This window comes from Cajanus cajan, chromosome 5 (genome assembly GCF_000230855.2).
Source record: "Cajanus cajan strain Asha chromosome 5, NIPB_CcT2T_4, whole genome shotgun sequence".
In the NCBI taxonomy this organism is placed as follows: domain Eukaryota; kingdom Viridiplantae; phylum Streptophyta; class Magnoliopsida; order Fabales; family Fabaceae; genus Cajanus; species Cajanus cajan.
In genome coordinates, this window is record NC_138521.1 from 71,149,230 (window position 1) to 71,210,177 (window position 60,948).

At 28.6% G+C, this 60,948-nt stretch overlaps 5 protein-coding genes and 1 long non-coding RNA gene across 6 annotated transcripts; 4 read left to right on the forward strand and 2 right to left on the reverse strand.

Annotated features, from left to right (window-relative positions):
• Window positions 1-4,932: 4,932 nt before the first annotated feature.
• On the reverse strand, window positions 4,933-6,853 carry LOC109807406 (adenylate isopentenyltransferase 5, chloroplastic). The gene is made up of 2 exons (XM_020369923.3): window positions 6,579-6,853; window positions 4,933-6,198 (listed from the first exon to the last, which is right to left on the reverse strand). Exon 2 carries the CDS (start codon window positions 6,161-6,163, stop codon window positions 5,189-5,191), a length of 975 nt encoding a protein of 324 aa, XP_020225512.1. The 5' UTR covers window positions 6,164-6,198; window positions 6,579-6,853; the 3' UTR covers window positions 4,933-5,188.
• Window positions 6,854-27,480: 20,627 nt separating this feature from the next.
• LOC109808438 (alpha/beta-Hydrolases superfamily protein) lies at window positions 27,481-36,455 on the forward strand. The gene is made up of 9 exons (XM_020371441.3): window positions 27,481-27,883; window positions 28,193-28,269; window positions 30,027-30,132; window positions 31,275-31,367; window positions 31,485-31,550; window positions 33,282-33,427; window positions 35,000-35,108; window positions 35,894-35,958; window positions 36,061-36,455. Exons 1-9 carry the CDS (start codon window positions 27,656-27,658, stop codon window positions 36,206-36,208), a joined length of 1,038 nt encoding a protein of 345 aa, XP_020227030.1. The 5' UTR covers window positions 27,481-27,655; the 3' UTR covers window positions 36,209-36,455.
• Window positions 36,293-37,650, reverse strand: LOC145958453 (uncharacterized). The gene is made up of 2 exons (XR_014434267.1): window positions 37,172-37,650; window positions 36,293-37,063 (listed from the first exon to the last, which is right to left on the reverse strand). It is a non-coding gene; the product is annotated as an uncharacterized LOC145958453 (long non-coding RNA).
• Window positions 37,651-44,042: 6,392 nt separating this feature from the next.
• Window positions 44,043-46,469, forward strand: LOC109808031 (cytochrome P450 family protein). Its single transcript, XM_020370835.3, has one exon. It carries the CDS (start codon window positions 44,454-44,456, stop codon window positions 46,191-46,193), a length of 1,740 nt encoding a protein of 579 aa, XP_020226424.2. The 5' UTR covers window positions 44,043-44,453; the 3' UTR covers window positions 46,194-46,469.
• Window positions 46,470-51,681: 5,212 nt separating this feature from the next.
• LOC109809700 (uncharacterized) lies at window positions 51,682-57,224 on the forward strand. Its single transcript, XM_020373080.3, has 9 exons — window positions 51,682-51,909; window positions 52,461-52,522; window positions 53,065-53,119; window positions 53,609-53,707; window positions 53,989-54,075; window positions 54,998-55,114; window positions 55,721-55,813; window positions 56,001-56,031; window positions 56,739-57,224. The coding sequence occupies exons 1-9, from the start codon at window positions 51,814-51,816 to the stop codon at window positions 56,921-56,923; spliced, it is 825 nt and encodes a 274-aa protein (XP_020228669.1). The 5' UTR covers window positions 51,682-51,813; the 3' UTR covers window positions 56,924-57,224.
• A 973-nt stretch (window positions 57,225-58,197) lies between these two features.
• On the forward strand, window positions 58,198-59,741 carry LOC109809795 (uncharacterized). The gene has a single exon (XM_020373194.3). The coding sequence runs from the start codon at window positions 59,109-59,111 to the stop codon at window positions 59,568-59,570; it is 462 nt and encodes a 153-aa protein (XP_020228783.1). The 5' UTR covers window positions 58,198-59,108; the 3' UTR covers window positions 59,571-59,741.
• Window positions 59,742-60,948: the final 1,207 nt, after the last annotated feature.

Genomic DNA, 60,948 nt, shown 5'->3' on the forward strand with positions numbered 1-60,948 from the left:
ACAAATTTTGTAAGGGTAGCAAATTATTTAATAAATTTTTCTTTTGATTTAATTGTAATAAATTTTTTTATATTTAATTGTAATAAAATTTTTAATTTTATAAATGAATTTCAACTGATAATAAAAAAGAGTATTAAAAATAAAGTATTAAGGAGAGTTTTAGATGAAATAAATGGTCAAATTAATCTCTCAAATTATATGTTGCTTTCAATTTAGTCTCTTGATTCTAATAAAATTCAAAATAAGTCCTTGAAATTGTAATTCATCACTCATTGAATCCCTTCATTAAATAAGCTTTATTTTCTTAAGCAAAAATGTCTATGTGACATGGTAATATCATATAACAAGTAGTTAATGTGGTATATATATATATATATATATATTTATTGTGTGTAACACGTGTCATATGTGGATGTATTACATGACGTATATATATCACGTGATATATAATTATAATACAACATCATTTTAATCACTGAAATTATATAATACAATGTCATTTTAGTTATTGAAATTGTTATTCAATATCACTTTTATTCCTTAAAATTTTAAAATGTTACTTTAGTCTCTAAATGTTATTATAATTTTATTTTAATTAAGTAATTATGACTTAAATATTTTCACAATAAAACAGATAATATGATGATAAATATTAAAAATTTGGTATTTAACATTGTATATATCAATCTTTATATATATAAAACATGAATGATTATATATATATATATATATATATATATATATATATATATCTTTCTAATGATCATTTTTCACCCTCTTTTATCCATATTATTTTTTAAAATGCATAAATAAAAATAGTTTCCAGTTTGTAATTTTTATATATTTATATTATTTTTATAATTATTTCTCTTATATAATTTTTTTTTATTTTTCTATTACGAAAAATATCTATCACTTTCATTTCTCAAAATTTTCATTTTTTATGTTTTTATATAATGTTTTTAATTAAAAATTTAATTTGAGGGACTAATTTGACCATTTACTCTTTTAGGTAACATTCCTCTAAGTCTTATTCAATAAGTAATTTATTGATATGTCATATATATATATATATATATATATATATATATATTGAAGAAATTAAATGACATTAGTGTAAATTTTACCATCTATATATTATACCACTTTATAACTTTTATAATAAATGTGAATTTTGTTGATTCAACCATTAAATCATATAACTATATATGTTGTATGTTTATGTTAAATTTTGTTAAAATTAAATAAAAAATTAAAAGTAATCAAATTATTTATATTTTAAAATATATATATTATGCCAATTTTTTCCTATAAGAATAAGGTATCAAATTATTTTAAACTAATATAAAATTTTGTATATATAATTTAGAAGTAACAAACTTCCAACCTAATAATAAGTTTTAAAAAATTTATATGTAAAATATATTTTTTTTTCAAAACTCACTATTGGATGGATAGTTTTGTACTCCTAGATCATGTATATAATTTTACATTAATTCAAAATGAATTGATATATTATTCATATAAATTAAATTACATATAATATATATTTCAAAATATACTAAAATATAAATAATTTAATTACTTTCTGATTGTTTATTTTTTACAAAATTTGACACAAACATATATAATAATATAAAATTATAATTCAACAATTAAATTGATAAAATTTATTTTTAATATAAAATTATTGAGTAGTGTAATAATTAATTAAAATATATATATCAATGCCATTTAACACACATAATATGGAATACAGTGTCAATTAATGTTCTGCTCATGTTTCGACCATAGACTTTTTTTTTTTTTTTTTTTACTATTTCTGCTTTAAAATTTATATTTTTTTTGTCTTGAATATAATTTCAAACTCATGTCCAAATATATATTATGTTGTTTACGCCTATAAGATCTGTGTTATCTAATAGGAAAAACCCAAAAGGAAAATATACAGACATTTCACACATTAATTGATTCACCACTAAATATTTGAATAAATATGAATCTTTAAGGATATCAATGTACCACTAAAAATGTATTGTAATCAATAAGCTGCCCCCAAGTACAATAAGCTCCCGCTGTGGGGTATTAGTGGTATAATAAAGTCTTCGGGTAAATTTTTCTAAAAGTATTTTCATGTGAAAAAAATATATAACAAAATAAAATAATTTTTTTTAGTAAGTTAACATAAACTAATTTATAAAATATTTCTCCAAATAGCTTATTTTTCTAACATCTTATTTTTAATTTATGTATAAGTTAATTTTTGTTTATAAAAAATTATTTTTATTTCTCTCTCCTAAAAGTATTTTGGTGAAGCTTAATATATCTCTATTCAGTCTTCTCACGCTCTCATATGTTACCTGATATACACACTCTCGCTTTGTTTACATCGATGATATACACTTACAAATGTCATGCAAAAGGAACCTTAACCTTATATCTATAGCAAATGAATCACTTTCATACAATGAATTTAATATACAAGAACAGATACTATACTTTTTTTTACTTAGCAGATATATTCTATGCATGTAATTAGATATGTATGTGGACGACCAAGAAGCTCAGGCAGCATCGTAAAATCATTGCTCCTTTTATCTTGCCCTTTTTTTAATGAGATGCGGTTATGCCAAGTCAATAGACTTTGCACCTTCGCAAAAGCTGATTTTGACCATACCTGCACTTGCTGAATCATAAATTTGACATTATTTATCAATTTTGCAGCAACATGTTGTCAAAAAAGAATACCTGCAAACAATTATTATAGAAGGCTAATTATAAGCATTTTAAAGCGGGGAACAAAAATTAAAAGGGAGGTTGAGAAAATTGAAACAAAAGAGCTTAAGAAGGAAAGTTTTTCTTCTTCTAATGCGGGTCCACTTAATTTAACCTTTTAAAAATGATGTGGTGAGTGGGAGTATATATAAAGGCAAAGTGTGTTACTTATATATTGGTTGGAATCATGCGGGATGAAGAGAAAGAGTCCATTGCCACCACCATTTCAAGATTCTCCATAAACACTTGGCATAAGAATATATCGAGTAATTAGTTGAGTAGTTACTTACACAATCAATGTACCTGTAAAAATAATAAATTGAATTGATCTAACATGCAGAATCAGTTGTCAAATTTCAAAGAAATTAAGGCTACATGCATGATGTCGAGTTTAGTAGTATTAAATTAAAAGAAAACGGCAATATATGTGTAGCTAGCTACTTCAGAAAAGAGGCCAATTGGGCCATCACAAATTACTGATACTGAGGATCTACAACAATGGATTGGACCCCATGAAGAGACAACATTACCATGTTTGATGCAGGTGCACCGCACCCTATCGGTACGGAAGATTCATAAAGGGTACAACCAGGCAGGCGCCGAATTACCTAAGTCAAAAGGCCAAAATTAAAATTTTAAATGGCTGCTTCTCTATTTTTTTTTAATACATACTTCCTTTGCATTATATTATTTTATTACTATTTCTTTCCCTCTATATGTTTTTTAAAGTTGTTTTTCTCTTTTTCTGTAACACATTTTTATAAATTATCTCTCTTAATTACTTTATAACTAATAAATATTATAAATTAATAAAATCAATTCATTTTCATTACTTTAGGGATTTTAAAAAAATAATTAACACACAATTTTAAGAGTAATTTTCAAAATATATAATTTGTTAATAAATTTAATATTATGAACAGAAATCCCGAAAGAAGTCCCCTTAATTAATTAAGTAGAGTATGTGAGTTATTACAAATCTATGAATTCGATTTTAATAAAATAAAAACAGAGAGTCAATTTTTTTAATAGGTGCGAATTAATCTTTTAAAAAATACATATTTGAAGATGGAAATAGTATAATTAGTATATTATAATAGTATACACATGCTCTTAAATTTGAATTGTTATTATTATAATCATGATAGATTAAAAAAAAGTTAAAATATTATGAAATACTACTATATTTTATTTTTATTTAGTTAAGTTCACAACATAAATTTTTACAATTTTCTTATGAATTCGAATAATACCGTACTATGCTTACTTGTCGAATGCAAGATATAGTATTTCATGTAGTAAAATATATAAGTAATTATACACATTAATGTAGTAAACTTAACTGTCATAAAATAAATGAACAATATATATATATATATATATAAAAGTAATATCAAATTGAATATGATAAGGTGCAAGAGAGTCAAACACTCATGAGGAACAAAAAGAAAGAACCCATATGTTCCACTCCCACTGCATGGGTCCTATTTGCAAATCATATGGCCATCGATTCACCAAATGCCTCCAGTTAAAGCCCTCCTACAAACATGCCAACTCTGGCTTCGTTAATCAACCTCTGCAATGATATAATTCTTTTATTTTATTTAATTAAAATTTGTAAAATAAAATATTTTTCATCATATAAATTATATTTTAGATTTATAATAAATATTTTATATTATTATGATATAATGTTATTTTTAATCATTAATTGATATTTTCTAAAAAAGTGTTGGAATTTAATAAAATAAAATAAAATAAATAGAAACTGTAAGAAAATTCTTTAAAAAATACTAAAATCATTAAACATGTTTTGTTGAATAATTAGTGTTAAAAATGAATTGAATATAATTATTTTAATATAATTTATATATAGGATAAGCCAATGAATATATCATACAGGTACTTCCTGATTGGAATTGTCATTTTTCCTTAAAATCTTTGTCGTAGTTACCCCCATAGTGAATCATAACTACTTGTAAATAACAGAGAAAAAATACTCTAGCTTATACGAAAGTCCTATTAATGAATATCCAAAATTATGATAAAATAAAATTGTATTGGCAACATTGAGATAAGAGTTTAACTCAACTCTTGAAAAGTGAGAGTTGTTAAAACTTAAAAAGATTTTGTCGTGTATGGGATGAAGGAGTTGAGTTTAAGGAGAAATAATGGAAGAGCGTTAATTAAGTAGTATATGGGTGACTGTAACACATTACATATATAGTAAGTAACAAAAGATTATACATGAAGTAAGTATAAAGGTTTTAACGAAAGCAGCGACATGATCGATCCTAGAGAAAAAGGAGAGAAAAAGAAAAGAAAAGAAAAGAAAAGATGTGAAAAAGCATATGTCAGTGGCGGCGATTGTTTCTCTATATTAATTAGATTCTCTGTGGCTATATATATGTATCTAGTGAGTTGCGGCGGCGGTGGCGGCGGCCATAGCCGGCGGAGAAGAGGCGATAACGGAGGAAATCCCGGCGGGAAGATGCGTGTCCTCGTAGAGAAAGTTGTGGAGAATCCTTCGGGACTTGGAGAGGACGTGATCCTGCCAGGCCTGGTCGGCCTCCTGGCGAGAGGACTTGAGGAAAACCTCGGTGGCGTCGAGGCGGTGCATGTTCCGTTTCCACATCCCGTAGAGGCGCAGAATCTTGTCGACCTGTCGGTTGGCGAGGTTGCAGTTGTTGGCTTTGATGTCATTAATGGCAGCCTCCAGAAGCATCTTCTTGGTCCTCTCGTCGGCGCCGTCAGCCTCGGCCTCAAAGAAACGATGAAACTCGGGGACGCCAATGGCCCTTCTTATCCCGCGCGTGTAGTCGCGGTCGTTGCGTTGGAAAACGTGTCGAACCTCGTGGAGCTGGCCGGCGTGGATCATGCGGTCGACACGTGTTTGGAGGGAGGAGTGGAGGACGGGGAGGGAGACGTGGACCCAGAGGAACAAACACTGGTACCGCAACCGAAACTCTGGGTGGTGGTTCACCAAGGCGTCCAGGAACGAGTTGGACCCACCCGCTATGATGGGTAACGCGTCCCTTCCCAAGATGGAGCCAACGGCGAGGCTGGCGTGGTCGCAGAACTCCTTGGCGCTGAAATTCATGTTCGGAGGGACCGTGCCTAGCAGATGATGTGGGACCCCTCGGCACTCTTCGTTCATTACCTTGTTCGTCGTTATGTCCAAACCTTGGTACACTTGCATTTTGTCCGAGTTCACTATCTCCGCCGGTGGGAACTGCGTGGCCAGGTCAATGGCCAGCTTTGACTTCCCCGTTCCCGTTGCGCCCATGATCACCACCACCTTCTCCTTCCTCCGCTGCCCGAATAGGGATAGGGGCTCCATTGGCACCGGCTTGCACAACGCTGATACCGAAAACATCAGCTTCATCATTTTTTCTTCTTCTTCTTCTTCTTCTACCTCTTAACCTGCCAAGTTGACCAAACCTTTTTTAATCACTCTTGTTCTATTTTGCACTAGCAAAACCAGCTCATAACCGGATTATTTTAATTTTCTTGCACCCAATCACAGATGGAAAACTGGAAAGAATCTAGCCACAGACTAAAAAAATATTTAAACAAGACAATGAGTTTAATCTGCAAGCAATGGCATGTACAATACATGAAATGGCAGAAATTTTAATTTGGTTTAATTCAATAGGTTTTGAAGCAGGGGACAAGCATATCTACTATATGTTTTTTGTCCATGTACATGTAAATTACTCCATGGCATGCGCGCATAGACAAGTTAATATTAAAAATTTAGAATGAATTCCATGGATTTATTGACTGACATGCAGCGGACGAACCTCGAAATTAAGTGAAACACGGTCGGAAAGTAGCTATAGCTTGGCGCACACACACAACGGGGAGATCCGAGTCGAAATAATTAATTAGAGAAGAGGAGGTTGCGGTATGATGATTTTTTTTTTTAGAATATGAGTTGTTGGTGTAATAATTAAGGAGGACTTGAAGGAAAGGAAGTTGGACTGAGAAGAAAGTGGGAGCAAAGTATAATGTTTGCGATTGCGGGGGAAGAAAAGAAGGATTTCAGACCCGAGTTTATGAATCTATGCTATGGCAAGTGAATGACCCTCTATCCTATTTATAGAATTCGGATCCTACAACCTAATTTTCTCTCTTCAGCCTCTTTCTTATAACATTAATAACTATTAAATATATTTAATGGCTCAAATTTAATTTTATAATTAATGAAACTTTTTAAATAATTAAATTTGAACTATTAAATATATCTAATGACTATTAATATTGTAAAAAAAATTACATGAGAGAATCCAAATTGTTATTTATACCAGTTACAAGCGATTACCCACCTCATGTTGCATATGTGTGTGACATTTATATTTCTTATATTGTTTCATCAGTTTTTATATATTTAAATATTTTACATTTTAAAAAAAAAAAACAATGAGTATCGGATTCACATCATGGGTAAGGGTTTGTTGATTTGTCTATCTTGTATGTGCGGAAGTGGTATCTTAAAGTATTTTTATTTTTATTATTTTAAATTATTTTATTTAATTGAAACGGACCTTATCTGAATCAAATGTTTTATTTTTTAATTGTCATTTTTGGATAAATATATTTCCTAACTCTATAAATAAATATTTTAGTCTTACTATTTTATACGTCCAAAAATACTTCACTTCTCTTTTCTCTCTTTTGAATTATCTACTAAAATTAAGTTGTTTTTAGATAAGTTTACTCCCTAATTCAATAAATAAAGGTCTCCATTTTCTTTGTTTTACATGTTTGAAAAAATTTCAGTCCTTTCCTTCTCATTTCGATCAGGTTATCTATTAAAATTAAATTTTTTTGTTTGTTTTGCTCCTTAATATTTTTTAGATGACTCTATTGTATCATGGAAGGCTTACACACATATTATAGACAAATTCTTAAGATTAATGTCATCACACATCTCATGAAAATTTTATCTGACGATTTTTTTTTTTAGTTTTTGAGGTTATCCATATGTGTGTTTGAGATAAAAATAACACCTTATAATCTTTTTGCAGTATACTCTGTATATTAAGAAATGGGTAAATGTAACTTAGCAAAGTTAAAAAGAAGAGGGAAAGAAAAAAAAAAGTGGGATAGAGATTAATTTTTTATTTATAGAAACATAAAAAAAAAAGAGACTAATATAATAAACTATATAATCAAGAAAAAAGAGGGAAAATGAATATTATTGTCATCTATATTTGTATTTTTTATATTATTTTTTATTTTTGTATTTCGTCAATAAATCACTTTACTTGCATGATAACATGTGATAAGTTAATGTTAAATTTTTAACATTATAGGAGACTAGTGGCTTCAATTCCCTCCGTTGTGGGTTGCTCTCTCGAACGAGTCTTAGCAGAACAATTTAACCATGCTATCAATAGAGTATGTTGACGCTAAAATCATAACAGTAATAAAAATATTGGGTTCGCGCGAGGATGTATAAATGAAATTTTTTAGAGCACAAATGCAAAAATAAATTATGGAGAAATTTTTTGAAGACATTACATTTATCCTGATTTGAATTGACATATAAAACTTCTTTTTACATAACTGAAACTGGTGTAGAGAGAGTTTTTTTCGCGTAAGTTATTCTGTGAAACCGATGAAAAAATATATATTCTATACATCGATTAATTTAGAACTAAAAAAGTTGTTTTAAATTGTAAAAATAACACTGCATTACTTTAATTGTTATAACCAATGTAAAAATATCGTGTAAAATATCTTCTTTTTTTAATAAGTGAATACTATGAAAAGTGCTATCATCGTTTTTTTAACCTACTATTTTTAATATTTTATTAAAATTTGGGTTAAATTATATTTTTGATTCTTCTATTTTTATCAATTTAAAACTTTGGTCTCTTTAATTTAAAATAAAAATATTTAGTCCTTTAATTTAAAAAATACAGAATTTTGGTCCCCATCAAAATAACATTTATTAATTATTAAGTTTTAACGTTTAGTCATACTTAAATAATATAATATTTATTAGCATATTAGAAATAAAAAACTAAAAAAGACATATAAATAAAATTTTTATTAATAAAATAAATATCAATTATTCATAAAAATAAATACATACAAATTTTTTTTTATTTTTAATTTTTATCCTTATACATTGCATTACATATTACTTAAGTGGTGACAGATCAGTCGATAACGTTATATGAAAATCAAATTGATGGAAGGACCAGAATTTTGTATTTAAAAAAATAAGGAGACTAAATATCTCTAGTTTAAAATAGAATGATCAAAATTATGGATCAACAAAAATAAAAGAACTAAAAATGTAATTTAACTTAAAATTTACCAAAATCACATGTGAAATTTATGAAATAAGAAATTGGTTCTAAAATTTTGCGATTTTTTTTTTGACATAGAAATTTTTTTTAACAATTTATATTACTAACATTTTCTAATATAACTATTTAATTATAGTCCTTAATACTTAATGTTAATTATTTATTTAGATTATAAAAATCAATACTTGTTAAATAACAATGTAAAAATAATTTACATCGTCGATGTATATACTTTTTTAAAAAATATATTAAGTTTATTATAAAGTCATTTTTGTTTTAATTGTTATATTTATATAAAATATGAAAATCTTCAATAACGGAATAACTATTAAAACATTTGGAAATGAAGTACGTTGCTTACATCAATTAAATTGAGACTCAATGATGACTGTCTTATTTATTTCTTTTTGGTGAATTGATGATTGTGTGAAATAGAGAAAGAATGAGAGAAGCAATAAAAAAAATGATAAATGATGTAATATATGTGACAATGGATATCATGAAAATTAAAACAAATAAGTTTTATTTATGTGATGATTAATTTATTTTAAAAATAAATTAATAATAGATAAGTAGAACAATATTTTAGTATTTTTATTATCAATATTATAAATTATTGACGAGTTTCCCCGTGTGTCCCTAAATTGTTTCCCGTACCGAAGCTGTGTCCGTCGAGCGTCGTATGGTAGAAGAGGAGAGGCAAAGGGTTTGTAAGCTTTTGCTCTTCGTACGTATATTTAGCTAACTAGGGCTAATTGACTTTCAGTTCGGTCCATGTCAGCTCATCAATTACTATAAACAAAGAAAAAAAAACGTTTACTAGCTTCCTCCCACTTGCTCTAACCGGAGTAAATTTTGCTACTACGTTTAATGTCTTTTTGAGCTAGATTATCCAAGTTAAAATATAAGACTCTATTACTTTAGCATAAATTTCTTAGATAACAAGTTCAATTCCTATATATAAAAAATAATTAGAAAGATGGTTATTATTGAGTTCGGTTCCTTTATAATGTTAATCGAGTTCGTTAATTTTCTGTAATTCTGCAGTAATGAAAATTTGAGATATGCTGTGTTCAAAACTAAACTAATATCATTAATATTTAGAATCTAGTTATATAATTAGTAGCATTTTTTTAGTCCAGAGAAACACATTCAATCTCAAATATTTATACTAAATTTTTATGCAATAGTTATATATATATATAACTGTTGCATAACTAGTGTAAAAATTAAATAAAAGTTTATAAGTTAGTTGAAACTCATAAGTTATAATTAAGAATTGTAAAACTAAAACTTTAAGTTAGTTGATTGGATAGAAAGTATTTGACAATATTAACTAATAAATTAGTTACTAAATGTTAAATAATGTATTTATTTGTTTTAAAAAATCAAGTAAATTAATTCATACAAAAATATATATAAAAACTAATACCTTATAAATTAAGTTATTTTTATAAGATAATTAAAGTAACTTATGAAAATAAGATAAAAAATACTTAAAAAATTTAGTTCGTATATTAAATAATAATTTGTTTTAGTTAGATAAATTTATAGGCGCGACTAACCAAATATACTATAAAAATAATAATAATTTAGCTACGATTTACAAATAGAATCTCTTGTTTTCTTTTAATGTGTAAGATTGCAAGTTGTTTTATTTTGGAAAAATATTTTTCTTTTCGTGCAATATATGTAAACTAGTCAGTTACAAGGTCTTTCTTAAAAGCTAAAGTAATAATGTTGTGTGACTAGCTCTTTAATTGGATTCATCTCTATATATTAAATAAGAATTATTATCTCAAGAGAGAATAGTTTTAGGGACTACTTTTTAATGGAAATATTTTTAAGAATCATTTTAATATTTTATTTAATTCAATTTTTTTTATCATATTTAATTATAATTAAATTTTAATATTTTAAAAATAAATTATAAATAATTAAAAATAATCTTGTATTATGATATAAAATATTTGTTTAAATATAAATTTAATTTACATGTTTAAAAATAACTATTTAAACAAATTTTAAATTAAATATGATTATTGTATTCAAATATAATATTTATTTTATATATAATTTATTATAAATTTTAATTATATATAATAAAAAATTAGTCAGTAATACACATATGTTATAATACTAGTTAATTATTAATAAGAATCTTTAAAAAAATCATAAAATTTTAGGTCCACCAAAAGAAACCAATACAATAAAATAAAATCACCATTACAATTAGTAAGCTGCACTCTAGATTTTCAGGATATATAATATTAAATTGTTTTCGGAGATGCAGGGTTTTTCTTTTCATTTTTTATTTTCTGTTGAGAATAATGGACGAAGAAGCTTCACTTTTAGAGATTAAAATTTCTTGATAAGTGTTAATTTGTCTTTATTCTCTTAAAAAAGGTACATACATTGTGTTACCAACAAATTTAGGTGGGGAAGTCAAACTTTATAAAAGAAATGGCGAAAAAGAATTTCCTTTTCATGGGTGATGAGAAGCTTTGTGATATTAAATGGATTAGTCTGACTTCATTGCATTTTTTTAATAATTTTAAATAAATTATACTGAAGGTACAATGCAACTTGTTAAAAATGAATGTTTAATATAGAATCGTGAAGGAAGATAATATTTTACTTTTGTGATAATTGATCTAGCGAAAAAAAAAATTATATCCTTATTAAAATAAGGTTGTTTAGTTCATATTAATGTTTTTATGCAAAGCTAAACTTATACACACACGGTGACGGATTCATTATAAAAAGAAAAACATTTAGGGTAAAAAAAGAGAATAAACTTTCATATATAGACATATTACATATTAATATTTAATTATAAATACTCCATTAAAGAAGTATTGACAGCGTGAAAAACAAAACAATTAATTATATATATATATCCATGAGAAATTATGATATTTGATTTACTTTCATTGTAAAAATTATTTTATAAAATATTTGATGATTTGAGTAATGTTAGATGTATACTGCCATCATTTTGTTTCGTTTTTTTTTTTTTTTTTTTGTCTAGTGTGGACAACATGATGTAGATAGTAAATTTGCTTGATTTTGTGTGATAAAATTTTCTTGGTTGAATGATAGTTGAATTCTTCCAAGTAACTCTTAGAACTCTCTTGATCTTCCTTAAAACCTTCCAAAGGATTTTGACCAAGCAAAGAGGAGATCTAAAAGTTTATGGGTGCGTAATTCTTCAAGAATAAGAGGCAAGCAAGGTGAGTACTTTAGCCGCAAAGAACGTTTTTTTGTTGGAAGTGCTTAAGGAGAAGAATCTTCTAAATGATTCAAGAGAGTGTTGGTTTTTTGAACAAGCGTACCCAAGTCTCTGTAATAAAGTAAAAGATTATCGATCCTCGAGGACTTGTAAAGTAGAAATTGATTTCTGTTATACTAGTTACTACTTGCTAAATCAAATTTTCAATGTTCACAAATGTCAAATATTTGATATAAAAAGTATATTAAACTTGAGTAAACTGGAATCGAATTAAATTTAAAAAAAACACAAATATATTAAGCAGTTGGGATTAAGCTTCGTCAATCTTCCTCCTATGCATTAATCCTCATGATTTGTATAATTAACTCTATTATTCATTACCATTGAGTTCTCTATATTTATTCTAAAGCAATTCCATGACGTTATAAATTATAGGATATTTAACCTAATGAATAATTCCTCACGTCATCCAGTTAAGTATCTGTATCTCGCATTAAAAATAATAACTCATTGCAACTATCAGTCCAAAACTATTCTGAGCTTTCGAGACTAACAGGTGATTCGTTTTAAAGCTAGATTTAGAAAGCGTTTCCCAACCAAAATCTAAATCCAAAATCAAATATAAATTATTAGTTTATCAAAGCATTAAGAACAATATCTGAATCACTGGCACTGAATAATAGATATACCATATATGAATCAAAAAGGGACACATAGGAGTTCGATGATTATATTTAATCCCAACGAAGAAGTTTTAGTTCTCCATAGTGGAAGAGGTCATAAGGAGAAATCAACAAAAAGAAAGGAAGAAGAAGAAGAAGATTCTCGAAACTCCGTCCCACAAGCTCCAAAACAGCTCCTTTCGTCTTGTCCTTCCCTGTTAAGTCTTTCTTATCTTTAGTTTCCCTCTTTGACCCTTTTATATGAGCAGGAAATAAAATAGAGTAGGCAAGAGAGATATAAGTTAAATATATGTGACATCTTTTAGCTTTTCAAATTTTTGAGAATATAAGTTGTGACAATTTGATATACCCAAATTTCTCTTATAATTAATTTCTATAATCATTTTATAATAAAAATAATGATTAAAGTATTCAAATAGATTAGTTTAGATGTGCACCTCTGTCAAATTTATAATTGAGAACGCATGAATTGTGATAGTTCATAAACTTTATGATTTAACAAATATAAAATTAAAAAATTCTAAAACACAAATATTTCCTATTAAAGAATTATGTGAGTTTGATTTTCTATTACACATGAAAATACATAAGAGTAATAAAATTATTCCTGACTAGCCAAAAAATAAAAAAATAATAATATTAACATTTTATTTTCATGATAATAATAATAATAATAATAATAATAATAATTTTAGTTTTCATTGAAATCAAATAAACACACTTATCAAATAAAATATGTTTGTTAATCATAATTAATTTAGGTTAGATAAATATTTTAAACGTTATAAATAGTTTGCTTAATTAATTATGTTTGTTAATCATAATTAATTTAGGTTAGATAAATATTTTAAACGTTATAAATAGTTTGTTTAATTAATTAGATGTGATCATTTTTATGACAAATGTCTTAAGATGTTAATACCTTTTATTCATGTAATTGACTTTTGAACTCAAAATCTATTTTTGTACATCACTTTTTTTATATTATTTTTCCAATGATTTTTACTAAAATAAACATTAATGACTGCTCTTTTTTTTAATATATATTTTCATCGTCTAGAGACAACTTAGCATCCGTTTGATTTGAGAAAATATTTTCTATTTTCTATTTTCTATTTTTATTTTATGAAAATAGTTTTTAGTTTTATATTTCTATCATTTTGAAAATATGTTTGTTTTGATTTCTCATTTTTTATTTTCTGAAAATGAAAACATTGAAAATATGTTTAGTTTAACCAATTATAAAATTATTTTTTAAAAAATTAATAAACATGGTTATACATTTTAGCAAAAATAATTTCTCAACTTATAGTTAAGGAGATAAAGTGATCTACGAAAATTAGATAAAGTATTCTATTCTTCTAGCTATGAATGACTCATTAAAGACATCAAAGTTAATTTTATTATGCACACTCCAAATCCAATTTAATAAAATTCTTACACTCTTAATTAAAATTACTAAAGCAGGATGAAAAACATATCAAAAAATGAAATATTATAAATACGAAATATGTCATATTCTTATCAAAAGATAATATATATAACTATCGACACAATTTATATGCAACTCTTTAAATATTTTGTATGCATATTATTTTTAATTATAAATAAAGTTTTACTTTTGATAATTTGTATAGAAAAATTGTATTAAAATATTAAATAAATAATTTATATAATAATTAGGAATGCTAAGATCAAGTAACGATGGAATATTACGTACACATTTTTTTACAATAAAAATAAATAGTACGATTTTTTTCCAATGAATTTTAGGGATGTTTATTAAAAAAATTCAGTGGAAATAAGACCAATACCCCCGCAATAGTAAATAGATGGGAAAAAAAAAAGTTACGGTTAGAATTACATATTTTGCCATCATGTTTCAACAATCTGTTTTCATTTCTTAATAAAATTTTGATGAAAACATCTTTTTCATGTTTTCACTTCTCTTCATATTTTTTAAATGTTAAGAATAGATTTAAAATTGTTAGTTGGACAAATTTTTGAACTTAATGCAAAGTCTTTGATAAATTGAGAAATCATTTATTAAAATTAAAATCTTTAAAATTTCTAAAAACAGTTTATTGTTATTTTTTAATTATATATACTTGCTTTTATTATTTTTTTTATAATTCATTATTTAAAATATAAAATAATATGTTTATATTTAGTGTACATTTTTTTTTCAAATTTCAATTAAAATAATAGAAATTATAAAATATTTATCAATTCCAGCAGATCAACAACTTGTAGTACTCCTTTTTTATACTAAAATAAATTTGATGTACTTGCCATAAAATCTTAACCACTAACAAATTTTGTGACCCACAAATTAGTTAAAGACAACAAATTAAATTGAAAGCTCGCCTTATAGACTTTAGTCACCTTCAATAAATATGTTCTTATTATATATAAAAAAAAAGTCCGCTGTTTTTGGTTGGTCTTAATCAGTTTGACCGATCTTTAATTGACCGTGAATGTAATTAATAACTTTTATTTGTACATCTTTGTAAATAAATAATATATATATATATATATATATATATATATATATATATATATATATTCACACTTTTAAATGCAAGATATGCCAAATGATATTCACAAATTGCATGAATCCCTTTTGCGACTTAATGGAGCACTTAAGCCTGAGGACAGAGTTAAAATTCTATTTAATTATACTCTTAGTAATTAAATGATAAAACCAAAGCGACAGACACTAAAGATTGTTTATTTTCTTATTACACTTGTCAGCAATTAATCTCCATTACTTGGCTTAAACAATTAAGAAAAATCAACATCATGTTGTAAAATCACGAGTCTAAAGCACTCAAGTGAATTGGTCATGATACGATGCTAATAATCATTAGAAAAAGAATAATTTACATTATCTGCGGGTACCAACTTGTTGTAAGCTTTATTCTAGAAATTGTGCCAAGAAAGAATAGTGTAGTATTTTACGGGTGAGAACTGATGAATCAGAGAGTGGAGTGTTTTGCCTTACAAAAAAGAGTAATAAAAAGAACACACACAAGATACTTGGGTCATTATATTTACTTTTCGATATCTAGAGAGCCATATTGTCATTTACTTATAAATATTAATCAAAATAAAATCTAATAAATTTTTAAAAAAACTTTTTTTATATAAAACTATTTGTCCACTTTATATTACACTATATATATATATATAATAGTTGATTGTTTTCTCATGACTATGATTGATGGTGGGGTTATGGGTGTTTAATCAAAAGTTGCTTTCCTATATTTCAAATTCAAAATGGCAGTCGCACTAATATAGTGAGAAGCGATAAAAAAAAGCACACTAAGAATTTAACATCTCTAAAGGATTCACGAAAAAACCGATTATTGCCGTGAATATTCAAATAGCCATCAATGCCAAAAGATAATCATTAATCTCTAAACTTTATTAGGGAGCGTGAAATATAAATATTAATTACATTAGCAATATCAGTCAGATGCCTTCTTTTTAAGCTCGTTGATTTACAATTATGAACGGTCTCTCTCATCCTTTGTATCGTATCTACTACATGCGCACGTGCGCAGGGAGCGAGACATGTATAGTTTCCATGAATAAAGAAAACCTAATGGACAGTGATTAATTATCTACATAAACTTTTTCATGAATTGAATTTCTCAAAACTGAAATGTTCATATGCCTACATTTTATACTAGGAACAAAACATATTGTGTTTGATATAGAAGAAAGAAATAGATGAGAAATAAAATAGAGAGAAATGAAAAGTGAACAGAAATAAACAAAAACAATAGAGTAAAAACTCAGTTGTTTGGTTAAAAAAAAAAGAAAAATATGTGAAAATAAAATATATACAAGGAAAAGGAGAGATAAATAAATAAATAGAGAATGAAATTTATCACCTTTTAATTTTTCACTCTCTTATTTCACTTCAATTAAACAACTTCACTTATTTTTACTTTCTTTACCTTATTTCTTACTCATTTTTCCTTAACTGATTACAGCTAGAAACAGATACAATGTTTTCCTTACTGCTTGTAAGTTGTAACTAATAACACTATCACTCTATTAGTCTGTATTAAGAATTTTTTGCCTTTATAAATAATCCCAAAATATATCTATCAAGACAACTTCATTTGAACTAAAAATAAATAAAGGTAAGTCGTGCCAAATATATATAGTTATATGCAATTGTGTTTGCAATGATTAATCCTGTATGACATTACGCGATGTAGTATTTTCACTAATTCATCACATCTATCAAATCAAAAAGCATTATAAATAGTTGTTTGGACATGGAACTTTTGATGTATAGTTTAGTCTCTCTTTTTTTATTTGTGTTATATATAGTATATGCTAGGGGTCTGAGGATCACTATATATATTATCGGCCAAAAGCAAAGTAGTGTTGAATGGCAATCATGGGCAATGATAAAGTCAATTATATTATGGGATATCATAAATCTGGTTAAAATTTAGTAGTTGATATTATAACCACAAAGTATGAACCCGTGCGAAAACCCATTATAAATATGATATAATAATGAAAGACTTTTAATAGGGCATAAACACGTTAATGTATATATTATTGAAGTGTTGTTTCGTGATATTTGAGCCACTTTCTTTCGAGTTTTGATTCCTAACGACCCCACAAATGTTCAGTGCATTCGTCCTCCATTTTAATTTGTAGCTGCTGTATGCGTGTCTGTTTATGTTCTATATAATTAAAATATTCAAACATATAATAGTTATATGCTACTTAGACATAGTAGCAGAAGCTGGTTTAAGCATATATAATATAAGACAGAAGTGATGGGGAAGAGGATATTTGTGCTTGAAAGCCATTTCCGGGTGCCAGTATGAGCAGATTCCGGAGTCTATCGCCTAGTTGTCCGGTTTTGTGCTGCAATTAATAATCTTGCTAGACTATGACTAATAATTTAAACGAATTAATCTTCCGGTGTTCCATGTGTACTTTTATATATATTTATGTCCTTGTCAACGCTATGATCATGTGTTAAGGAATAGGTGTTATTCATATAATTTGTTAGTCGTTGAATGCCTTATATGCAGATGAATATAGCTTGCCAAAAGGTCGTGTGGTATCAGCCACAATTTTTTTCTTCGACAAATTAAGAATAGACTCAGACAACTTTACATTATGTATCTCTATATTTTATTTAATAAAAATGTTTAATTTTTTTAATATTTAATAAATAATTAGTGTTGTATTTTATCTTTAAATTTAAAGGTCTTATCTTTGATATACTAAAGTAAAAACACTTGCTAATATAAAAAATATTAATAATAAATTTTAGATTAAAATATTTACAAATAAATTATTATGTATCATCAATATTAAAGTTTTTTTTTTATCATTTTTATCGTCATCATTATTATTGCATGTAATCTCTACATTATTATTGTAATTGTCACTATTATTATCATTATCATAACTAATATCAATAGTTATAACAATAATGATGGTAGTAATTAATGCAATAATTGCGATATTGTGGTTGTTATAGTGGTGGTGTCGTGAAGATATATAAGTAGCAATGATTGCCATAATGATAAAGAGTAATAACAACGATAAAAAATGAAATACAATGATAATAATATGTGATAACTTTATTATTTGAATTTTTTAATTTAAATTCTCTATTTTAATATATATTTATTATTATTTATTTTTATATTAACAAGTATTCTTATTTAAGTTTTTCACTATACATATATACCACTACAAGAAATGTTACATATAGTGACATACAAAAAGTGTCACTATAAGTACAATATATGTAGGTATATGTCTATTTGACATATAGCTACACACAATTTTAGTGTTAATTTTGAATGAGATTTAACAACATATTTTGTGTGTCATTATAGTTTATAGCCACACCTTTTAATAATATATCAACATATATTGTAGTTATTGTGTGGGTAAAAGTAATTTTTAATGACATGTATAATGTCACTATAGGGTGTGTGTCATTATATGACAATTTTGTTGTAGTATATATTAAAATTTAATATTAACAACTCCTTAATTTTTAATTTTTTTATTAAATTTCTTAAACTTAAAAAAAGTATAATTACATTGTTTATATTTTAAAAAAATTATAATTGAATTTCAGTCATTTGTAATCATCATAAATTGATGATTTTAGAGCGAGTTTAAATCACTATAAACTGCAAGACCTAATTATAAAAGTTGTAAAATATCAAATATCCAATCACAACTTTTTGTTTAGTTCAACAATTTAGTTGTAAATTTCCAAAACATTTAGTGACCTAATAGTGTATGAAACCTAGTTAAAAACATTATGATTATAATACAACTTAAAAAAAAAACCAATATTGCCGTTAAATATCTTATGCTATAACTCTCAGCAACATCATAACTTATGTGCGGAAATTAAAGTCGCAAATTCCAATATTCCATGTAACGTGAGTTTTGAGGATATAGTTGCAACTTGCAACGGTCTCTATCTTATTTGACTTGTGTTTGGGTTGACCAGCAGATTCTTATGATATATAAAATTAGTTTATCTTTTAGTCTGTGTAACAATTTCGATAAATGGGTTGGCCAATGAACCAAAGATAAAATAGAATGCGAAAATTTTCGATATATTCTCTTTAACCTGTATATAAATTATAATATTTTTATTGAATAATACTATTTTTAGAAGTTATTTTTAACTATTCGATGAAAGCAGTTTTAGATATAAATTATAAAACACAATTTAAATAACGACTTTCTCATTATCCATCTCATATTTATAAAATTTTATGCAATGTATGAGATATTTGTCAATGCTAATTACAAAATACTATTTTTTTTAATGTATACAACAAAATTGTTTCCAAAAATACTATCTAATCATTAATATAATAGAAACTGTGTATGGGTAACAACAATATTCAAATAAAGAATTTGAGTCAAACCTAATTATTTCCACCTTGAATATTTGCATTTTATCAACCACAAACACTCTTCAAATCTCCAAAATCTTCGAATCCATATGCTAGATCTCCACCATCTTTCAAATCTCAATCAAAATCATCATACAAATCTTCAAATCAATTCTTCGTGCTTATATATATTACCATTATAAGTAACAAATTGACTTGTATATTAAAAGTCTTCCTCAACACACATTTGTGCCAACACTAGAAAGACTATATGTATTGACCAGAGATCCCACTCACAATAGTGTACTATCACAAAATTTCCTAAATTAGAGTTATATAACCTGTTGTTTAGGGATACATTATCCCTTTTTCACATTTGTACTCATATAACTAATAGGAATGGGGGAGTCAAATTAACAATCACAAATAAAATGTAACGTGATTCAACTGAACATACCTTATCAACGATCGGATTATAAATTAGAAGTGACTAATTTCACTATTAATTAACAACATTATATGTAATATAACTTTTGAATAGAGAAAAAAATGCAAAAGTTTGTTGTGACTAATTTCAATGTGAACCAATTCTGTATCAGCTTCACAAATATTTTATATTTGACTTAAGTCTTTTTCTTGTATAGTGGAGATGAATATTTCACTACTAGAAAAATGTCATTTTCTTGCAAATTATTTTTAAAAAATATTTTGTAGAAATTTTTTGCAAATTTTTTTGCAATAATAATTTCATAAATTTTTTTTACGAATTTATTTGCGAAAAATAATTTACAGATATTTCTTACAAATTTTTTTATGAAAAATAATTTACGATAAATTTTTGCAAATTTTGCTACAATTTTAATGATCATAGAAATTTTTTTTCCATGGTAAAAAATTGTAGAAAAAATTGTAAAAATTTTATTTTTTTCTTGCAGATTTTCTTGAAAAAATAAATTTGTAACTAATGTTTATTAAATGGTAGAAAAATTTTGCAAGTAACTTTTCCTACAGATTTTCCTGCCAATTTTAACCCGTAGAAAAAAAAACAAAAAAGATATTTAAATTTATAAATTTAATATTTTAAAAAAACTTCAAAAATAAAATAATTAAAGAGTATGTAATTTGGGGCAACACTTATCTTACAAGTTGATTTGTATGATTGAGTGTTAGACTTATAATCTATAATCTTACACTACAAGAAAACGATGAATAAGCGGCGGAAAATAAGCGTCGGCTAATAGCAGACGCAAATAGTGTCGAAAAAGCCGACGCTATTTTAAGATGTAGCGTCGACTTTTCCGACGCTAAACTTAAAATAAATTTACATTAAATATTTTAAGTTTAGCATCAAAAAAGCCGACGCTATATTTTTCGACACTAATTTAAATTTAAATTTAAATTTAAAGAATAGCGTCGGAAAAGCCTACGCTATATTTAAATAATATACGTGCTTTGTGTCACGGATCGAGTCCCAGGAATGTTAAAAATATGAACAGATAAATGATAAGCGAGAAAAAAGAAGATAAAGAAAAAAAATAAAAGATTTTGTGTCAACATATAGTGTTGGCTTAACCGACAATAAAAAATTAAAATAAATAAATTTGTTAGTGACGGCTTAGCCGACACAAAAAAATTGTGTCAACTTATTTAGCGTCGACCAAAAATCAACGAATAACCGACAATATTACGTCGGCTTTTATGATTTAGAGTCGTCTTTTGGCCGATTCTAAATTAAAACATTCTTATAGTGTTAGAATTTAAAAGATTATGTATCACATGTTGGTGGCGTGAAAACAAATGCTTCGGATGAATTCATTGTGAGCATTTGAATGTTGAATAATTATTGATAGAATTTATAGTAATTGTTTTATTTTTTTTTTAAATATTTCTGTAGAATTTCTTGTGAAAAATTCGTAGGAAAGTTTGTTGCGAATTTTTTCGCAATAAATTTTTTTACAAATTTTAAAATTCGCAAAAACATATTATCCACGAAGGTATTACCTGCAAATAAAATTTCATAAAAAAATTTGTAAGAACAACATTTCCTGCAATTCTAGTAGTGTTTCTGTGTAATGAAACTATGCAGTACTCCATTTTGAATTATATATATATATATATATATATATATATATATATATATATATATATATATATATATATATATATTGGTGGAGAAATAAGTGTTCTAATGATTATAATTTCTCTATGTACGTATTTTAATTTAGGATTGACCTAATACATTGTTAAATCTAAAATAAATCTTAATAATAATATTTTTAAAATTAATAATAATATTTTTAATAAAAATTATAAATTATAAAAATAATTATGTTATATTATTTTTTTAAAAAAATGGAATTTTGAGAATGAATTTTTAAGAATAAAAAAAGTAATTTTTAAATTGTAAGTCTTGAAAAATTATATAAATATTAATGCGAAATAATTTTTTTTTAAGGAGATCCAAAAATAAGAATCTTATTAGCCTTATGTTTGAACCAATACTTACGTATTCTCAACAATTTGTTAAAGAAACATCTAAGAAAAAGAAAAATGGGTCAATCACAACGATTTTGACATGATATGTGATATTAGTTTAAAAGAGCTATACCTTGTTCTCACTGTCTAAAGATAACAATTGCTTGACAAATTGAACTTGAACACTATAAAACTTTCCTATATATAGTGGAGAATGAGATGGAAATTTTCCTGTGACAAAGGTAAAACACTTATAAGATTTTCCCATATATAGTGGAAAATGAGATTAAATTTTTTATGTGAAAGAGGTGTGACACTCTGGTTTGAACTATAGATATGGTGATCATGATTTCTCTTCATTTAGGAGCATAAACTTGTCCAATTAGGAGTAATATGTCCAAAACAAGCGGCTCCAAGTAACACAAAACCTTAACATATATAATATATTCTCTCTTTGGTCTCAAACATAAATAAATTAAAAATAAACAATTATATATATTAATCTAAAATATAAACAAATTTCAAGTAATTTCACTTATTTTTTAATAAGATTATTATCAAAACATTTATTTATTTATTTGAAATTTTATTTTTAATAACTTTTTTTTTTTAATTTTGAAATTAAATTTAATAAAAGAATTTAAAAATAAGTTATTTTTAAATGAGATTAATAAAAATTAAATAATAACTAATTGTGTTTTAGTTGGCATGAATTAATATTTTCCCCTTATATTTGATAGCTAAGTAGGGTTGGTCATTATGATGTCATCATTAATTAGCTGAGGAAAACCCTTCTTGATGTGGTAGGGAATAAGGGGTCAGTTATTATTACTGAAAATGTTGCCTCTGTGCATGCTTGACGTAGTTCTAATTCTATATGCTTGCTTTGTACGATAATCGAAAAAAGCATTTGTCACTTCAGAATGTTCTTTTTACACAAGGTCGACGAGAAACGATTATAATATATATATATATCATATATTATTATTTTACAAAGATATAGTAAAGTTTAGATTATTTTGTACAAATAATATTTCACTCTGAAACAACAATGATTCTTATTATACATTGGCCTTTTTCCTATCTTATTTTCAGCCCCCCAATTTCCTTTCCAACATCATAAATTATTTTATTATTTTTTGGTTTTTCTATTTTTTCTGTATTTTCACCTCGATCCACTCAAAATGTGGTGGATGAATCCTGGAATGAGGTAGGTCTCTCTGTCTGTCTATGGTGTTTTCTTAAATCGGGTACGACCATAGCGAGGGATTTAATAACATGAATTGGGTGCATGTGCGGGCCATAAGTATAGGTGACACCTATACTCTGACCAACTTACATATAACCAATAAAATGTATATATGCATATGAATGATATTCATTTTTAAGGGAGCTAGCGGCTGAACTACCCTCCACCACCAAGTCGTTTCATCTTTATTCTCTTATATATATATTAATTAAGGCCACGACCCATAAAATTAATATTCAATATAATGTATGTTAACGAGGACAATCACAAACTTAATAGTCGCATTTCATGTTTGTCTAGCTATATGTATAAAACCTGAAAGTAGGTTAGGATTAATTAGCTTTAAGTTTCATCATTATCTGAGTTTCAGGAAGACTTGTCTCCTTCATCATTACTTAGCCTTTTGGTGAACAAGTTTGGCTGACATAGCTTCAACCGGTCACATATGCAAATGTCATTTTGTACCCTCTTGGTGTTGAGTTGAGAGTCACACCATAATCCCTTTATCTATATGCTTTTGAGATAAGAGAGCATATGTATCCTCTTGCTATTGAGTCGAAAGAAAATTTAAACTCATTTTTACATATTTGTTACATCTTATTATTGGATATTACATATCATCTTAATATTTGATCGAACATGTTATCCTACATATTCGTTATGTCTTATATTTAGATGTTATGAATTTTTTTGACATCTAATCAAGTAAATTACATTTATTTATACTCATCAAAATTATTATTTATCTTTAAATAATATTGATTTAATTAACCTCAATCAGAAATCATATATGATATAAAATATGAGTTATTCATAATTATGATTGAATACTAAAATATAATTTAATTATTAAGTGAATTTTCATAAAATTATGACATTTTTGAGTTTCATAAAGACTTATGTTTAGGTATATAAAATCTTTATTCTAGAGTAAATAATAACAGATAACACATTTGAGTGCTTCTATATATTTGAAGCTTCGATTTATCATCTTCTTATATTTATATATACCAGAATTAGTCGGCAATTATACTTAGTGGCAAGAGAAGTGTACTCCTAGCATTACTTTCTTAATTTGAATGGTTGATATCCGCAGTTAGATAATTCAATCTTAAACAAGCTTTAGTACGATTAAAATTAATTAACCAATAGTCGACCGAGAAGCATGTTTGATAATACTTAAATTTAAAGAAATGATTGTTTATTTCTAAATTTTCTTCAAGAAATTAATAAAGCTAAATTGATTGTTTCTTTACAATAAGCTGAATTAAATATATACATTTTAAGTTAAATAATTCTCCAAAATCAATGCATCAGTAACGAGTGGTGCAAATGTAATTTTTTTTTGAATTTTCACATCACTCGCCACCCTAGCTTACTAGATGTGCCTCGGGTGCCTGAGGGTAAATTAAGATGCTCCCTATTTCATTTCTTTCGTTATTATATATAGTTTTAGAAAAATAAATTATACCCTCTATTATATGGGTATTATTTTATTTCATTTATTTAAATATACAATAATGAAAGAAATGTAGAGAGAAGAAATGGAGAGATATGAGAGAAATAAATATAGATATAACAAATATATAAATATAATAAGAAAGAGATAAAGAAAAAATGATACGAATGTTAATGAGTTGTTTGGAGTTACATATAAATATAAGTCTTTATTAATCATTACTCAAAATGTATATACGTAGAATTTATATCATTTAAAAAAGAATGTTATGGTAAGGGTATGCTTTAGAATTGTTTTTTTAGAAAACATAAATCACACATTTTCAAAAGTTTTCTCAAGAAGAAGATATAAATAAAAATTCTTACTGGTGTTGTGACTCGTGTAATATGAACAGAATTGTATTGCTATAATTCAAAAATATAAAAAATAATGAACAGTTTTCTATTAAAATTACAAAAATGATTATAATCTTTCATTATTTAATTTATCAACAGAATATTATATATATAATGTTAGACCATACAATATTAATCGAATTAAATCCATAATATATATATATTAAAAGGAAGTTGACAGAAGTTTATAAAAAGAGATATAAATAGATTGTGTTTTATAATTTTTTTTAAGAAAGTAATAAAAACAAACAATTATTTCTTTAAAGTTTAAACTAAACAGTTGCAAAAATCAAAGTGCTATTCATGACGAATAGAAAAATATTTAAGCATGAGCCCTTATGAACTGTTACCGGCCAATTACTTAAAGTTGGGGATTCAAACAGTACTGTAGTGAGGTAGGTTAAAGGGAAGTGGTGTGGTGGGGATCAAATTTGAGTGTGAGAATGTTTGACTTCCTTTTTTTTCTTCTTCTTGTTCGAGATATCGTGCATATGATTCGACCGTTTACTTAGGGTTCAGGGATATAAGTTTTTCAAAGACCAAAAATGCAGGTAAACGTGTTAGGCTTTCACTCTTGATGATGGGTAGAGGAAAAAGATGTCATTGCTTTCATAAGCATTGAAATTGAAATAAAGTAAGTTGCAGGACTTAACCATATATACTTCCTTCATTTCAAAATAGCCATATATATTATATATGGCAAGACTGATCTTAATTTTGTTGTTAATTAAAGTCAAGATCGAATTAGATTACATTTGCGTATATTTGATCTATTTTTCAACACCATGAGATATCGAAATTCAAAACTAGACTTAGCAGCTTGGACGTGGCTGTGTAACAGTAACACGTTCTGTCTGTTTCCAGCATATATACAAAACTTCTTTCCCGGTTACGAGGGGACAGTGTTGTTCCTTGTTTGCCTCTCCCATTGCACTTACTCAGCTATCGTTTCAAAGCCGGCCAAAGTCCTTTCACTCATTTTTACGTACTTCAATTCTAATGATATATATATATAATTTAGGTTTCTATAGTCATTAACCAGTATTTAAACACTTTTTAAGAAAGCCTTATGAGTCGGCTTAATTAGTTCCCACTAAGTTTTGTTTTAATTTTATCTTACCACACTTACACACATAGAAAAGAAAACCACATTATAAGTCATTTATCGCTTGAACACATAGTGAAGAATTAGAGGAAGAGAGAGCAACATGAAAATATAACAAGTCATTGTATGGTTAAAAAAGAAAATAAATTAAAATGAAGCAGGAGAAAGGTGAAAGTAATATACCACTATTGATTATTTTTAGTTTCAAACAATGAGAATAAAGATAAATTAATTGTATTTTCATCATTATTAATGAGCGATTCAGCAACTAATTCAATCATTGGTGGAAGAATGTCGAGGACTCGAGGCCTTTTTGAAGTCGTTAGAGGGCTAGTATGATCTTCAACAACGATACAATAATTGTATCATATAAGCCCAAGCCATAATTCACCTTATCCATTAATCAGACATTGGTATTGAGTGAAAATTTTGGCTTGAAAAAATTAGAAGATATTTTTTTATAAAAAAAATTATAAATAAATTAATGTTTTTGGTCCTTAAAAATAAATCGTCGTCTTTTAATTATTTTTTTTAGAAATGTGCCATATAGTATTTTTATTTTCAGAAACAAGAAATTAAAAGATGAGGATTGTTTTTATGGATAAAAATAGCATATTATACATTTTTATAATTGAATAAAAATAATTATTTTTAGTGAGTAAAACTAAATATTATATTATTTGGAGAGGAAAAAAAAATTAACGAAAAATAAAGCTTCATATTTTTTATGTGACAGCCCAGATCCTGGAGGCTGGACGGCTGGTTGGCTCTTAAGAGATGTGTTTCATTCCAAGTCCAGCCCAATAGAGCCCAATAAAGCCCATTTTAATCATTTATTACTATTTTGTAAGATAACAGCATATCCGCGAGATTTAATTGCACGCGCGTGAGAGGCACGCGGTTGCGAGGCGGTGACGGTTGTGAATTCTGATGAGTGGTAACCGGTGACCTGCTTTGTGATGCGGAAGGATTCTCTTCCGTCTTGGTTCACGAATCCCGAGCCCAACACTGTGTGACCAGTTATAATCTAGACGGACCCACCAACATGGCAATGAAACCTTCTCTCACTTCTTCTAAATCCTTAACGTCTTCCTCTTCCTCTTCCTCTTCTTCCTCCTGGTTCTCCGGAATCGTTCGTTCCGGTCGTTCCAACAGTTTGAAAATGTCCAATAACTCCGCCGTTGTCGCTGCCGTCGCCGACAACGCCGGTCCCGTCGTCCGCAAAAATCAATTCCGAGGGGTTCTTTTCAAGTACGGTCCCAATCCTATTCAGGTCCGTTACCTTGTTGCTTTCTTAATTCTTAATTTCTTAATGTATATAAATCTGATTTAATTTACTTGCGGATGATTCTGATTTTGAAGTTCGAACTCGTGTTCTGTTCAGTAGTGGTAATACCGCACCTACTCTTCTACATTGTCTTCGACCTTCGAGATCTCTGATTTTTCAAAATAGAATGTCACCATGCTTTTTCTCTGTTGTGTTATTTTGTTTGGTGAATCTCGCTGCTGTGTTGCCACAACTCAGTCTCTGTCGTTGTCTCGTATTTTCTAAGCTTTGTGATAGGTTTTTTCTTATTTGCAGGTTGCATTTAAGACTGGGGATTACAAGCGGCAAGTCATTTTTATTGGCGGATTGACCGATGGTTTTCTTGCTACTTCGTACGTTTCAAACTGCACCATTTCTTCCAAGCAATTATGCCTTTCGTCTTTTCAATAAGAATGAGTTTTGAATTTCTGACTGGCCAAAAGCTGCCACGCCATGGCGGTCATGGCACCACCATTTAACAACACTGCTATACTGATAATTTCTTTAATTAAATGCAATCCAAATTAATTTGTTTTTACTATATGCCATAGATGTCAACAGGGGCAACAGTGATTTTTTCAAGCTTACCAATTCTTAGGATAGAGAGGAAAAAATTGTGGAAACCCTTCAAAACATTTTCAAGCATTTGAATATATAGTTATAGAAATTATTATGTTCCCAAACATTAGAAGAAATACAAAATTGCCCACTCCAATACATTTGGTTCATTAAAGGTGTCATAGAATATTACATGCTTTTGAGTAGAATTGTTCAGGAAATGTTCTTACCGATGTTGGTCTAGATGATTGTGGTCTGCTTCCCAGCCCTCCAATGCATTCAAATTGTTTATTTGATTGCTCTGTCATTCTTTGGTTTTCTTTGGAAGCAGAATAGTATGTGGTTTTCTCATATCCAATGTCTTTAAAACCAAATTCCCCTCTTCTTAGGGTTGAAAGATAATATGTAATGTGCTTATAAAAGTTTAGTGATTGCTTTGGCTTTCTTTGCTTAAACCATTTCTATTGTTTCTAAATGTTTGATGATGACTTGATTGAGTTTAGGGTGCGTTTGGACAATAAGCTCCTATAAAATGAGAGCTTATTCACAAGTTTGGCTGTTAAACTTACTCAAATAAACTAAAATATTCTCTTCCAGTTGCCCCCTAAATACAAGAGATAAAAATGTTGAATAAATTAAAATGCTGGTTTTTAGTCATGCAAAAGAAGTGCTTGTAAAACATATTATTTATTATTTTCCTTCTGCCATTTCTTAATTTGTTTTCTCTCACTATAGTAACTTCAGAAATAGAAATTTGATAATAGCTACTCACTAGTTAATTACTTTATATATCAACTGCTCTAGACTTGTGTTGGGGGTGGGGTAAGTGATCCATAATCTTACTGAAAATCCTCAAAGAGATTGGTAGTTAACTCTAGCCTTGTATGAAGTTGTATATTTTGTTCTAATATAAACTTTTCAAAATAAAATAAAATAAAATAAAAATTTCTATACCTATTTTAATGAAGTTTTATTAAATAAAAAATTAATTTGAATGCAATTGTTTCTTTTGTAAATCTAGTTTGTGTGAAATTATTACAAACAAGCCTTATCCATTATGTGAGATTTGCTACATGCTATTGGGTTGAGGTTCAATTGAAGATCAAATCCTCAGATTGTGCGACATTCTATGAAAAAATCAATTGAGTATGATCTTTTTATATCATTACAAATAGCAAAAGTACTTTCTATCTTAAAAGTATAAAAGTGTTGAGTATTTTTTTTTTATAATTATAAATTGACATCTTTAAAGAACAAAGTGAGATACTTTAAATAAATGTAATTCTTTGTAAATTTCCAAGTTTAGTATTTTAACTTTTGTAGGGACAACTTTTAACAACCAATTCGTATTCCAGTAATTGGTGACAACTTATTTATAAATTGATGTATGATTTTCATTTTTTATTTGAAGATAAATTTGCTAGAAGGTTGGTATAGTTGTAAGTTTATTTAATAATATAAATTCTGTACTGGTCCCTGTTTTTTAAGCTTCACCTCTAGATGCGAACCTTAGAATAGTTCCTAATTGACATCCGTTTTCTTCATCTTGTAGATACTTGGAACCTCTGGCAATTGCTCTGGACCGTGAGAATTGGTCATTAGTTCAATTTCTTATGTCATCTTCTTATAGTGGATATGGCACCTCCAGCTTGCAACAAGTAATAATCAATTAAATTTTTAATTTCCATTGATTCTGTTGCTGTGAAGTGTTATAACACATTCTATTGAATAGATATATGCTTATCAATTTTACATAATGTGCTCAAAATTATGGATTTACTTTATATAACTTGAAAATATTAAGAGTAAGCCACCATATAATGCCCCTAACATAGTGTTTGGTTAGAGGGGAGGGGAGGAATTTTTATAAACTTTTCTTGTTTGGTTTAATTTTTTGGAAGGGAGGAAAATGGAGAGGAGCAAAACTCTTTCTCATCTAATTTTAGTTCCCCTCCAATATTGGGGGAATTTGGTGGCGAAGAGAAGGGGTTTCAAAGCATTTTTAGTAGTATCCAAAGTATCCTTATTTGTGTTTTAAAATTCAAAATAATAAGGGTATAAAGGTAAATTGGTTTTTAAAATTTCTCTCCTCTTTGTTAATCAAACAAGAAAAGAGCTAACTACCCGACTCTCTATTAAAATCTCTCTCCTTCCCTCTTTTGAACCAAATAGATCCTAACACACAAGAGAATAACTTATTTTAATTTAGCAGTGGAATTCCTCTTCCTTTGTTGAAGTGAACTTAGTGTTTGCAAAAGCATCTCTTCTTACAGTGAGCAATATAAATAAAATATTAGTCTTGGTGTTCAGTGTTTACCATTGGTTTCTTGTGGTAGAGAACTCTGTTGGTTTAGAAAACCAAAAGACAACATTATGAACTTTTTCTTCAGATATTTAGAAGTAATTGATTCCGCTGTTAAATTAGTGTGACCTTTGGCATTAGCTCAACCAAGAACCAACAGTGTCTTCATAATCTAGTTATTTTGTTAAGTATGGTAAACTAAGCATCCTAATTCTGAAGAGTCTGGGACCTTTGAATTAGTGACTTCAACCTTGAGCTACTTATATTTGAAATATATATATATATATATATATATATATATATATATATATATATATATATATATATACACACACACTACTTCCCTTTTTTGGTTATTCTCAAGCTTTAATATGTTAAACAATGTTATATGTTCATTCTTATGTTTTACTGAAAGGTGCAATGTTAATATTTCTATATAATTGACAAAGATAGTTATCTTGATTCTAAGTTTGAAATTACTTATTGAATACATTGAAGGATGCTAAGGAGCTGGATCTGCTAATTAATTATTTAATTAACAAAGAAGACTCTGAAGGTGTGGCATTACTTGGGCATAGTACTGGCTGTCAGGTTATATGTTATTTCGTTCAAGTCCTGAGCCATACTATACTTCCATTTCCCTTCGTGCCACCATGAATCATTATGAAAGTTAAATAATATTTTCTTCTGTTTGGACATATTATCTAGGATATTGTGCATTACATGCGCACAAATTATGCTTGCTCTCGAGCTGTTCGTGCTGCCATCTTTCAGGTACTTTCTGCATCAGTTAGGAACTTCCTTCTATAAATTTCTTTCATCTGCCTGTCTTCTGTAAAATGGTACACCTATTTTAATGCATTGTAATTATGCCACTTAGATGAATAGCCTTCTACTATTAGGGGTCTTATTCTTCAAATAGTCCTGTTTTCACATGAGACTGGCCCAATTCAACTGATTTAAGTTGCTATTTTAACACGCATTAGGCCAAAAGGATATTTTAAGATGGGTTTGAGTCATTCAACAGTATTTTTAGCCTACAATCAGGCTGGATGACATTGTCTTCCCTTTGAAGTAACTTTCCATTTCCTCCTAAAATCTTTAGAATATTTATATAAACACGAATCACATGTTTTTAAAGATGAATTATATTTTTGTAAATTGTTTTCATACTAACAGAAATCTTCCATAGCCACCTGAAATCCAGTTTGCATTAAGTAACAAATGCAAGTGGATTGTTGTGAAGAAGACACATTTTTTATGTTTTAACATGGTATGACAGACATATAGTTAGTTGTATTAAATGTGAATGTAAATGGCCGCTTTAGTGATAATAAAACCTATATTAAATTATTATTAAGAAACCAATATAAACAGTCACAAACACTTTTATGTTTATTCTCTTCAGCTAAATGTTGTTTCATTACTACTGAATTTTTACCATTCACCTGTATTGTTGATGAACTGATAACTTCATTTTCCCCCCTCAATTTGTATTGTATATATATAATGTATTTTAGTGCATACATGTATGGTGCTACCAACTTTTTCATTCATTTGCATATTGCATTTAAGCATGAATCTGAATAGTGAAAATCTGATCAGTCTAATAATATTATAATAATTAGAATGTCAAGAACCAGCTATAGAAATATGTGTATGATGCTGCCAGCTTTCTCATTCATATGCATGTTAGCATGATTCTGAAAACTGGTACAGTCCTGGTCTAATAATAAACATAAAGTTAAAAACTAGTTCTAGAGCTGGTAATTTAGTCAACATGCTCGAACCAAACTTTGGGTTAGAGGTTGAATTGGTGCAAATTTTATTTTATCTCCTTTACTCAAGTGGTGAAGTTGAGAATCTAACCTGCGTTGGTGGTTGGGGGGGGGGGGGAGAGGTTTCAACATTTGTAGTTATTATGTGGACTCTCCTACATGCTTTGAGAAGTTCACCAAGGCAATTTCAAATGCAGAATAGGAAATACCATTGTTTTTTTATTAAATATAAATACAAGTATAACATGCAATGTTTAAATACATTGCATTATAGTGCAAGTGCAAGAAATATGTCGTTAATTACATGCTGATGAGTTTTAGCAATTCTTTTGTTTTAATTTATTATTTCCCTTGAATGATAACCTTGTAGAATTTCTAATACTAATGATATTGAGATTAAAAAAAGTGGTGTGTGTGTGTGTGTGTTGATTTGACCATGGTCATACCATTATACTGAGAATTAGTCTCTTCAGTATAATGATCACTCTGATTTTCAGAACCATGTATTTTAAGTGTGGTTCATTTGCCCCTATTCATGTACATATCACAGTTTTATATGGCCTGTATAATTTTAAATTTTGATGTCTAAGGATTGAAATGTTGGATTTTGGTGTTACCCAGCAAAAAAAATGGATCTTTTGTTTGATCAATATCAATGTAAGATGTCATGCTATTACATTTGTTCTCTCACTGAATGTGTAATTTCTATGTCTATTTAATTGTTCAGGCTCCAGTCAGTGATAGGGAATATCAAGCTACCCTCCCTCACACAGCTTCTATGATTGACTTGGCTGCTAAGATGATAAGTGAAGGCCGAGGTTTAGAGTTGATGCCAAGGGAAGCAGATCCTCTTGCCCCAATAACTGCCTATAGGTGAGTGTACAGAAATATTGTAGGAGCTGCACAAATATTGAGACAAGCCTGGATATCAATCATTTGGTTCAACTGTACAATTAATCCATTGATTCCAAAGATGCATTGTTTGGAAACTAAGTTGTTATTCAGTTGTAAAATAATCTTCCTTTGCTCTCCAATTATCAGGCCAAAGTTAACTCTTAGATTGGCATGGTCTATAACACATAATCTTCCTCCATGGTTGAACTTGCATCTAGTGGTTCCAGTGATGGCAGTGAGCTGATCAGACTTGTCAAAATTCATAGTTTTATATCCATTGAACTGTTACACTTCTGGTTCTTAATCCAGCAATAGATTGGTTGCTCCCTTCGGGGTTCCTTCCCTGTGCTGTGCTGCTGTCAAAAGTGGGTAATTACCATTGTTGCTTAAGGACAAGCCTCTGCATCCCCACCTTCCAGCAAATCCCCTCCATGTTATCCTTGACATGCTTGATCAAATGGGGATGAACCTCTTCTTGAACGAGTTCCTGATTTATAACCTCATCCTCCAACTTGATGCCTTGTTTGTGCATTCACTTCCCAAGCAGCTGCTTGACCTCTTGTATTTGATTTCCATTAGTTGAGACCCATGTTTGTTGGCCACCTACATCAGAATTTCCACTGAATGCTCCGAGTCTCCAACTCTTCCACTCGTGACTCCATCTACCCCAATCTTGACCTGGCAGGTCAGATGTGATTGTTTAGAATCCAGAAGAACCCTAACTAAATTCTGGATTTCAGAAATATAAAGGAGAAAAATAGAGAAAGAAAGAGAAATGATATTTTTTAATCTTTATTGAATAGAATTACAAACAAAGAACAAAAGAGATAATTATCCTTCAATGGGTATCCCTTTTCTACCGAGCTGATGCTCAGTTCCCGAATGATAACAAGCCAGAATGCCTACTTCTTCTACCCTCTCCCATTTAAGCTAATTTCATGCCCTATTATATAACTTTAGCCATCTAATTATACTATTTGATCGTATCAATGTCAATTGCAATAAGCAACAAGTTTTGTTTATGACATTGAGATTCCTCTAATGCCGTATTTATGACAGTCTTCCAAATAAGTCTATTTAGAATCTGTTTGAATACAAACTTACAAGCACTTTTGAGAATTTATCTATTGAAATATACTTTTTATTTCCAGTAGAGAAGTTTTCAAAAGTGTTTCTAACTTGTATCCAAATAGGTTTTCACGAATGTGTTATGTGTTATACTGTATATTCGTAAAAGGTTTCAAGTTGTCTGATATTGATTTTGAGCTAGGCTATACCAGATGTTTCAACTTGTCACACCTATTAAGTAATTTCTGTTTTCAAAGACAAAATTTACTTCGTTATGTCTCCTTCTCCCTTCTTAATTACCTTTCTATGTCTCCTTCTCCCTTCTTAATTACCTTTCTCTCCTTAATGTAGCAATACCACGTACTACGTGTTGATGCATGAGAAATATTTACTGTTTGCAAAAGTTGATATTGATTATACTGCAAAAAAGTCTTTGTTGTCTCATGCTATTGTTCCCTTCCTAAAAAGCAATTAATTTTGCAGATATCACTCCCTTTGTTCATATAATGGCGATGATGACATGTTCAGTTCTGACCTGAGTGATGACCAATTGAGGATGAGACTTGGGCATATGTCTAGCACACATTCTCAGGTAAGCATATATCTAAACATAATTTTTTGTTCTCTTTTTTCTGTACAACATTTGGGATAAATAAAACATTGGCTAATTTTGAAAATCGATAGAGGGATATATTGAGAGGAAAATAGAGAGAAATTCTATTGATTACATCTCATTTACACTGAATACACTGATGCCTCTTTATAGGCTACAGAGTCAGAAACTAGAATCCCTAACTAACAGTTTATTCAAGTAATCTATGACATTTAGCTAACTGATGTGCTATGCTATATACTCTAACAGCTGAAGTCATTTTGCTTCAATATGCTAGTCATAAATAAGAGCAGAAGTTTCCTTTCTTCTTTTTGATTTCCGTAGAAGGTATATGGCATTTTTCTTTTGAAATGTAAATTGAAAACTTAAGGAGGCATGAATTAAAAGCTAAAATGCTACCTCGGTTGGCTCAGGTGATTGGGAAGCTGTGTAGAGGTTATAACTAAGTTTATATCATGCTAGTGACTCTCAATTACTGAAAAAAAGAAGGCTTAATTTTATCACTGTCAAATTATCAACGGTAGCACTTAATATTAGCCTGAATGGTGCTAAGCAATAGTGTCAATTATGTTGACTTCGTTCGTAGTGAAATGATGATGCTACCTTTTCATACTTTAAAATGTAAGTACTCCCACATGATAAAGGTAAGTATTATTCTAATAGAGACAAGGACAAAAGATCTGAGATATAACTATTATTCTTAAAAGGAAAAAAATTGGTGAGGAAGAAGTTTGTCATCATGGTATGCCTTGGTCTTTTGGCAGATTATATTTTCAATGGCTGACGAATATGTGCCAGACTATGTTGATAAGAAAGCTCTGGTTGAGCGGTAAAATCTTTAGTCCTATCTGGTGTCTGTTTTATTTTTATGTAAATTTGAAAGGATTGAGATATATTTGATTTCCACGGGGTACATTTTGAATGCATGCAGGTTATGCAGAGCGATGGGAGGAGCGGAGAAAGTGGAGATCGAATATGGAAATCACTCTCTCTCTAACAGAGTTGAAGAAGCTGTTGAGGCTATTATTGACTTTTTAAGAAGAGAGGGACCCAAGGGCTGGGACGATCCATGGAGTTGATGTGGGTGTCTATCAATTTTCAATTCCTTCTTTTGTTGTTATTATAGTTTTGATTCCCTTTTTTCAATCTTTCATTTGTCTCCCATATTTTTTTTTTCGGGTGGAGGGGTTTGATTCGAATTTGTTGGGGTTGTTATTTGCAGCCTTAGTTTTTGTTGATATAACATATGTTAATATTTAATGTCTTGAGAAAAATAGCGTATCTGTTTTTTGAATTGATTAATTTTAACCCAAGGAAATTTTGCTACGTTTGAGTCATCCCCGATGTTTCCGGTCATGTGCATTGTTGCTTTCTCTGGCTGATAGGGCTGTCAGGATGAGTTTGTGTGATTTAATCATGTGGCATAAAGACCCGTGTTTTAGTTACAAGTTTTCCTGCAGAAATAGTCTCCCAACTACAAGATCGGCATGAGAATTAATTAATTCTTTCCGACAATTTTACAATAGTATTCTCTGTCCCCCGCCAAAAGAAAAAAACAATAAAAAACGGGGATCAGAATCGCGGTCACATGTACATTTTACCTCTACATGCCGTTAACTTCTGGACTACGGTGGTGTGAAGTATCAAGTACTTACCGTAAAATGATTTGTGAAGGTTTGGTAGAGTTGGTAAAGACTAAGCATCTTTCAAGGAGGTAGCTATTAACTTGGAAACCAAACCAACCTTGGTGACGGTAACTAAGTCTTTCAGTCAATAATTTTCATTTTTAGCTTGAAAGAGCTGCATGCACTTGACAATAGTGTTGTCTCCTGTCCCGTCTTATCTTCTCTCGTTCCCACATCCAGCTCCAGCTGTTTCCACCCAAATATGCATTAATGCATAACTGCTAGGCACATGACACCGCTAGGCTCTATCTGAAAAATTGAAAATACATTTGCAACCGTTTGAGACAATACAGTCAATCTTTCTGGTTTTATTTAAAAATTTAATTACGAAATTAATTAAAATATATTCTGTTTTACCTGAATTAGTGTATTAATCCCATACTGTAAGAGCGTCTCCACACTTCTTAGGAATTTTTAGCAATCATTCACAGCACTATCAACACCTGTCTGATTCCATAAATCCTGAAAGGTTGAGTGCTTTTGAGGGTAACGTTGTGAGGATGCAACTTTGAATTTTCTTCGTATCCATCACTGATTAAAAGCTTTTACCCCTGAATAAAAGTGATGAGTTATATCGTCGAAGTGGTACACATGTTATTATATATAGCAAGACAAATTTCTTGCTAGTAAAATATTTTCGTAATTCTTCGCAATAAAATGTTCCATGGCTTTTCTGTTCAAATAAATAAATGACGTAGGTGGCATTGGTGTGCATCAAAGGTCAAGACTCGAGAGATGTGGAACCAGCTGTTTGCAAATGGAAAGTGATGAGATGTCTGTTTGTAAAAAGGAAGTTCCATGGAAAAAAAGTGATGTTTGTTATTTATATTAATTAATATAAACAGACCGAATTGAAAATCAACTTATGAGAAGCGGTGTGGGCATGTGCGGATGCCAAATATTATTCCAAATATTATAGGGCTATGTTCCACTGTTGTAGAGGTGAGAGACTCAAGTTTGTCGTATTGAAGAAAATACACCTCTTCTCATTCAGTCATTCACATGAATATGATAGCACATGAATGCAATCTGTAGATCTAATGACTTTCTTGGCCTCACTGAACTAAGATAATCATTTAAGTGACAGATTTTGATCGACTATTTGGTGCTGTGGTTGGTCATGAACTCGATCTCATTGGACTAAATCTTGATGGAACTCTCGACGATGCATCCATCCATTTCTTCAAAGATGGAAAATTTTTAAAAATTAGATTAGAAAAAAATGATAATATTAAAAAATAATTGCCATTCACATGTTATTATGTATGTCAAATTTATTAATTTTTATAATAACTATCTTAAAAGATATGCTATTGTTTTTTAATTGATTGCATAAATTTTGTGAGTAGAAATTCGATTCTTTAGATTATGAAATTTTCGCTACTTCTTAGGACGAGGGAAAGTTTGCATGCAGTTAAGCAAAATTTCATACATTTTAAACAAATAATCCTTTTAAACTGCCGATTTATGCATTGACATTTGACAATGATTACGGTAATAGCGTATTAGTTTTCATAATTACGTTTTAAGAAATAAGACCTATTTGTGTAGGGACTGCAAACTCCAATTTTAGTGTCTATCTCCATTTATATATTTAAATTTAATATCTAATTTTGTTAAATTAAACATGTGTTTTCTTTGATGTGCCCTTTTTTTCATAAACCAACTAAACTAGAATGTTAGTTTAATAATAAAAAATAATTGTAGAAATCAAATAAAACGAAGATTACTAATTAAAAATACATTTGCCTCAATTTAAAAATATTTTAATTTATTATTGTATAACATAACAGATAGAATAGTTTAATTAAATTCTAGTTCAACATAATAAAATAATTAATTACAAATAAATGTATCCCCAACCATTAACGCTAATTGCTACTACACAAATATTAGGTATCTTTAGCTCTCATAATCATAAATAAATAAATAAATAAATAAGAGAAAAAATAAAATAAATAAATAAATAAATAATATAAAAAAAAGGTGTCTTTAGCTAACGTGAAGTGATCCTATAAAAGGTTGACAGACCTTTGAGTAAGAACAGGAACGGATGGTAGAAAGGAGGGATAACGATGTGCCTTAACCCTTTCATCCTTTATTTTTTTATAATAATATACAAGTATTATTTTTTATTAAAAATTGTAGTATCAAATTTATCAACTTATTCATAAAAGTAAAATATTTAATTTAACCTCTTTATTAAAAAAAATAGAAAGATGAAGAAAAAATTAGATGAAAGTGAGATAAAAAGGAAAATATACATGGGGCGAGTATTTTCCTTTAATGAGAAGAAATTTCCAACAGAATCTAAACACAAACAACCGTACTTTGTCCAGTGATAATTTTCACGAAAATGTCTCTGAAATTTTAATGAAGCGCTACTATACCACTTTCTGTGTGATGTTCTGGCGACTGGCGGGAATCAACACAACACAACACAAGCTATATTATTCCATTATTATTACTGTATTGCTTTTAGGTTCGAAAAATAAATAAAAATTGTTTGTGGTTTTGCGTGGGACAAGTGGATGGTGCGAAAAGAAAATGGTCATTGGTCGATGCTTCATTATTTGAGCGATATTGAGATGACGGAAGTGCCCCCATCATTTCTTAATATACCATGTGTCGGTGCAACGCCACTCTCTCATTTCTTAACTTTATATAAACCGTTTAATAGGTCATAAACTAAAATTCATTTTTTTTATAATTTAAAATCGACCGAACACTTATGATATGTTTGGATGGGAAATTTATATAGGGTAATTCATTTATTTGAAGAATTTTAAATTCTTTGAGGTGAAATGCTTTGTTTAGATGAGGAATTTACAAAGAATTTGAAATTCAAGCATTTGTGAAATTCCTTCAAGTAGTAGAATTTCAAATTCTCTCAAAAATGGGAGAATTTGAAATTCCTCATATTTGTTTTCTTATTTCACCTATATATTTTATCTTATCTCTTCATTCTTTTAATTATTGGATATTCAAAAATATTTTTAAAATTATTAAATATTATCTAATATTAATTTTTAAAATTTTTAAATATTTAAAAATGGATTAATATTTATTTTTATAAAATTTAATTTTAAAATCTCAACATATAAATATGTTTTTAAAAACAATTTTATTATGGTGAAATCAAATTATCATATTCAACCTAACAATTTAAAATTTAAAAAATTTGAATTGACTCATCCAAACAAAATATTTTAAGAATGACAGAAATTGAATTCAAAGTAATTCAAATACCAAGAATTTAAAATTTCTTAAATTTGTAAAAATCCTCATCCAAACACACCATTAGAGTCTTCTTTCTTTTGTCATCGGTGGAAAAAAAAATTATAAGTGAACCAAGTGAATTGTAATATAAACTTTTCTTTAGTACGAATTCTTGAATTGGCGATAGATACTTAAAATATATTTTTGTAATTTTTAATATTTTAACTAAAATTTATAATAAAAGTATTTACAGTTAAATATAAATATTTTGTTTTACATTTTTAATATTAAATTTATAAGAAAATAATAATATAAATAAATGAAAAGTTAAGAAATATTACTAAAAGAAATTATTGGGGTTGCACTTCACCTATTTTATTCTTATGCTTTCCTAAGAGTATTTATATATAATTTTTATTATTTAATATATTATTGAATTCTTTAAAGTTATTTTAAATCAATTTTTGGCCTTTAGAAATTTTTAAGATTTTAATTTAAAGATCATGATCGTCGAAATCCATACTACATGAAAAATACACAAAGGTAGATTTAAAAAATATACTAGTATAGGAAGGAATATCTATACTATTATTTGGTATGTAAATCAACCAAAAATACATCTCATGGTTTATAACATTCACTAAACAACCCAATGCTAACATGTTTGAGAACTACATACCAAGACATATCATACAATAATATATCCATCCATTACATAGGAACACATCAATCAACAACATATCATATGCAAATTCGAAAACTAATGGATCATCACGCATTCACATACAGGAATCTCTTAATACACTTGAATAGTCTAAATGGCTTGATCCTATCGAACCAATTCTATCACTTTCATATCAAAATATGTCTGCTCGATTATAGCTAAAATGGGATACAAATCCTTAATTTTTGATTTGTTGGGTGTCATCATTTACATTGGGAAAGTTTGGTTCCACTGTCAAGAATACTATAATTAGGTATAAGCATACTACGACCTTGATATACATTACCAAGTTACGTGTGGAGTTAACCCACTAACTATTCGCAAGGAATCACACAACCTTTTCAATAATCAATTAAGGATTGTAACCCTTGACTTCATATTTTACTCCACGTTGATTAAGGACCTAGAGAAAACTTAAAAAATCCACTCCAAAAGTTTCACACGTATTAAAGAAAGTTTTTTAATAATTGGCATCCCAAAACACCAAAACATGTACCTATATGGGATCTTTAACTTTCTAAACAACACTTTCTCCTCAAGTCCTAACTCAACCAACATGTTTTAATGCTCACAACATTCTTAGCATCAACACCTAAACTATGAATGAGAATAGGTCAGAGCTTAAATAAGGGTCTATGCTCAACTATTTATTCAAAAATATCATACCAATGTTTACTCAACACTCCAAGTCTCCAACCATGCAATTCATAGCATATCAATCACACAAAGCATATCAATATTCATCACCATTTCAACTATACAAATATAACATACAAATGCTTACTATCATCATTCTACATACAACATATTCATCATCATTTAGCTATAAAATAACTCTAACAACAAGTTTTCATAACACAATTCATTCATTAAGTAAGCAACCACCTCAACTAGAAATTTCTTTTTGAAAATATTTGCTAAGTTTCCATGTTGAGAGTGGAATCTCATGTTAAGTGACAAACTTCCATATAGTTATGTAAAAGTTTTACATTTTTCCACACCGAGCACAAGGCTCATGCTTAGCCCTAACCTTCTTGAGGCACTTCCACCCCTCGTGCTAAGTGTGAAAACTCACACTTAACCTCAAACTTCTAGAGGGATTCTCCAATCTCCATGATAAGCGTGAGTTCACGCTTAGCGTCACAAACTCAAAAAGTTATGCATTTCATGAATAACAAACCTAACAATTATGAACCCTATCAAATCTATAAATTCCTCTCACCTAACTTGTAGTTCATGCTTCCAACTCAATATTTCTCATTTATTAGCAACATATAAGTTAGATTTTGAAGAAAATTAAACATGTAATCATAGCAAAACAATTAGATCATCAAATATTTTCTCTTTCACCAAGAACACCAAGTTCTTCCAATCCAATCCACACTCCAAATTAAGCAAATCAGCAAGCATTCGACCAAAATCAAGATACATGCAACACAAAATTCTACTAAAATAAAGTTTTAGCTCTCCTTACATCAATTGCAACCTTCTGAAGCGAGGAGAAGGAGAGAAGAAGAAGAAAGGAGACTCCAAGCTTTTGACCTTCACCAACTTCACACCACACCACAATTGTGATCTTCCAAGGTTTTAAGCTCTCCCATCAAGCTTCCAACAACAAACTTCTTCTTTAGAGAGTTTATGCGCCTAAAAAGAGAAGGAGAAGAAAACTCAGAAACTTTACTTGGTTCTCCACTAGAAAATCCAACAAGATAACAAGAAGCTCATGGAAAGACAAAGGGAAAGAGAAATAGAAGGTGGGGGGAGAGAGCGAGAGAGATATTTTGGAAAGATTAAACTTAACTATATATATATTTTATGTTAAATATGGATATTATAATTTTTTAAATAATTAGAACTTTCCCCTCCTAATCGAAAACGTTAGATTTTCATTCTCCTCATAAAAATATTTTTGTGAGAAAGTGAGATAAAAAATAATTCTCGAAAAACAATATTTCTTGAAAATTTTCTAAATAAATATCAAACACAAAAAACTAACATTCCTTATCAATAATCTAATTACAAATGTTTAAATTTAGAAATTTAATTAAATTTTGAGTTTAATAATCATACATTATCAATATAAAAAGTTTCTACATTGTCAATTTATTAAAAAGATGCTATTAAAAAAATAATTTTTTGTAATTAAAAGACTGTATAATTTTTTTTATATTATTATTATTTATTTATTTATTTTGATAGGTAAATGTTAATTGTTAATTGTTAGTTGTTAGTGGGGGGATTCGAACCCACACCCTCCTTATCACTCCAACCTTATATCCCTCATTCCAAACTACCTGGACCACCTTATCACTCCTAATTGTTACCATTTTCTCCTAAATTGTTTTAAATTTTTTTAGAAATAATGATGTATTAAACTTTTTTTAATGCATAATGTAAAAATATTATTAAAGAATAATATAATTTTGGTAAGATGGACAATATGTTTAATCATTTTAATTTAATGAAATTTCCATTTTTCTTTAAAACACTCGGGTCACTACCGCCTTACTGCCTTAGGATTCCATACTTCCGTCATTATCAAAGCATGCTGTACCGTTAATATGTCATAAGCATTAAACCAACCTTTTATTTTATTAGTAATATATACATAGCGGTTTAACACTTAGTAAAAGTTACACTGGTGTCGTTTGAACCCTCCTCATATATATATATATTTATAAAAAAAAAGACTCATTACCAAAATCTATTTTAGAAATTCACGGGAGAAAAAAGGAAATGAACCACATATTAAAACTTTTAACCAATACCCTTAAAATATTTACTAATAAGATCTTATAATTGTCATGATATTTAGTTTACTCAACAAGGTGAAATCAAAGGGACTCTTAAAAAATAACAAATGAAGGTAAAAAGAAATAGTTTAATTAAACTGCTTTTAAGTTGGACAATTTATAAGATTTTTATCAATGTTTTATTTAAGAAATAGAAAAAACTAATAATTATATTTTTAAATATCAAATATTTTTATTAGATATTTTTATAAAATAGTAAGACAATTAAAAAAAAATTACAAGATCACTCATTTTCTGTTGAAGATAATAAGATTACTCATGTAAAATTTATAAAACAGTGAATCCATTTAATGTTGGCTAACGAATTTTATGTTATGTTAAATCAAATTCCATGCTTACAGGAGTTTAAGACCGAAAACCACATCCACTGTAGTAGTCGTAGTAATTAAGAATTAAGCATAATAATAAAGCAAAAGACAACTTTGATTAGAAACAAGGAAAAGAAAAATCCATAGCTGTATGTAAGCCAATCAAGTGTATAAAAATGAAGAAGAAAAAAAAGAGAGAAAAGAAGTAATGTTCATAAATAAACTATGAGAGGTTGAAATCTTCTTTGGACATACATTTCTGAAATCTGCCAAGTTACTTTCATGGACTTCAATGTGAAAAAGAAAAACCTTCGTCCTCTCCAACTCACACCGACCCCATTCGCCGCAACTCTATCTCTCACATTTCATTGAAATTGGAAACTCACCTTGTAACTTGTGAGTATCCCACAATTTGTTTTTCCCCATCTTTCACTAAACTTTTTTTTTTCTCTTATTTCCTCGGGGAAATCGATACTTTTGCTTTGACGTGCTGTCGTCAAAAGTTAGCAACTTTCGCGGTATTGGACGGTGGATTTGTTCGTAGCTGTTGTGGGGTGGTGGCGTTTTGTGATGCCATGCCAGAGAAGGTTGTGATTTCGCCCCAATGGGCTCTGTGGTCCATTCCAATGCTTCATTGGCGTGTTGGGTTGCTCACTGCTTTGGTTTTGGTTGGAATGGTTGTGGTTTGGAGCATCGATGGTTGCACAGTCAAGAACATCATTCAAGCTTGGAGGTACCAACAAGATTATCTTGCTGTAAGGTCTCACACTCCTGATTTCACTCTTCCGCTTCACAATTTAACTTTTACTTTGGATAAAAAAGACCATTCAAGTCCTGTGTATGAAAAGCTAGGCAAAGAGTCCCTTCTAGTTGAGGGGCACTCAAGTTGGGTTTCAAGTGAGTTAGAACCCAACCTTACTTCAAATCTCATAGCTAGATGGTCAGCTCGTGGAGGTGAGCCTTGTAAAGATTCCAAGGCTGTTGAGATTTCAATTCCTGGGTTGGATGGTGAAAGAGTGTTGGAGTTATCAGCTGGTGATATGCATGAGTTTGGTTTCCAAGCACTAGATGATTCAGGGAAGCCTCTTTGTTTAGGTGGAGACTACTTTGAGGCCGATCTTTCAGGGGAATCATGGAAATCTAGGCCTTTGGTGAAGGATTTCAGTAATGGTTCTTACTCAATTTCACTGCAGGTTCATCCAGATTTTGATGGGGTTTACAATCTTACAATAATCCTGCTTTATAGACACTTTGAAGGTCTCAAATTCACCCCTTGGAGGTTTTCCTATGACCGAATGCTGCGAAATGTAGCAATCAGGTTCTACAGAAATGGTGTTCAGCTACCAGAACTGAAGGCTTGCAAGGCTTCTGATTTTGGCAGGGATGTGTGGAGTGGAAGGTGGACAAGGCATGGAAAGAATGATGACTGCAACATAGAAAATGATGGTAGGTACCGGTGCCTAGCGCCGGATTTTCCTTGCAATGCTCCTTGGTGTGATGGTTCCTTGGGAATTCTGGAGAGTAATGGTTGGGTGTACTCAACTCACTGCTCATTCAAGTTGTATTCAGCCGAGTCTGCTTGGAATTGCTTGAAGAACAGATGGATCTTCTTTTGGGGTGATTCAAATCATGTTGACACAATAAGGAACATGCTCAACTTTGTTTTGGACTTGCCTGAGATACATGCTGTCCCTAGAAGGTTTGACATGAACTTTTCCAACCCAAAAGAGCCTTCTCAAACAGTTAGGATTACAAGCATCTTCAATGGGCATTGGAATGAGACACAAAACTATCTGGGGCTGGATTCTCTGAGAGATGAAGGGTTTCAAGATTTGTTAAGGAAATACTTCTCAGAGGACACAATTCCTGACACTGTGATCATGAACTCTGGCTTGCATGATGGCGTGCACTGGCGCAACATAAGAGCATTCTCTGCTGGAGCAGACTATGCAGCATCCTTTTGGGGTGATGTTATGAAGGCAGTGAGACAAAGGGGGTTGGCATGGCCAAGAGTGTTTTACAGGACTACAGTTGCAACTGGTGGATATGCAAGGTCACTGGCATTCAATCCTAACAAGATGGAGGTGTTCAATGGTGTGTTGTTGGAGAAATTGAAGCAAGCAGGAGTTGTGTCTGGTGTGATCGATAACTTTGATATGACATTTCCATGGCATTTTGATAACCGGTGTAATGATGGAGTTCACTATGGAAGAGCTCCAGCAAAGATGAAGTGGCGAGATGGAGAAATTGGACACCAATATTTTGTGGACCTTATGTTGGCTCATGTTCTTCTCAATGCCTTGTGTGCAAGATAGCATTTGAAGCAAGTGTGTGCACAGCTTATAGAATAATAATGCAAAACTTTGCTTGCTTGAAGACTATTGAGGTAGTGTCCTTTGTGATTGGATTGGACTCTTGCTGTTTCTATATAAAGTTAGGTTTGGCATTCTTTCTTGCTCATATATTTTTGTTAGTGAGTTATGTATACATGAGTTTGTTCCACTTGTAGATTAGCAGGGGATTTTAACTCCCCAAAACACATTTTACCATCGATTATCAATAGATTATTCAAAGGCTATTCTTTGTGTTAATATCTCTTTGTTTGGGTTCTCATGAGCTTAAAATTTATGCATTAGATCAAATTGTGGATGGGAAAAACATGGTTGGAAGGAGTGATAGGCTAAAAGTGGTTAACTAAGTTTTTCATTAGAAACTAGTCAACCTAAAATTAAAAGATATTTAGCAACAAGATTATAGAAAAGAATCTCCAAATATTTATTACTACTATGACTCGTAGCCATCTAGGTAGGGTTGTTGATGGCAGTGGACGGTTACAATTACTGATGGAAACAAACGTACCAAATTTCTTAATACCAGGTAATAGTACGCTATCTCTTACTAACTAACACATGCATGCACTTCTTTTCCTTTTCGGCTTTTTCTCTGGCATGCTTGCCATGGAACATGGATTGTCCAACTTCGTCTTCATCAACCATTAGTGCATAATTTATTTATGGTTCAACTCCAGTAATTTATCATTTATCCATCTATATGTTGTATCTTCTTTTTGTTTCTAGTTTTCTGCTATTGTCCTTTTATATTTGTTTCCATTTTTCAAGGTTTTTACAATTGAATCAGTTATTAAACCGGTAAAGATAATTATATAGCGCATGTTTGGTTACCTGTTTGAAAAAACATATCCATGATTTTTTATTTTCCAAAGCAAAATTTGAGAAGCAAGAAAGGTCTTGCTTTTAGTCTAAATCCTGAACCCTAAATCCTATACCTTAAAAGAACAAAAGCAAGCTTTATTAATTTATCTTGCCAGGGGATTTCGGAATTTTTTTAGACCCTTCATGGCTTGAGTTAGATAATTCCTATCGGACTAACTATTTTTATTTTTACCTTTTGATTTTCTATTATTATGAATTGTTTTTTCACATTTATTTTTATAATTTAAGTAATTCATTTCTCTAAGTTAATAATTCTTATTTTATTTTTACTGATTAGGTTCCATAAATAACCCTACATTCGTATATTTCATAAACATTAATTATTAATTTTATTATTTGATAAAAAAGATATAATGTTAGGCCCACTAAAATGTTAAGTGTCCAATGTATCAGAATTTTCAACCTAGCGTTGAAGTGTAGCAAAGACATGAACAAAGCTTTTGTTTTTAATTCTACTACTATTTTATTATGTAGATTCAACAAGTTAAATATTTATTATATATAATTAAAAATTATAATATTATATATATATATAAAATATTATGTTTGAATATATAAATTATATTTTAGATTTATATTGTAATACAAAATTAATTTTACTTATTGATAATTTATTTTAAATTATTAAAATTTAATTTATAAATAATTATAATAAATAAAAAATAATTAAATAAAAAATTTAAAAAATTCTTATATACTCTCTTATTAAAGAAAAATTCTTATAAATATTCTTATGCAAAATAATAATTCATGTTTAATATAAAAAAAATTGTTCTAGTCATAAATAATCAACCTTACATTATTAAAAATGATCATTTTACCATAAAGAACATGTGAATTAGTCTCAAGGTACCTAACCTAATCTCATCCCAATTTTGGGTTAATAAATAAGAATTTTTCTTCTCACACCTATCTTTTTTACATGGTACACTCATCATATGTGATTCGTATATGATGGATGTAGTATTTAAAACTATAAGTAAAATAAATAATTTTCTTCAATCTGATATCTAAATATTCAAGACTAATATTCAGTATAACAGTGGATGCTACTTAGAATGATAGGGATTTTGTCCTAGTTTTTTTTTTCTCTCTTTTGTTGTTGATTTGTGAACCACGTTTCCTTCAGATTTGTAGGTTTACACACATTTTATAAGTGTGTGTATGTGTGAAGGGATTTGTTTACACTTAATCATAAACAAATATTTTATATGTTGATTTAAATTAATGAAACCAAGTATCAAATGATTTTTAAATTTTTTAAAAATTTGAAGACTAGTCTTTGTATTAAAAACTTTAAATTCAGCTATTGGATTGTTAAAATTTAATATAGAACATAAATTATTTAACGAAATAAGTTTAGATAAACTTATTTTCTTAGAGTAAATGAATCTCTCCTCTTTATATATAGAGAGATTCAAATGACATCAATGTAACTATTACACCTGTATAGAGGGGGGTTTAAATGATATCAATATAACTTTTATTAACTATTATATTACTCAACAATTTTATATTAAATACAATTTTTATATCCAACCATTAAATTATAATTTCATATTACTTTGTATGTTAATATTAAATTTTGTTAAAATCGAACAATTCAAAGATAATTAAGACGCTTATATTTTAGTATATTTTTAAAATAAATATATTATTTATATTTTAATCTATATAAATTAGATATCAAATAATATTTGATAAATATTAAATTTTGTGTATATAGGATTTAGGAGTAATGAACTTCGAATATAGTAGTAAGTTTTTAAAAAATCATATTCAATTGAAAGTTATTGAATGTATAATAATTGACAAAGTTACACGGATGTTATTTAAAAACAAAACTTTATTTTGATGTATTAGATACACCTTAATTTTTTTTATTCAAGTCAAAGTTTAAATATAATGTTTTTTTTTTCTAACTTTGAAATAAATAAGTATCCCATGATTTTCATATTTTGTAAAAATTTATAAAGCTGATCTATTCAATAATGTTACATTTGATTCTAATTCTAAGTAATGTATTGGATTTGTTTTTGGTTCTAATTGTAAACAACATTCATTAGTCTCTAAAGTTATTGAGAGATAATTTTTTTTATATCCTTAATTTATTGTTCACTCTATTTTTCATATATTTACTTATAACTAATATTAAATATAACAACCACTAAAAATAAAAGATATTTTTGGAATAAAATTTAAATCTATGATAGAATTAATTAAAAGTAACCAATTTAATTTTTTTCCTTGTTGATTTATTTTATGTTTCTTATAAATAGTATAAAATGTAATAATTTTTAATTTAATAATATAATAAATTATTGAATGAAGCAACTTGATTTTTTCTCATATTATCTTATTTTTAATTTTATCTTTTAAATTTGAGTTGATTTAATTTTTTATTTTCAATTTCAACACAAAATTTTAAATTATTTTTATAGAGTTGATTTGATTTTCTTATTTTCAATTTCAACACATAATTTTAAACTATTTTTATTTTAATTAAACACATGAAATTTATCTCGTTAAATTTAATTACTCAAAACGGTTAAAGTGAACTATCATTGTTTATCCACAACTTAGTGAAATAATTTGCATATTGCAAAACTATTGTTGGTCTCGGATTCGAGATGACATGCACTCGTCTAAACCAAAAAACACTTTATTATTATTTAAACAGAAAAGAGTGGTAAATATGTTAAAAATAAGTCAAATAAGCAAAAAAAAATCTAGACAAATTAAAAATAATCGTACAATATCAGAAAATTTCATTAATTTTTAATTAAATTTATATACGATATGGAATTTGAAAATAAATATCTTCGAGACTTATTTAGATAAATGAATCTTTATATATTAAATACAAACGTTTGTTTTACGTGACACCGTGTTAATAAAAATTTTTTCAATAAAAGTTTAACTTTTATTTAATTTAATTTTTTTATCATAACTATTTATTAATTATATTTTAATATTATAAAATAAATTATCAATAAATAAAAATAATTTTGTACTACAATACAAATTATTCATAAAAATTTAAAATATAATATACTTTAAAATGTTTATTTATATAAATTTTAAATATAATTTATATATTCAAACATAATATTTATTTATGAACAATTATACATTCTCCAAAATTTTAACCAAATTTTTTTTTATAAATTATTTGTAGTTGATATTTGTGATTTTTTAAACTATAAAATATGAATTTAATTAAAAATGAAAAAGATTTTTAATTAGTTGAAGGATGATTCAAAATATACATTAAAAGAATTTAATATTTTATTTATTTATATATAATTTATTATAAATTTTAGTTACATATAATAAAAATTTAACTTGTGTATCGGTGTATTGAATAAAAAAATTTATTATCTTAAATATAAATAATTATATATTTTGTTTAAGTTAAAACAAATATTTAAAAACTAAATATTTCACAAATAATAACTTTAAACGATATTAATACTCGTTAACAAAAAAAAATATAAATATTAATTAACAATTGTTTCTATAAATTTCCATTAACAAAAATAAAATTCTTGCTATCGTTATTTAAATCAAATAAATTGCCAGTACATTTTTTAACCAAATAATGCAAGTATATTTATTCTTGTTTAACTTTCTTATTATTTTTCATTCTAATTTTTTCTTAAATAATTAAATATATACACCAAACTTACATTTACTTTAGTGACATTGTAATTTTTTTTAATAAAAAATTACACAAAAAGTTATTAATTTAAATAATTTCACATCTATATTCATTGATTAAGGATAAGAATTGACTTAAATATTTAATTGTTTATGAAAGTATCACTTTATTTTTATAAAGTCTACTTTGTAGGAAGAAATTATACGTCTTTAATGATATTGTAAATTATTTTAATAATTGCCATACATATATTATATCAACACATAATTTTTAATTTGTTAATAGTGTTAAAAAAAATATATTAATGAAGCATATATATTAAATATTTTTTTATAATTATATTAAAAGAGATTGGACTATTATTTTTTCTTTTAAGAGTAATTTGTTAAAGATATACACCAACTTAATGATATAATCATTTTTAAATATATTATTAAAAGTTAGAAAGTTTTCTACCATTTTTAAAAAAAAAATCGTTTTCGCTCGAAGTACACCAGTTATGCGATTTAAGTATATAAGTAATTTTATTAATAATAAATATATATCATATTAAAATTATAACATATAATTTAAATAGTTTAAAATTTTAATAATTATGACTAAAATTATATAATTATAAAATTTGAGAGAATAAAATTATTTAATTAAAATTTATAAAAATAAAAAAAATTTAATTATATAATTGTTAAATTAAAATTTTAAGGATTAAAATTTTAAAATTATAATAATATGGAGGTGAAAAACATAACTAAACCTTTTAATTTAAAAATTTAAATATAAAAAATAATCTTTAATTAAATTTGACTGATCTTCTGCTAAAATCAAATTAGAAGACCGGTGAAAATAAAAAAAAATTAAATAAAAAAGAAAATGTGAGGTATCAAGTGCAGCAAAACAAAAGGCGTGAGTTGTTCTGGAATATTGTTAAAGAGCAGATTGAATTATGAATTTAGTTTGGTGTGAGATAAGATCAAAGGACACGGCTTTACATACATGATCATTGAACCCTCTCCACTCTCATTCGAATGAACCGCCATCGCCATGTCTTTCTCATGCCTCTCTGCTCTCAACATCACACTTCTGCTTCTCCTCGTTGCGGCTATTCTTGTTGCTTGTTTCACTCTCCCAGTTGACAAGGTTCTTTTTTTATTCAATTTCACTTCTGGGTTCATCTACTCCTCTATTTTTTTTTAATATATATGTATATAAGCAAAGCTTTTTAGTTCTTTTGGTTGAAACTTGAAATGGGGTGAGTGCATTTTTGTTCAATTGATTAATTTCCTAGACACACGCTTAGAATCACTTTTTTATCTGCGGCTTCTTTTTCTTCTCTCATGAAATGGGGTTTGGTAGTAATTGATGGTCTCATTACTCACATGGGCTAGGAAAATTATCAACTCGTATTTGAATACTCCATTTCGACCAATGGATAGTATAAGTAGCACTTTGTACAATTTTTGGAATAGGAGTATCATTGAAAAATGAAGATTTTGTTTGATTTTGTTTCAAGTTGTGAATTACCGGAAAATAATGGAAGATAGCATCTTAGAAATATGGTATTCAAGTCACAATGCCACTTTCATAGTATTCTTCTCTATAAGCACTGAAGCACCACATTTGGATTTTCGTTTCCAACCATTCTGGTTGCGTGGAGATTTTTGAATCTTTACCCTCCTTTTGCTCTACAGATTTTGAAGGACTTATTGGAATGGATTGATCGTAATTTTGGGCCATGGGGTCCACTTGCTCTGTAAGTCAATTTCATTCTTTGAGCACTAAAATTCTAACCTGCTAATTAACTCCTGTTGCATTTTTACAATCTCACAATCGTAATACTTGTTTTTATTCATGTAAAGGCTTTAGTTTAGACTGCAATTTTTAAAGGTAATCTTTAGAGGAGATTGTCATGTGTTTTTATGATCAGATAATTTTATTTACTCATAGTATTATAGAAAAAAATAGGTTAAAATATACTTTTGATCCTTTATCATATTAGAAAAATTCAATTTGGTCCTTAAAGTTGTCTTGAATCAATAAAAAAAGGTTAAAATTGAGTCCCAAAATTGAAAATAATCATTGTTTTAGAAGGACAACATTAACTCAAATTTTGAAATTAAAGGAACAAAACGAATCTTTAAAAAGTTAAAAGACAGGTACAAATTTTTCCAAAAATATATTTTAGCCAAAAGAATATTATATATTTATACATATACAGGGCATATTAAAATATCAAGATAACAGCTGAGTTGAACTCATGGATTTGTGAACTCATGTTTGTTCAGTGCTTTTCAGGATAGTTGCTTACATCCCTTTGACTGTGTTGGCAGTTCCTGCCGCTGTACTTACTGTAAGAATCTTTGATACCCTGGAATACTTCACACATTTTCGAGCTTCTTGTAGAGTAATGGAATTCTCAACTACCTGTGTTACACATGTGACCTATCTGTGTTGTCGCTTAGATCTGTTCTTTAAAAGATTGATTGGTATTTGTGATTGAGTTCTCACCTTATAAAATTTGTAAATTTTTAAATTGAATTTGTCATGGTTCATCATTTAGCTGTTTAAATTCTACAAACTGGGTGACATTGTTGCATTATACTATTTTTGTTACTATAAAATATATTTGTGTGTTCATGGTTTGATGTAAGTTCCAAACACCTCCATCATTTCTTAAATGATTCGTTTAGAATTTCTAGTGTATAATAAAGTGTGCATTATAATCGGTTTGCTTGTTACTTTACATCTCCTTTGCAATGTAACTGTTAAAGAAGTAAACTTAATAAAGCAAAGGCAGAAATAATTTTTTGTGACACCTTACCTTATACCCCTCATTCAGCTTGGTGGTGGTTATCTATTCGGCCTTCCAATCGGCTTCATTGCTGACTCTGTTGGTGCAACAGTTGGTGCTGTAGCTGCATTTCTTCTTGGTAAAACTGTAAGTTTTTGAAGTTTCACATTTATTTCTAGTTTTCAATTTTAAAAAAAGTAAATAGTTAGTTTTCTAGTTGCTCTTAATAAATTATGAGTTTAAGATTTTCTTAATTACTGCAACATTCTCTTTATCCTTTTCTCTTTCTTCTTTTTCATTATTCTTGAAATTTTCTCATCCTTCCAACTGTGCTGCTTATTGGTCCACTTGTTTGAGTATTATGATATAGTTATGTTATATGTTTTCTGAGTTTATATAATCATACAATTATATGTCTATTTATGCAGATTGCGAAATCACTTGTTGTTTCTAGGTTGAAGGATTATCCACGGTTTAGATTAGTAACAATTGCAATTCAGAGATCTGGCTTTAAGGTTTGTAGACTTAATTGTCATGAACCAACTCTCTTCCAATAGCTTAAGCTGTTGGGTGGAGGAAAATGAAAGATTTTATTACATCTCTAACATTAACAAATACTACTTTTTAAATTTCTGTCTTTTGATGTTTATTTTCTAACTCCACTTGTTTTTATCTTGTATATTCTTTTGGAATTCTTGTTCTGATCTGGCCAAGGTAAAGCAAGTGGGTCATAAAATTATGTAGAGTTTAATTTTTATACACAGCCAGTGTAAAACATTTTTACAGACATCCAATAGGAATTCACCCTGTTTCTACATCATATTAATGAATAGGATGATTTAGTGAAATGATCAAATCCTATTGGATGTCTATGTAAAAATGTTTTACACTAAAGTGCATATAAATTAAATTCATTTATGTATACTTTAACATGACTGTAATTGTGATTCTGAAGTTTGGTTCCTTGTTAAAACTGACAAGAAATATACTTTCAGATTTAAATTTATGTTGTTCACTATTATTGTGTTACACCAAATCAGAAATCATCAGTAGTGTGGATGCCTCTTCTTTAATAGCAGTGGTCCACATGTGGTGGATAATTTGCTTAGCTCCACTTGCCCACCTTTCCTATGGGGCCTTTGCACAAAAAGTACTCTTTAGTCGTTATGGTTAATATTTCACAGAACTATGACTGTATCAGTAAAAAGGGAGAGTAATATCCATCTGAATGAAGCACCATGAACCAACCTTTTTCATATGAGATTCTGTTTATAATATATCTGTCACTCAGTCAACACATAATTCTTGACAATTACTAATCATTGCTTAGGAAGGCTATTATTGTGCTAGATCTTTGCCTAGTCCTATTTTAATTATATTGTGTTTCTTTGTTCTTTTTTCAACTGAATAACTGTTTTAATTTCACTGTCTTTACAGATTTCACTACTCCTTCGGCTTGCTCCATTTGTACCATTTAGCCTCCTAAATTACCTCCTGTCTGTAACTCCTGTTCCATTAGGGGAATACACGCTGGCTTCCTGGTTAGGAATGATGGTATCTTCTTCATCTCTGATCAATTATATGTAGGGAGCTTTACTCTTAACAATGAATTTCTGTTTCATGCTTTACAAAATTCAAAATTGTTGAGAATTAATTGGATTTCTTTGTGGTAGTCACTTCTTGCATACTATTTATTAGCAAGAAAAAAAAAGGTTTTCTAAACGGTTTTCATTAAGGTTAAGATAAGCATAAGATAAATGCAAAAACATGACAACTTTGGGGTTATACAAGTTGTTCCTTTTGATTGTTGGTAGTGCCAGTGCGCCACATCGAAAGCACACCATGCATGGTAGTGGATAGTGGATATCATTTAACTTTAAAATAATTTATGTAAAAATCTTGAAAATATGAGATCAATTGATTTAAAGGGAAATTATGCTAATGTTGGATCAACAAATGCATTCCACAAGTAATTAACCCTATGACAAGTTTTGCTTAACTAAATATACGATGTACTTGTTTCTCTTTTGGATTTATTGTAAAAACTGTGTAGCTTGCAACATAAACTATAATCCATGTGTCATTATAGCTCACTAGATGGCTTTCCAGACTTCCAGCTACAGCTGTATCTTACTACCTCCAATATTATTACTCTTGCAGCCATTGACACTGGCACTTGTATATGTTGGAACTACACTCAAGGATCTATCAGATGTGACACGTGGTTGGAGCGAGTTCTCAAAGACTCATTTGGTAAAGAGATGCTATTCTTTGTTCCTTGTATTAATGAGCCTTTTAAGGGCTTTTTAAGCTTTGGCTTTATCTTTTTTCTGATGAACATCTAAGAGGCCCCGGAGAGTGCACTCTTTTGATCTTCTTGATTGAATCAAATAGGCAAGCTTTATCTCACATGTAACATTTATTTCTCTTTTGGATGCAGCCTTTGATCATTTCTGGCCTGGTGATATCTGGTAAGTTATGTTGTTTCCCCACCTAATATAGAATATGGAACCTATATGATCTATCCAGAAGTTGTTCTCTCTCTCCCTCTTGCTCTTGCATGTCTTCCTCCACTTTTTTTTGCATGTGAGGTTTTGTAGCTTTGTGTGTCACCAGCGCAGTGCTGCAATGGCTGGGCTGCAGCGCTTCAGATAAGTGGCCTAGAGCTTAAGATTTGTGTACTCTGTCCAGCGGCTCTACTTTTTGGGTTTATGTTGCTGCTTGTTAATTTTTGAGTGGCAGACAGAAAGAAACTGACTTAGATTTTAGGCAAACAAATGACGAATAGCCACCATCATTTATATCAAATTACATAATGTATAATCATTGCCTCAATTCTTTAGTTGGTTTATGCTTATATTGCTTTGGATTTTCAACAATATTTGGGAGTGTGGTGGACGAAAGTCTTGGTTGTTGTTGTATTTGAGAATGTGGGGAGTTATGTCAGGAATCAAGATTTTCGCATAGATTAATTTGTTATTGTTATTTAAAATTAATGTGTAACGTAATGTGTTTCACATGGTGATAACTACATGAGTATTAGATTGGAGAATCTATAGTTGATTATAAACCAAAATGAAAGTTGGGATTTTTGAGCTTGGAAAACTGGGTTAAGACCCTCAAGTCCATTGTTTTCTTTGATTAGCCTGGCTGAAATATTGTTTTCTGCTATGCGCAGTGGTTCTAATGATATGGGTTACTAAAGTTGCCCAGGCTGCTTTAGATAAATCCTTGGCTGAATGTGAAGATATGGATGGCACTGCATCTTCACCAGAGCTACCAATTGTCACTGAACCTTCAGTAGATCTAAATCAGCCTCTCATAATTAAGACAGACCAGGATGAAGACAATCACGAAAAGTAAAATCCAGAGTGTAAATTCTTCTCTCCCCCTCCCCCCCTCTTTTTTTTTTTTTTTTTTTTCCTTAAAGCAGATAGGGTTACTATTTTTTAATTTTTTTTAAGCAGTAGCTGCTAGCTGCTGCTTATTTTTACAGTTTGGCATTATAAATGTAGCTGTGACAATGGTTAATCATACCATCAAGATGAGGTAATTGAATATGTCAAACGGCAGAAAAGTGATGAACCATAATTACTCCTTTATAATTTAGTTTATGTATAAGTTAATTTTAATTAATAAAAAATTAATTTTAAATTTTTTTTTTCTCTTATAAGCGTTTTTGAAGAAATTTATGAAAAATGTATTCAAATTGTGTTACATATTTGAAGAGCTTTGCATATACTCATACGTGGGCTCAACTGAATTAGCTCTAATGTCTTTAAAAAGGTAAAATTCGTTCCTCATTCTTAGTCAAATTAACGATATCTTCATCTTAAAGAGAAAAAAAAATCCTAAAGTCATAAGAAATAAAATGAACAAAATCCTAAAGATTAGGTTATCCATCCCAGGTCGTAGTTCTCTTGGCATATTTTCAAGGAATAAATAAAGTGAGTGTTTTAGTTTTATTCAGGAGTGAGGAGAGTAAATTTTAATCATATAATTATATATAAATGATTAAAAATTAAAATATTAAAATATCACATACAACTTAAAAAGTCATATATATATATATATATATATATATATATATATATATATATGCATGATTTTTATGTTTTAATTTTGGCCAATCATTAAGATTTGTTACTTATTCTCAAATAAAAGTAGCTTTCTTATGTAATTCATCTCTCCAACCTCTGTACTTTTGCCTGTTTTGTACACTAACTCTTTATGTATGCTATATATGTTAATTTTGTAAATATTGACTTTTGTAAATATTGACTAGTGTTTTCATAGCTATATCTCATAAAGCAAAGAATAATGAAAGATGTTAATGTTACTATTAGATGTAGATTTAACCTCCCTAGTTATTTCTTCTTTTTTACTATAAATTGATGTGTGGAGATTCTTGATTTGTGCGGTTTGATTTGAGCTTATATATATATATAGAGAGAGAAAGACAGAAATCTCGTTAAGAAAGAGAAATACTTAACATATATCTACTTTCTCTTTCTTTCACCTCATCCTCCAACCTATATTTCTCTGTTCAATTCCTATTACATTATTTGTCATATATTATATTTTTCCTCTATCTTTTTTCTTCTTTCCACTCATAAGGAAAATAGATCAAATGTAGGGTAGTTTAGTTGTCAGAGGTACATATGGATTGGAGACTAAGAAGAACTAAAATCAAAACAATTAAGACCAATGATTTGTTTATAATTAACAAAATACTATGACATCGTTATTCATATAGTCAACTCTATAGTGGAAAAAGTGTTTGGTGGTGGTTGTTTATCGTACATCTATGAAAGAAAGTAAATAAATAAATAAATTTGTATCGACAGAAATTTACAATATTAAAATTTTTGTACAAAATTTGACAGAATATGACTGGCAGCAACAACCAACACTAACCACCCTATCTATATGTTGTGTTCCTACTTCCTAGTTCCAACCAACACCAACAGCCTCAGGTCATACACTTTACCACTTACCAGGTTCATTGTCTCATTCTGAAGGGTAATAAAGATATAGTCAAGAACTTGACCCAGGAAAGTAAAAAGTTAAGAGCTAAGAGAAAAGAAAAGCACTTCTTATCGAGGGTAATGTTATTTATTCAACTTGGATTGAATCAAAAGCAACCCCAACCTCGCGATAAAGGTGAGACAACATGATGATATGAGACCTCATCATGAATCTTTGAATGCGTGCTACTGTTTCCAATAGCATCTTTTTCGTTCCCAAAGAAACAAAGAAAAAGCTATTCTAACAATTTTATATAATTTTGTCACTGCCAATAAACTTTTCTACTGTCTTCTTGTTGAACCTTGGCGTCTAAGGACCCTATCACTTCCTTGATGGAAGGGCTAAACAAGATTCTGTTATTGTGAGGTGTCTAAAGGACAATGCTACACAATATCCTATTCCATAGCCTCAGAATTAGAGACCCCTTGATTTGCAAAGTAACTAGACTTTATCACAAAAATCATCATTTATGTGAGGGCTATATTATATACATAGTGAAGTTTCTATAACACAAGAACACATGGGGAAAGTGCAAGGTTTTAGCCTTCTATCTTTTGGTGGCTGCTTCGATAGTTGTCGTGACCACACTCAAGGGTCAGGGTATGGAACAAGGATATGGAACCTGAGTGATCGACCAGTGGAGCTGCAAATAAGGGTGGGATCAATACTGAAGAAGATTCACACATTGAAGCCAGGTTCTTCCAAAAGAATGAAATGTAAAAGCATATATAAGGCATATATGCCTGGGACTGGAAGGAGTGGCAGTGTTGGAGGGAGTTTGAAGAGCTTATTGTATTACTATGATGAAACATGCCATCCTTATATTTGGATTCATGACACAGGATGTCATTCCTTAAGGATGGCTAAGCAGCAGTATATTAGTCTCGAGGATTTGAGGGATTCTTCTGAGATCAAAATCTTCTGGGATCATCAGAGAGGTTCTATATCAGTTCGTAAGAGAACAAGGCCAGATTTCTGCTGAATTTCAAAGCTTATTTTTTAAGTTTGTTTGTCATGAGTTAGAAATACAAGTTCTGTTTCTTGCTTTTTTATTTCATTATGGCTTTCTTCCACCCCCTCTCCCTTCCCATTTTCATGTGTTGTGCTAACATAAGAATGAAATTCCTGATCATAATTGATATGGTTTTTGTTATAGTATAGTTTCTTTTTGACAAAATTTAAATATAATATTGGTTGATATTGTTGTTCTATCAGAATTTGAAGTTTTATTTTCACAATACTTGTTAACATTTAAGAAAATCTTCCTAAAAAAAATAAGGTAGAGGGTAAGTGACTTACTTTTGTTTGTTATAATTTAATTTAATAGATATTTCTTTGAATTCATGGGAGATTGATTCATCAGAAACATTTATTCATAACTAATCATTTGCAGAAGTTCAAGAATAAGTGAAAGCTGAGCTAAAGTTAATATTTTCCACAAGAAATGAAAATAAAGTTTATGTCCAATTCATAAGATTTGTTGAATTAAAATTACTTTTGTTTTTCATTGGATTATTGTACTCTTATTTGACAGTTTTGTGTTATTTTTCATTGCATTGTCTTTATTATCACAAATACTTAATAAAAGAATCATTTTTTTTCCTACACCATATAGTCACTCATGTTAGACAATATTCAGAAATTGAAAATAAATATTTTTCACCATATAACTCAACTCATAATTCGAAAAAAAATGAACTAACAAATACATAAAGAAACTCAAAATTATGAAAACTTTTTTATATATCAATACATATGAAGAAAAAAATCAAAGGCATAATAAATCAACCAAAAAATAAATAGAATGTAAAAAAATGTTAAAACTCTCCACAAAGGAAAGGTAATAAAAATTAGTAATAATATGAATTTAAATTCATATTATTCAATAAAATTTAAAATACTAATTTTTAAAAATTAATAAATAATATGAATTTACCTATAAATTCTTCTTATATTTGTCTTCAAAGTTTCACATTTGTAAAATGCTAAAAAGTGAGACCCAATAAAAGTAAAATTATTTAACATGTTAAGTGCGGTGAAAGGAAAAATAAATAGAGAAGTGAAAATGGTCAATAAGAAAATGAAAAAAGAAATAAAAATATAATGAAGGGAAAAAATGAACTTACTCAAAATTTTCCCTTATTTTTATCATTAATGACAAATCTTTATAGAGAAGTCAACCATAAAATAAATAAAATGACAAAAAATTGACAGAGGAAAAAAAATAAGTACACATATTGTTATAATTATCCTAATTAATATTAAATAATTATATTAATTACTTTAACTTAAAATAACATTAATTATATTAATTAAAATATATTAGTTATAATTATCTTAATTATTTAGATAAATTACAT

Coding starts and splice junctions, on each gene's coding strand:
- LOC109809700 (XM_020373080.3), top strand. CDS start 51,814: ATGTCTTTCTCATGCCTCTCTGCTCTCAACATCACACTTCTGCTTCTC. Junction 53,120..53,608: donor TTCCTGCCGCTGTACTTACT/GTAAGAATCTTT, acceptor CCCCTCATTCAG/CTTGGTGGTGGTTATCTATT. Junction 55,814..56,000: donor AGTTCTCAAAGACTCATTTG/GTAAAGAGATGC, acceptor TTTTGGATGCAG/CCTTTGATCATTTCTGGCCT.
- LOC109808031 (XM_020370835.3), top strand. CDS start 44,454: ATGCCAGAGAAGGTTGTGATTTCGCCCCAATGGGCTCTGTGGTCCATT.
- LOC109808438 (XM_020371441.3), top strand. CDS start 27,656: ATGGCAATGAAACCTTCTCTCACTTCTTCTAAATCCTTAACGTCTTCC. Junction 28,270..30,026: donor GATGGTTTTCTTGCTACTTC/GTACGTTTCAAA, acceptor TTCATCTTGTAG/ATACTTGGAACCTCTGGCAA. Junction 31,368..31,484: donor GGCATAGTACTGGCTGTCAG/GTTATATGTTAT, acceptor CATATTATCTAG/GATATTGTGCATTACATGCG.
- LOC109807406 (XM_020369923.3), bottom strand. CDS start 6,163: ATGATGAAGCTGATGTTTTCGGTATCAGCGTTGTGCAAGCCGGTGCCA.
- LOC109809795 (XM_020373194.3), top strand. CDS start 59,109: ATGGGGAAAGTGCAAGGTTTTAGCCTTCTATCTTTTGGTGGCTGCTTC.